Raw genomic sequence first — 72,089 nt, forward strand, 5'->3', positions numbered from 1 at the left:
CTTCAAGAGCAGTGGATATGGCTAGATTAAGTTGATTGCAAATGCTTAAATATTTTTCAATGTTTTCTTGACTTTTGTGTCGTCGGTATACTTTGTGAGCTTTTTGTTTCCGATTTTTCAAGTTAATAATTTGCCTGTTGAACCAGACTGGATTTTTAGAACCATTATTTCGTCGTTTTCTCCTTAGTGGAACTTCCGAATTAATTATTTCCGACAAAATGCTATAAAAGGCCTCAACAGCATATTCTACATCTGGATTTCTTAAAACAGATTGCCAATTAGTTCTATTAAGTTGAAGTCTAATATTTTCATAATTGGCTTTACTATAATCATATACATCCTCATAGTCACAATTATTTGAGTTAACGTTCATATGGATAAAAACGGAATACTCGATAGCGGTATGGAACACCTCGTTTTTCCATAATGGAAAGGGAGCTTCTTCCACACAGAAGTCCTCAAGGATGTTAGTTAATAAAAAGTCTAGATATCGATTTTGCTGATTTTTTACATGATTAATTTGGTTTAAACCTAAACAAGCAGTTTTTTCAAAAATCAACTGTAACGTTTCATTTTCACCTACAACTGGTAATAAAATACATTCATTTTCAGAATCTGATATGAAATCTACGTCACGTTGATTGAAATCGCCATAAATATGCACTTTGAATTCCGGAGGAAATTGTGAAATAATTTCTTCAGCAGCTAGGAAGAACATTTCATATGTTGATTTACAAGCTTGATCAGGTGGGAAATATACCGATGCAAAAATATGAGTTTCGCCGGCGATTTGTGTTTTAGCCCAAACTTGTTCGAATTCTTTAAACTTAGTAGAAGTAACAAGCTCTGAATTGAATTTTGAGGAAATTGCTACAAGAACACCGCCACCAGACATTCTATGGGTAAGAGTTAAATCTCGATCGTCTCTATAAACATTAAAATCATTACCAAAAACTTCTTCACTTTTAACGCTATCATTCCAACTGGTTTCAGTACCCAAAACAACCGAGAAGGATGAACTCAAAATTTGTTTGTGAATTTCATTTACTTTTTTTGCGCTTTTCATGCGATTGAAATTCTGGCAATAAACTAAAATTTCAATGGCACTTGTTTTTGAAGTAATTTTTGGTAATTCGTTCGTTTGTGCAATGTCACTTAAAATTAATAATTTATTACCAGGCGCTTCTGGGTCGTCTGCTTCTTCCTCCGTAGATTGTGTCAAATTGGGTAAACAAGAATTGCATCCTACATCCTCAGATTGCGTCGATTCAGCTAAAAACCCGGCTGCTGACAGGAGCACGACGCACAGTGGTTTTTGACGGATGGCCTTGGCGGCGGTCCGATCGTCCAATTACAAGATGATTCACGGATACGTTGTACAATATCCCGATCAGCTGGGTAGGGGTTCAATGTTTCGCCACGCTGAAATTGGATGCCCCTCTGGTTTCTATCGTAAGCCGGGGTTCGAGTTTCTCCACTTTGATATTGTACGGGCCTTCTAGAGTGCATTGCATCGCGAGCCGAACAACACGGTGGTTTGGAAAACCTCTGCTTTGCTTCCGCCAGAAGAATTCTATCTGGTGGCAGCAAATTCGCGTTCCGATGTCTGTCGTTGTTTCGGCTGGCAGGTACGGAGCGATTTTTTTGATTTTGTGCATTACGTATATTGTTATGGCTTGTTCGCTTTTTACGCTTCCTGGCCTTGTCAGCTTGATTTTGCTGATTTAGACGATTCGACTGACGCTTGTCGTAGTCGGTCCAATCAGCTTTCCATATATTTTTTGAACCAAGTAAGCGCCAGCCGGACTTGTCTTCTTTGACGGTATTTGATGAGTAACCGGACTTGTCGTGTGTAACTGCATTTAATTCAGCGTGTAGACTGGTGGATTGATTGAGAGAGGAGTTCAAAGTTTCAATGTCAGCGCTTGTTGTAGGCATCATGTTCGCAGATATTGTTTTCAACTCGCTTAAAATATCGAGTTCAAGCATCGGGTTACTCCGCATAGGCTCCAAAGAAGTGATGTCCAAGGTCAAAGACGACAACTCTCTTATATCTTTGCTCAGAGTCTTGACCTCATCAGATAAACTTGATGCCATCAATTTAACAGCCGTAGATATGTTTAATTTTGACGCCATACCTTTCCATATTAGTCTCTGTTTTCTCCTTCACTATTATTTCCTATGATTCCGATCCACTAGCTTCCATGTTTTCTTCCTTCCTGCAAGTTAAATTGTTGGAGTAACGTTTTTCATCGGGCTGGAGTTCAAACACAATAATGCTGGTGCACTGATTCTGGAACCTTTTGCTGATGTGGTATGGTTTCGCTGTTGCTGCTGCCTGAGGACTGGGGCCATTTGGTGACGGTTGCTGCTGCTGAGATGTTGCTGGTGTTGTTGGTGTTTGTTATTTTAGTTTTTGAATGAATACAGTATCATTGGTTCTTATCAAGTTGAGCCACGTAGCGATTATTGTTAGAAATTTGATTGAGATTTAGTGTTGTGGATAAAATTATTGTAATGAAGTTTCACTCACATTTTCTTTTTTATTCTAATTCCTCCTTCACTACCACGCATTTACTGTCATGTTTAGAGTCGTATACAAATGTTTCTTTTAATGTCGGTTGATATCGTAAATTCCTCTTCAAATGATCGGCAATATCGGCATCAACATTTCAAAAGGGCGTAACTGCTTTAACAACCAATTACTTCTCACAGAGCTGTGCATCGTATATCATTCATCTTACGCAATTCACATCTATTAAACGAAAGAGGAGGATTTTATCTTTCTATTAGTGCTAGTGGATTGCTCGGGAGGGATGAGATACGGTCCACAGCTTTATGAGAAGGCATTGGTTGCAAAAGCAGTTACGCCCTTTTGAAATGTTGGTGCCGATATAGCCGTGGGCGTGGTGTCTGCGTATATTACAGGGATGGAATTTCGCGTACTGTACTCTCTAATTCCGAACTCTATGTTGGTATGGGTCACACCCGAGGTCACACCAACCTTACTGAATTTTTATTCTTGGAAACTCGATTTAAGCATTGTGGTGATATCCTGTGGAGATCATAGTAGGTACTGATGTTGGAGGTCACTTGGAGCACCAGAGCTGTCATGAGAGGAAGTATTCTAGTATCGGTGTTGAAGTCTCGAAGTCCTGAATCAAGAGTTTTATCTACATGGAGGTTACTACCATTTTATATAAGTGAATATTGAACCCCGCTACCCCTAAACTCCACAAATGGCGACGAGGATGAGATTAATGATCAGTGCTGCAATTTTTCGACAGGCCTTTAGTATTCTTAACCACTTAACCTATTTTACAGCTCTTTTGTCCACTTACACTTTATACAGGGCCTAAATGTATTCTATTATATTTTTATTCCACTATATCGAACTGGTTTGCCTTAGTGCTGATTACACACTAAGAACGAATCGCAGAATTCTGTGAAAGAATTCACCGAATCAAAACTGTAAAATATGTTTTCACAGATCTTTCTGTGAAATTTGATGTTTTCCAATCCAACTGTCACAACTTCACAGAAAATTCGGTAAATGCAAACAAATTACCAAATTTGAACATTTTTTACCCTGGCACCACCTTGCGGACGATTCTCGAACCAAAGACGCCATTGCCAGATAGTTCTTAGCCTGCTGAAATATTGATGTGGACTGCCTCAGGAACGGATTCCATCCGTTGAGTTAGGCGAAAAACTATTCAAGTTCCTTGACAAGGTACTGCCTCAGGAACGGATTCTGTCCGTTGATATAGGCGACGATATTTCCAAGTTCACGTAAAAGGTGAACTGCCTCAGGAACGGATCCCTTCCGTTGAGTTAGGCGATAGAACTTTCAAGTTTACCCAAAAGGTAAACTGCCTCAGGAGCGGATTCCATTCGTTGAGTAAGGCGACAAGTCTTGAAGTTTGCCTTAATGGTGGACTGCCTCAGGAACGGATTTTACCCGTTGAGTTAGGCGATGAAACATCCAAGTTTACTGAAAGGTTAACTGCCTCAGGAGCGGATTGTATTCGTTGAGTTAAGCGAAAACTAGTAAAGTTCATCTGAAAGGTGAACTGCATCAGAAACGGTTATTTTCCGTTGAGTCAGACGATCATGGATTGCCCATAGCAATACGATTATGAATCGAAATGTTTCCAAAAAATGAAACTCTGAGAAATGAATGCTGTCGGCATACAGACACCCCACTTCTGGATACCAGGACAGAACAAATAACCTTGTGCGACAGAAGTACTTCAAGTTGAACGATTGCACACCAGCAAGATTGCTCATATGACGAAGCAGAAGATACGGAAGGAGAATAGGGCACATTTTTCAGGCAAAAACTCACGCCTCCAAGTACCAGTTGCCCTTCCTGGCCTTCGCCGAAAATTTTTGGGAAAATCGACCATCATCTTGGATGAATAGACAAAACTCGTAAACTCACCCCTTTCCGTCCAGCAGCAATGGTACTATCTTTAATGAAATCTGCTGACGATCTGGATTATCGTGAAAGCAATGAGACGTTCGTCGAATCACCATGAAGGAAGGAAGATGTGGTGGTATCCTGTGGAGATCATAGTAGGTACTGATGTTGGAGGTCACTTGGAGCACCAGAGCTGTCATGAGAGGAAGTATTCTAGTATCGGTGTTGAAGTCTCGAAGTCCTGAATCAAGAGTTCTATCTACATGGAGGTTACTACCATTTTATATAAGTGAATATTGAACCCCGTTACCCCTAAACTCCACAAGCATGAAAAGGTTTTGCTCGGGGTGGTATACAATCCTCCTCGAAATGACTATTCTGAAATTTTGTTTAATAAGTTGTCTGATTTATCCGGTAATTTGCTTAACCTTCTTCGGGCATTAAAAAAAAGTTACGAATAATGCATTGGGGTCATTATGACCCAGAAAATCAAACTCTTATAGAATGATGATTTTTTCACCAATTCAAATGACCAAAGTCTTATTTGATAGATAATTACGTCAAGAATGTGTTGATATGTTGAAATAGTGGTTCCGGGATCATTGGCCACCGGGAATCTGCTACACAGGGCACCATGTCGGACATGTGGGATAGCACTACATTTTGCCAGTAGTTGCGGAATATCTCGCATTCTGGACCACTTAGAAGGATACTGTCTTCGGCAAAGTTGCTCAGAATACTAAGAGCTTTCACATAGGAAACAATTTAGTTCGAGAATCACTCACTGCGTGGCGCTAGTGTTCCTATAAGCTTCCAGTTCTGTCTGAACGTCGTATATCTCGCGTTCTAGACCACCTAGAAATATACTGTCTTCGGCAAAGTTGCTCAGAAGACTAAGAGCATTCACATAGATAACAATTTAGTTCGAAAATCACTCACTGCGTGGCGCTAGTGTTCCTATAAGCTTCCATTTCAGTCTGAACGTCGTATATATCGCGTTCTGGACCACCTAGAAGGATACTGTCTTCGGCAAACTTCCTCAGAAGACTAAGAGCATTCACATAGATAACAATTTAGTTCGAAAATCACTCACTGCATGGCGCTAGTGTTCCTATGAGCTTCCATTTCAGTCTGAACGTCGTATATCTCGCGTTCTGGACCACCTAGAAGAATACTGTCTTCGGCAAAGTTGCTCAGAAGTCTAAGAGCTTTCACATAGTAAACAATTTAGTTCGAGAATCACTCACTGCGTGGCGCTAGTGTTCTTAGGAGCTTTCAGTTCAATCTGAACGTCGTATATCTCGTGTTATGAACCACTTAGAAGGATACTGCCTTCGGCAAAGTTGCTCAGAAGTCTAAGAGCTTTCACATAGTAAACAATTTAGTTCGAGAATCACCCACTGCGTGGCGCTAGTGTTCCTATAAGCTTCCAGTTCAGTCTGAACGTCGTATATCTCGCGTTCTGGACCACCTAGAAGGATACTGTCTTTAGCAAAGTTGCTCAGAAGACTAAGAGCTTTCACATAGGAAACAATTTAGTTCGAGAATCACTCACTGCGTGGCGCTAGTGTTCCTATAAGCTTCCAGTTCAGTCTGAACGTCGTATATCTCGCGTTCTAGACCACCTAGAAAGATACTGTCTTCGGCAAAGTTCCTCAGAAGACTAAGAGCTTTCACATAGGAAATAATTTAGTTCGAAAATCACTCACTGCGTGGCGCTAGTGTTCCTATAAGCTTCCAGTTCAGTCTGAACGTCGTATATCTCGCGTTCTAGACCACCTAGAAATATACTGTCTTCGGCAAAGTTGCTCAGAAGACTAAGAGCATTCACATAGATAACAATTTAGTTCGAAAATCACTCACTGCGTGGTGCTAGTGTTCCTATAAGCTTCCAGTTCAGTCTGAACGTCGTATATCTCGCGTTCTGGACCACCTAGAAGGATACTGTCTTCGGCAAACTTCCTCAGAAGACTAAGAGCTTTCACATAGGATACAATTTAGTTCGAAAATCACTCACTGCATGGCGCTAGTGTTCCTATGAGCTTCCATTTCAGTCTGAACGTCGTATATCTCGCGTTCTGGACCACCTAGAAGGATACTGTCTTCGGAAAAGTTGCTCAGAAGTCTAAGAGCTTTCACATAGTAAACAATTTAGTTCGAGAATCACTCACTGCGTGGCGCTAGTGTTCTTAGGAGCTTTGAGTTCAATCTGAACGTCGTATATCTCGTGTTCTGGACCACTTAGAAGGATACTGCCTTCGGCAAAGTTGCTCAGAACAAATAATTTAGTCCAAGAATCACTCACTGCGTGGCGCTAGTGTTCTTAGCAGCTTCCAGTTCAGTCTGAACGTCTTATATCTCACATTTTGAACATCTTAGAAGGATACTGCCTTGCGAAAAGTTACTCGGCAGATTGAGAGCTTTCAAATAGAATACAATTTAGTTCGAGAATCACTCACTGCGTAGCGCTAGTGCTCTTGATTGCTTCCAGTTTAGTCTGAACGTCGTTTATCTTGCGATCTGGACCACTTAGAAAAGTAACTTGGGAAAAGTTACTCAGAAGATTGATAGCTTTCACATAGAATACAATTTAGTTCGAGAATCACTCGCTATGTGGCGCTAGTGCACTTGGGAGATTCCAGTTTAGTCTGAACGTCGTATATCTCGCGATCTGAACCACTTAGAAGGATACTGTCTAGGGAAAAAATGATCGAAAGACTAAGAGCTTCCGCATAGAAAACAATTTAGTTCAAGACGGAATCTACTTCAGGATTCCCTTGTGAAATTTCAGTAGCAATTCCTTTGGAAAGTCATTCGGTAATTTCTTGAGGGTGCCTTCAGCTATTTCAACATTCAAACGTATTTGGAAATTGCTTCTTGAAATGTTCTGAATTTTAATGTTTGATGGTCTTCTTGAAAATACCTTGATTTTTGGAAATTCCTAAGGTAATTCCGATGAGCTTTTCTCCGGCCATGCCATTGTGTTTTTTTTTTTCATTTTGTGAGGAGTATCTAATTGAATTTCCAAAGTAATAACAAACGAAATTCTGTAAGGATTTTCTAAAGGAGTTTCCAATGCTGAAAGAATACTGAAGAAATTTTAAAAAATTCAATTTTGCAAAGAGCTGTCGAAAGAATAACAAAAGTAATTGTCAGCTAAATTTCCAAAGGGATTGCAGATAAAACTTCCAAAGAAAGCCGGTATGAACCTGCCTACGGCAGAAAATTCCCGAATAAAGAGATAAAAGAAAACTTCCAAAGAAATTGATAAAGGAAATCCCGTAAGAGTTGCCTGATAAGTTTGCACACCTTCTTCAGCCAAAGACCACAGACTGTATATAACTTACACTAGACAACGGATTACATGTAAGACTGTAAGATATCCAGTGGCTCAATGAAGAAGTTTCCGTTTGGCGAAAATTTTCTCCCGACCGGGATGAGAATCGAACCCACAATTCGTGGCTTACAATACGCCTAAAAGGCTGGCGTTACTAACAGTACAATCACGAACCCCACAGTTATGCTGTAGGTATTTTCAAATATTACTGCTGAGAAATTTCCAAAAGATTTATCGAACAAAATTTCAAAGAATTGCCGAAATAGAAAACCCAAAAAACTTATATGAAGTTTTGGATCAAATCCACTAAATATTGCTAAAGGATTTTCAAAGAATTTGCTGAAGAAATTCCGCCAAAAGGAAATTCGAAATATTTTCGCAGAGTTACTTTTACGGAATTCGCCAAAACGATTTGCAAAAGAAATACCGAATCAGTAAGAATTGGCACATATGTTTCCAAAAGAATGTTACAAATATTCCTAAAGTAATAAGCATAGGGTTTTCCAATTGAATTGTAAAAAAAAAAAAGAACTTTCAGACGGGGTTCCCAAAGAAATTTCCGTAGAAGAAATTTTTTGAAAAAGTCCACAAAGCCATTGCCGAAGCAAATGTTACATAAGTTCCTGAAAAATCTTGAAAACTTTCACCAAAGAATTTTTTTATCTATTCGTATAATTGGAAGGCACAAGCGCCACATGGGCATAACTGAGCCAAAATCTTTTGTTATTACATTGATTTTACATTTTTCAATTTATTACTGCCTTAAAACTATGTTAGTTTGGGAAGCCGAAGTACTCGCGGCTGTTTCGAGGTTAAGGATTGAAAATAAAATAAAATAAAATAAAATAAAATTGGGAAGGATGGATTAATGGGTTTAAAACAAAATTTTTTGCTTACTTATTCTAAAAACATTGATGGGTCAAATTGTCCATATCTGTAACGGAACCAAAAAGAAAGGACTTTATCGGAAGACAACGACAAGAAGGGGACAAAGGGAAGGCGGGCGACGACAGACAGGGGCGTACAACAAAACCAAAAGGCGGACAACGAAAACAAGGTACATAATACATCAAACTCTGACAACAACACGTTACAAAAGCTGGTAAATCAGGTTCATGTATTCCAAATCAAGTCCTGCCAACACTTCTCTAACGGGTTTCTGTTGTTTTCCTCGGACCCGGAGAATTTCATGCAGCTCAAATCTGACCTCAGGAATTGCTGCACAGATATCCAAAGTCGTAACTGAAAAAAAAATCCGAATAAACTGCATGACCCGAGATTAAACTGACAGCTCCAAAGAGCACAAGTACCACGTTGTGAGAAAATTTTGAAATAAACTTTCAATGTAAAAGCTTCTTTTCTTCTTGGAAGGTTTTACAAACATAGTAACACGGATACACAACGATTATATCAAGCTTTCAGCTACTAAGAACAATACAACCCAAAAATTTTTAACTAAAATTTGCCGAGTTAAAATGTTAAGCAAAATATTTGTGAAAATTCAGCAAGGTTTGCTGATCTGTTCAGTCAAATCTACTGATCACCATCAACGTTTTGCTGTAACTCAGCAAATTTTGCCGAAAGTTCAGCAAAAAAGCTTAATCTTTCAGCTCATCAAAATTTGGCTGAAAGCGTCTTGGTGTGTAGCATCACATCATGAAAACTCTTAGTCTTCTGAGTAACTTGGTCGAAGACAGTATCCTTCTAAGTGGTAGAGAGCGCGAGATATACGACGTTCAGACTGAACTGGAAGCTCTTAAGAACACTAGCACCACGCAGTGAGTAATTTTTGAACTATTTTTTTCCTATGTAAAAGCTCTTAGTCTTCTGAACAACTTTGCCGAAGACAGTATCTTTCTAAGTGGTCCAGATCACGAGATATACGGCATGTAGACTGAATTGGAAACTCCTAAGAACAATAGCGCCACGCAGTGAGTGATTCTCGAACTAAATTGTTTACTATGTGAAAGCTCTTAGTCTTCTGATCAACTTTGCCGAAGACAGTATCCTTCTAGGTGGTCCAGAACACGAGATATACGACGTTCAGACTGAACTGAAAGCACCTAAGAACACTAGCGCCCCGCAGTGAGTGATTCTCGAACTAAATTGTTTTCTATGTAAAAGCTTTTAGTCCTCTGAGTTACTTTGCAGAAGACAGTATCCTTCTAAGTGGTCCAGATCACGAGATATACGACGTTCAGACTGAACTGGCAGCTTATAGGAACACTAGCGCCACTCAGTGAGTGATTCTCGAACTAAATTGTTTCCTATGTGAAAGCTCTTAGTCTTCTGAGTAACTCTGCCGAAGACAGTATCTTTCTAGATGGTCCAGAACGCGAGATATACGACATTCAGACTGAACAGGAAACTCATAGGAACACTAGCACCATGCAGTGAGTGATTCTCAAACTAAATTGTTTTCTATGCGAAAGATTTTATTGTTCTGAGCAACTTTGCCGAATGGCATAATCCTTCTAAGTGGTTCAGAACACGAGATATACGACGTTCAGATTGAACTGAAAGTTCCTAAGAACACTAGCGCCACGCAGTGAGTGATTCTCGAACTAAATTGTTTTCCATGCGAAAGATTTTAGTCTTCTGAGTGACTTTGCCGAAGACAGTATCCTTCTTAGTGGTCCAGAACACGAGATATACGACGTTCAGACTGAACTAGAAACACCTAAGAATACTAGCGCCACGCAGTGAGTGATTCTCTAACTAAATTGTTTACTATATGAAAGCTCTTAGACTTCTGAGCAACTTTGCCGAAGACAGTATCCTTCTAGGTGGTCCAGAACGCGAGATATACGGCGTTCAGACTGAAATGGAAGCTCATAGGAACAAAAGCGCCACGCAGTGAGTGATTTTCGAACTAAATTGTTTTCCATGCGAAAGATTTTAGTCTTCTGAGCAACTTTGCCGAAGACAGTATCCTTCTAAGTGGTCCAGAACACGAGATATACGAAGTTAAGACTGAACTGAAAGCTCATAGGAACACTAACGCCATGCGGTGAATGATTCTCGAACTAAATTGTTTTCTTTGCGAAAGCTTTTAATGTTCTGAGCAACTTTGTCGAAGACAGTATCCTTCTAGGTGGTCCAGAACGCGAGATATACGACGTTCAGACTGAACTGGAAGCTCATAGGAACACTAGCACCATGCAGTGAGTGATTCTCAAACTAAATTGTTTGCTATGCGAAAGATTTTATTGTTCTGAGCAACTTTGCCGAATGGCATAATCCTTCTAAGTGGTTCAAAACACGAGATATACGACGTTCAGATTGAACTGAAAGTTCCTAAGAACACTAGCGCCACGCAGTGAGTGATTCTCGAACTAAATTGTTTTCCATGCGAAAGATTTTAGTCTTCTGAGTGACTTTGCCGAAGACAGTATCCTTCTAAGTGGTCCAGAACACGAGATATACGACGTTCAGACTGAACTAGAAACACCTAAGAATACTAGCGCCACGCAGTGAGTGATTCTCGAACTAAATTGTTTACTATATGAAAGCTCTTAGACTTCTGAGCAACTTTGCCGAAGACAGTATCCTTCTAGGTGGTCCAGAACGCGAGATATACGGCGTTCAGACTGAAATGGAAGCTCATAGGAACAATAGCGCCACGCAGTGAGTGGTTCTCGAACTAAATTGTTTCCTAAGTGAAAGCTCTTAGTCTTCTGAGGAAGTTTGCCGAAGACAGTATCCTTTTAGGTGGTCCAGAACGCGAGATATACGACGTTCAGACTGAACTGGAAGCTTATAGAAACACTAGCGCCACGCAGTGAGTGATTTTCGAACTAAATTGTTATCTATGTGAATGCTCTTAGTCTTCTGAGCAACTTTGCCGAAGACAGTATCCTTCTAGATGGTCTAGAACGCGAGATATACGACGTTCATACTGAACTGGAAGCTCATAGGAACACTAGCGCCACGCAGTGAGTGATTTTCGAACTAAATTGTTTCCTATGTGAGAGCTGTCACTCTTCTGAGCAACTTTGCCGAAGACAGTATCCTTCTAGGTGGTCCAGAACGCGAGATATACGACATTCAGACTGAACTGGAAGCTTATAGGAACACTAGCGCCACGCAGTGAGTGATTCTCGAACTAAATTGTTTCCTATGTGAAAGCTCTTAGTCTTCTGAGCAACTTTGCCAAAGACAGTATCCTTCTAGGTGGTCCAGAACGCGAGATATACGACGTTCAGACTGAACTGGAAGCTTATAGGAACACTAGCGCCACGCAGTGAGTGATTCTCGAACTAAATTGTTTACTATGTGAAAGCTCTTAGACTTCTGAGCAACTTTGCCGAAGGCAGTATCCTTCTAAGTGGTTCATAACACGAGATATACGACGTTCAGATTGAACTGAAAGCTCCTTAGAACACTAGCGCCACGCAGTGAGTGATTCTCGAACTAAATTGTTTACTATGTGAAAGCTCTTAGACTTCTGAGCAACTTTGCCGAAGACAGTATCCTTCTAGGTGGTCCAGAACGCGAGATATACGACGTTCAGACTGAAATGGAAGCTCATAGGAACACTAGCGCCATGCAGTGAGTGATTTTCGAACTAAATTGTTTCCTATGTGAATGCTCTTAGTCTTCTGAGGAAGTTTGCCGAAGACAGTATCCTTCTAGGTGGTCCAGAACGCGAGATATACGACGTTCAGACTGAAATGGAAGCTTATAGGAACACTAGCGCCACGCAGTGAGTGATTTTCGAACTTAATTGTTATCTATGTGAATGCTCTTAGTCTTCTGAGCAACTTTGCCGAAGACAGTATATTTCTAGGTGGTCTAGAACGCGAGATATACGACGTTCAGACTGAACTGGAAGCTTATAGGAACACTAGCGCCACGCAGTGAGTGATTCTCGAACTAAATTGTTTCCTATGTGAAAGCTCTTAGTATTCTGAGCAACTTTGCCGAAGACAGTATCCTTCTAAGTGGTCCAGAATGCGAGATATTCCACAACTACTGGCAAAATGTAGTGCTATCCCACATGTCCGACATGGTGCCCTGTGTAGCAGATTCCCGGTGGCCAATGATCCCGGAACCACTATTTCAACATATCAACACATTCTTGACGTAATTATCTATCAAATAAGACTTTGGTCATTTGAATTGGTGAAAAAATCATCATTCTATAAGAGTTTGATTTTCTGGGTCATAATGACCCCAATGCATTATTCGTAACTTTTTTTGTGGCGCCATTTTGGTTTCACCTTAAGAAATTTTTTTTTTTTTTTCAAAAGACTCGTTTCTGCAAAATATTAAAAGTCAAGAAGTTTCATTACGATAAGTTAACTAACAAAAGAGATATTAATGCTTGAAATCGCGTTTTGGGTCATAATGACCCTAATGCACGACGAAGGTTAAGACTATCGTAGTTGGTGAAAAAAAAATTATATGCACCATTTTTGCAATTCTTGCACCTTGGATCTTACCACGCAATGTTGAGAATCACTGAGCCATGGGGCACCATTAACACATACAATTTCTTAGTATCTCATGCACAACCATGATGTTCTCAGAATCATCTAGGCTAAACTCACGCACCATCTTCTAACTAATCAGTGATGTCAGCACCATATTCGAATAACATGCACCATTTTGGCATTTCGTATTCCAAAACTATATTCCATGTACGTGAACCATGGTGACTTCAGCACCACATTGAATTTTAAGCACCATTTTTGCAATTCGTGCACCTAGCCATACAAAATAACGAGTATCACTGAATAACAGTGACGACTAATACAGCACACTAACATCATGCACCTTCTTCAAAGCTTTCAATACACCATCATGATGTCCAAAGAATGATCTAGGTATCCACGTACTATGATGATCGCATGAAATGTCTTTTTATCAATTAAGTATCTAATACCTCATACTGATATGCACCATCATGAAACTTCATGCACCATCACAGCTCTTCAAGCACCATTTCAGCGTTTATCATATCATCTAAAGCACCGTAATGCCGTGAGCATCACATAAAATACATTTTTTGTATGCTATGCACCATTTTTGCAATTCGTGCAAATAGCTTTAAGCTGATAAGCTTTAGAAAACGGTGACAACTAATGCATCATCTAGCATCATGCACCTTCTTCAAAGCTTTCAAGCCACCATTTTGACATTCACTATATCATCTGTAAGCCCCTCGGCTGCTCAGAGGGATAATTGTGGGTGGGAAATTATGTTGAGCACAGGTCGCTTATTATGATTAGCACCGTCACAAATACTTACAACACTCCTTCGCCACTCACCTAGGCGGGAGTCGGATCCTGAAGTTCAAACGACAAAGCAATCCGAACCAAGGTGGAAATTTGTTTACAGCGGACTAATAAGATCGAGGGTGAGAACCCTTATCGGGGCACGGTAAAATCCCGGTAATCAGACCGTATATAATGTAGGGCTTGCGTTCTTAAAGAAATGCCAACTACCAAAATTTCATCTTACAAATCTAGATATTTATTGGCCCACGCAGGGGCATATAAATTTAGTTTTGGTTTAACATGCTTTTTATGGGTGTACTTGCGGTTTTTGGGGGATGCTAGCGTTGGAGGGCCCTCCGACAGCAGGTGGCACGATGTTGCAGCAGGCGACTGGACTCGGGACTAGGTGGTTTGCCGGTGGACTGGACGAGTTTGTCCTTGGGGCCCGGCGGATTGCCGGCGGAATGGACGTTGCACCCTTGGTTCACGGATTAGGTGCTTCTGTACCGACGGTCTGTCGGCTTGACGGATCTCGGGACCCGGCGGCTTGCCGGTGGAAGTTTCTGTACCGACGGTCGGTCGGCTTGACGGACGATGGTAGAAAGGACCTGGGGACCCGGCGGCTTGCTCGGGACTAGGCGGTTTGCCGGTGAACTGGACGGGTTTGTCCTTGGGGCCCGGCGGATTGCCGGCGGAATGGACGTTGCACCCTTGGTTCACGGATTAGGTGCTTCTGTACCGACGGTCTGTCGGCTTGACGGATCTCGGGACCCGGCGGCTTGCTGGTGGAAGTTTCTGTACCGACGGTCGGTCGGCTTGACGGACGATGGTAGAAAGGACCTGGGGACCCGGCGGCTTGCCGGCGAAATATACGGCGCACCCATGGCCAACGGATGAGGGCGGGCTTCTGTACCGTCGGCCGGTCGGTTCGGCGGCGGATTCCAACAAGGACTTCGAGACCCGGCGGTTTGCCGATGGACTGGACGGCGGTCCGGATTGGCGAGAGGTTGGTGGCTTGGCTGGTTGGCGGTCGAGAGCGGGGGCTGGCCGTATCCTAGGCCGGACTCGGATGGGGAGGCTTCGACGCCGGCGGCTGGCCGATGTGGTGCTATTCTGACGGGTTGGCCGGCTTGAAGCAACGGTGAGGTGGTATGGCTGGATGTCGGTGGTCTCTGCGAACGACGCGAGGGTAATGGCCGTGATGGCCAATCACGTGGTGGCCGTGGCTACTTTTCAAGATGGCGGCGGTGTGTTGGCTCTCGAAGACCTGACAAAATGGCGTCGATCGCTGTCCTAAACGACCCCAAGCCCCGACACGTGGTGGTTTCGAGTCGTCCTGTCGAGAATCCGAAAAAGCTCCGGAAGGCGATTCCGGGCACAGAAAAAGAAAAGGTCCAGTTTTGGACCTAATCCGGAATGATTAGCACAGCACTAATACGGTCAGTTCCCCTCTTACACCCCCACAAGTACACCACTTATGAACAATGGGCTTATTTTGTTACCTTTTCTTTGATGCGATTCCTTTTTCTATGGTCGTTGGTTGGCTTATTGTCTTTCCTATCGGTTTAACCTTAGTTTTAACCCGTTTCGGTCCTAGTTGGGAATTTAATTTCAAAAAATCACTGTGACTTCATTTTCCAACCGATTTTTACGAAATTTTGTACGAAGATCGCGCTACATCTCTAGTTGTATGGAAAAATTTTTAATTGGTATTTTGGTCCTTGGGGTCTGAGTTATTGAAGGGGTTATATGGGTCAAATCAGGTCAAAAATGGACCAACTTCCTTTTAACCACTGATTACTTGTAAAAAACACATGCAATATGATTGCAAACATGTTCAATTATCTTTTTATTATTACAGACGCATAGTTTGAGTAAATTGGGATTGTCTGGTTTTGGTTCCGGATGTTCCGGATCGCGTTTAAGGTGCGTTCGGATGACACTTCTCAAACGTTCCCTACACATGACATTTTTTCTCGCATAATTCTAAAAACAGGCTTGTCATGATTTATTCTTCATAATTTTGTATGCTAAGTATATTGAAGGAATATTCAAAGGTTTTTTTTTGGCATATTGGCCGCCATCCCGGATGTTCCGGGAACCTGGGACCATCCGGGGAAGTGGCCATTTTCCAAACAGTTATGAAACATGGCTTGCGACATATCAATCTTCATGATTTTGCAAAACAAGTTTGTTAGAGGAGAATTTAAAGGTTTTTGGACACATTGGCCACAATTCCGTATGTTCCGGGAACCTGGAACCACTCGGGGAAGTGGCCATTTTCCAAACTGTTATGAAACATGGATTGCGACATATCAATCTTCATAATTTTGCAAAACAAGTAGGATAGAGTAGAATTCAGAGGTTTTTGGACATATTGGCCACCATCCCGGATGCTCCGGGAACCTGGAACCACCCGGGGAAGTGGCCATTTTCCAAATTGTTATGAAACATGGCTTGTGACATATCAATCTTCATGATTTTGCAAAACAAGTATGTTAGAGGAGAATTTAGAGGTTCTTGGGCATATTGGTCACAATTACGGATGTTCCGGGAACCTGGAACCACCCGGGGAAGTAGCCGTTTTCCAAACAGTTATGAAACATGGCTTGCGACATATCAATCTTCATGATTTTGCAAATGAAGTATGTTAGAGGAGAATTTAGAGGTTTTTGGACATATTGGCCACAATTCCGTGTGTTCCGGGAACCTGAAACCACCCGAGGAAGTGGCCATTTCTCAAACAGTTATGAAACAAGGCTTGCGACATATCAATCTTCATGATTTTGCAAAACAAGTATGGCAGAGGAGAATTCAGAGGTTTTTGGACATATTGGACACCATTCCGTATGTTCCGGGAACCTGGAACCACCCGGGGAAGTAGCCATTTTCCAAACAGTTATGAAACATGGCTTGCGACATATCAATCTTCATGATTTTGCAAATGAAGTATGTTTGAGGAGAATTTAGAGGTTTTTGGACTTATTGGCCACAATTAAGTGTGTTCCGGGAACCTGAAACCACCCGAGGAAGTGGCCATTTCTCAAACAGTTATGAAACAAGGCTTGCGACATATCAATCTTCACGATTTTGCAAAACAAATATGTTAGAGAAGAATTCAGAGGTTTTTGGACATATTGGCCACCATCTTGGATGTTCCGGGAATCTGGAACCACCCAGGGAAGTGGCCATTTCCCCAAACAGTTATGCGACACGTTTTGCGACAAATCAGTCTTCATGATTTTGCAAAACAAGTATATTAGAGTAGAATTCGAAAATTTTTGGACATATTGGCCACAATTTCGGATGTTCCGGGAACCTGGAACCACCTGGGGAAGTGGCCATTTTCCAAACAATTGTAATACATGGCTTGCGACAAATCAGTCTTCATGATTTTGCAAAACAAGTATGTAAGAGTGGAGTTCAGAGGTTTTTGGACATATTGGCAACCATATCTGGATGTTCCGGGAAAATGGTCACTTCCTTGGATGGCTGCAAAGTCCCAGATCATCCGGAGTATTATCCAATATGTCCACAACCATCTGGATTCTCCTCTAACCTACCTAATTTGCAAAATCATGAAGATTGATATGTCGCAAGCCATGTTACATAACAATTTGGAGAATGGCCACTTCCCCGGGTGGTTCCAGGTTCCCGGAACATTTGGGATGGCGGCCAATATGTTCAAAAATCTCTGAGTTCTACTCTAACTTACTTGTTTTGCAAAATCATGAAGATCGATATGTCTTAAGCCATGTTTCATAATTGTTTGGGAAATGGCCACTTCCCCAGGTGGTTCCAAGTTCCCGGAACATCCGAAATTGTGGCCATTGTGTTCAAAAACCTCTGAATTCTCCTTTAACATACTTGTTTTGCAATATCATGAAAATTGATATGTCCAAAAACCTCTAAATTCTACTCTAACATATTTGTTTTGTAAAATCATGAAGATTGATATGTCGCAAGCCTTGTTTCATAAATGTTTGGGAAATAGCCACTTCCGCGGGTGGCTCCAGATTCCCGGAACATCCGGGGTCGTAGCCAATATGTCCAAAAAACCTCTGAATTCTCCTCTAACATACTTGTTTTGCAAAATCATGAAGATTGATATATCGCAAGGCATGTTTCATAATTGTTTGGAAAATGGCCACTTCCCCAGGTGGTTCCAAGTTCCCAGAACATCCGTAATTGTGGCCAAGATGTCCAAAAACCTATGAAGTCTCCTTTAACATACTTGTTTTGCAAAATCATTAGAATGATATGTCGCAAGCCATGTTTCATAACGATATGAAAAATGGCCACTTCCCCGAGTGGTTCCAGGTTCCCGGAACATCCGGAATTGTGGCCAATATGCCCAAAAACGTCTAAATTCTCCTCTAACATACTTGTTTTGCAGAATTATGAAGATTGATATGTCGCAATCCATGTTTCATAACAATTTGGAAAATGGCCACTTCCCGGGTGGTTCCAGGTTCCCGGAACATCCGGGATGGCGGCCAATATGTCTTAAAACCTCTGAATTCTACTCTAACAAACTTGTTTGGCAAAAACATGAAGATTGATATGTCGCAAGCCATGTTTCATAACTGTTTGGAAAATGGCCACTTCCCCGGATGGTCCCAGGTTCCCGGAACATCCGGGATGGCGGCCAATATGTCAAAAAAAACCTTTGAATATTCCTTCAATATACTTAGTATACACAATTATGAAGAATGAATCATGACAAGCCTGTTTTTAGAATTATGCGAGAAAAAAATGTCATGTGTAGGGAACGTTTGAGAAGTGTCCTCCGAACGCACCCCAAACGCGACCCGGAACATCCGGAACCAAAACCAGACAATCCCAATTTACTCAAACTATGCGTCTGTAATAATAAAAAGATAATTGAACATGTTTTCAATCATATTGCATGTGTTTTTTACAAGTAATCAGTGATTAAAAGGAAGTTGGTCCATTTTTGACCTGATTTGACCCATATAACCCCTTCAATAACTCAGACCTCAAGGACCAAAATACCAATTAAAAATTTTTCCATACAACTAGAGATGTAGCGCGGTCTTCGTACAAAATTTCGTAAAAATCGGTTGGAAAATGAAGTCACCGTGATTTTTTGAAATTAAATTCCCAACTAGGACCGAAACGGGTTAACTGATACAAAAAGTTTCAAATTTAGTTCACATTCCACATTCCACATTCCAACTTAATTTAACAACTGTTTCACCGGATCGTACTATTTTTTGTTCACTAATAACTTCACTACTAATCACGTTTTTGTTCTCTGTAACGTTCTTTTTGTAATCTTATCCTTTATACCTACAAAACACAAGAACACATGTTGCGTCGAGTAAGAGATTGGCCCTTTTAGATTATAAGCGTGCCTCATGCTAACATACGAGAGAATGAATATGTCAAAACAAAGAGATAAAAATGACGAGAAGAACGTGCATGTGGATGGTGAAATTGTTGCGAATGCTAAATAGTGAATTTAACTTGAATTTCTTGAACTATTTCTCATTAAACATAGTGAATTGTATTATTTACCTAGTGGATTCCTATTCTCATGCAATATATTGTTTATATTGGTAAAATTTCTATCCTAAACTAAAATTATATTGTATAACCTAAAATTCCATATTATCCAGATAGGAAACCTAAAATTAGCGCTCTAAAGCACATAATACTCCAAATCTATCTTTCAAATCTGTAAAAGAATCGTAAGTTTCTCTAAAACTAGTGTAAAATTGGATTGCTATTAATATTAATCTCTTAAATTGTAGTGAACCATCTAAATACCCGCTCAGTATCAAGTGCGCTGCTATAAAATTGGTTAAAGACCAATTTGTAAGTCTATTGAACTAAATATGGATACAAATCTAATATAAATAAATTTCAGTCGAGTTGCTCATCGGACAACTACGGAAAGTTTTTTACAAGCTCGAAAATTGCGGCACACTGCACACAGGATGAGCGGAAAGTATTCTAGGGCATCAATGCCGACGTCGCCTCAGAGCTGCAAAGGATGCGATCGTCCCATTCATGCAGACAATATGGTTGCGTGTGACCAGTGCAACAAATGGTGGCACTTCGATTGTGCAAGAGTGCCAGCTTCGATTAGTGAGAGGTCGTGGGTTTGTACATATTGTACCGAGGGCCATAGATCACTAAAGTCATGTAAGTCAACCAGCTCAACAGCCCGTCTACGGCTGCGACAACTCGCGGAAGCAAAAGCGCTTGAGGATCGCATCCAAATCGAAAAGGCTGAAAGGGATCGAGCTTACCTTGCACAAAAACATCAATTAGAAATCGAAGTCGAGTCTGGAGGTACGGAGACATGCAGCAGCAAAAGCTCTGGAACTTCCCATGATCGTCGTAGGATGTTGCAGGATTGGGTGGAAGAGCAAAGCTCCCTAGAAGGCGCAGTAGGTGGCCTAGCGCTGACTGAATCAGGACCGTCGACCGAACTACCGTCCACCGTTCTGAGAACAGGAACAATCCCCAAAACTGTTCCTGGGAATTTTCAATCAACGCCTATCTTCACATCGACTGCGGAACTACCAATAGTACATCGAAGAGCAACAGTGCTGGCCGCAGAGGACGTTGAACCCGACGATCTTGCGCAAGATAAGCAACTAGCCCATGCATCGATGTACGATAATCCGTTGAATATACGTCACGCACCGTCGATCTATTCCAACCGAAGTCAGCTACGTCGGGCTCCAATACACTCGTCCGCTGGTCAAACAATGCCGTTGGCTCCACCGACTAACACGTTCGGCATACTGGAACCAACCGCTTCGGGAAACCATATGATGAGCGAGGAGCTACATACGCTTGCACCAATTCTGAGAACGGAATCACATCGACCTTTACGTGAGGAACATCAACAACGTCTCGTTAATCCAGCGGCACCACAAAGGCTAGAACAATCCCAGTACACTTTCGAGGAAGCTGTACCGGCCGCCCAGCGAAGTACCCCCCAACCCGCACCTAGAGGTCTGTACGCTACCGATCAAGAAATGTTCGCTCAGTGCCATGGTGCTCATGCTCTCTCTGCACATATACACACTGCAGCAAAAGAACAAGATCGGCATGTGAGTTACCACCAACCACATACTCCTTCACGATTGTCGAATGATAGGGGAAATAATCGTCAATTTATATACTCCTCTCAACCGATGGCCGTCCATCATGGTGTGCGTGCGAACGAACACCAGTCCATAGCCGAGCCTACAGTTTCATCGCTACGAGCTTCAGATCCACATAACCAGCAGCGTTCTGTTTACCAACAAAACCAATCAGTGCAACAGCATCCTTCGGTGGGACAGGTCGGTCTAATTAGCGCTCAGCAACTCGCCGCTAGACAAGTGGTTCCCAGAGAATTGCCGAAATTTTCAGGCGACCCCTTGGAATGGCCAATGTTTCTCCAAGCCTTCGAAACAACAACTCAGCTATGTGGTATACAACTCGACGAAAATTTGGCAAGGCTTCAGAAATCTCTCGTCGGTAGTGCTCGAGAAAAGGTCCAAAGCATCCTCACACTGCCGGCGGCTGTTCCAGATATCATTGGCACCCTCCGAGATGAATGTGGTCGGCCCGATCAATTGGTGCACCGACTCCTGATAAGTTGGACACACTCATCACCTTTGGACGCGAGGTCAGCAACCTCGTGACGTATATTGAAGCAGCAAACCTCCAAGCTCACCTTTCCAACCCTATGTTACTCGCTGAGATGGTGTCTAAACTTCCACCAAACCTCCGCCTGGATTGGGAACTGCATTCAAAGTCAACTGGGGACGTATCATTGAAGGCTTTTAGCGAATACGTAGCTACTATAAGGTCTGCTGCATGTCACGTATCATTGCCATCAGAACAGTTCCAGCTCGAAGATTCGCAGATGAGAAAGAAGGACAAGCAGAGCTTCGTCAACGCTCACATCTCCGATGAGACCGAGAAATCGACAGCTACGAATTTTACCGATGTTAAACCTTGTCCAGTATGCTACCAGACCGGACACAAAATACGCGATTGTGAAAGGTTCAAAGACTCATCGGTAGAAGAAAGGTGGAAAACAGTTGAACAGCGTAATTTGTGTAAGCGCTGTCTTGTTGGCCATGGAAAGTGGCCATGCCGAACTAAACAACCTTGCGGGCTGAACGGATGTACTGAGCAACATCACAGATTGCTGCATGCCGATCGAGCTGTAGTCAAAGAGACAGATTCAGATTCATCAGCTCTGGTGTCTACTCACCACTGTCTCGTTCATTCAACATTTTTCAAGATTCTTACTGCCACGCTCCATGGTGCGGGGAAAACAATCAAAACCTATGCCTTCTTAGATGATGGGTCAAGTCATACGCTGTTAGACCAAGATTTAGCTGACGAACTTGGTCTCGACGGAGAACCTGTACCACTTTGCCTTCAGTGGACCGCAAATGTAACCAGGAAAGAACCTAATTCAAGGAAAGTGAGCTTGAGCATTTCAAACGTGAATGGAGGATCCCGATATGATATGTCTGATGTGCGTACCGTGAGAAAACTTGACCTCCCTCGTCAAACCATGGACTACGAACAGTTGTCTGGCCAGTTTCCGCATTTGCTAGGTTTGTCGATTGGGAGCTATCGTGATGCTGTTCCCCGTATACTAATTGGCGCAAACAACGCGAATTTGATATTGGCATTGGCTCGACGCGAAAGAAGAGTGGGTGAACCTGTAGCAACTAAAACGCGTCTCGGATGGACTGTTTTCGGTGGCGCACGAACCGCAACCGAACCCGCCAACCTTATGGTTCACAAATGTGGATGTTCGCAAGACGACGCACTGCAGGAGCTTGTCAAGGATTATTTCGCCATGGATAATTGCGGGGTCAATAGTCCAACTATGGAATCGGCAGAAGATCAGCGTGCAAGGAAAATTCTGCAGGAAACAACCAAACGCACACCATCCGGCAAGTTTGAAACAGGTTTGTTGTGGCTTAGTGATGCTATCGAAATGCCAGACAGCTACCATATGGCTGCAAGGCGACTGAAATGCCTCGAGAGAAGTCTGAATAAAGATCCGGAATTGAAAAAGAAAGTTGATGCCTCGATAGAAGAATATCTACAATTAGGGTATGTACATGTAGCGATTGATGATGAACTTCGCACAACAAATCCAAAGCGCATCTGGTATTTGTCATTGGGAGTGGTACGTAATCCCCGTAAGCCGGACAAGGTACGCGTTGTCTGGGACGCTGCGGCAACAGTGAATGGCGTCTCATTGAATTCCCTTCTCTTGCCTGGGCCTGATTTACTGACGCCTCTACTCACTGTCTTATGTCAATTCCGACAACGACAGTATGCTGTTTCGGCAGATATACGTCAGATGTTTCATCAGCTGAGAATCAGACAAGAAGATCGACAAGTACAAAGGTTCCTGTATCGCTCTGATTCCCAATCTGAACCGACGATAGACATACTGGACGTCGCCACGTTTGGCGCCACTTGTTCGCCGTGTTCAGCTCAATATGCCAAAAACTTAAATGCATCTGAGCACCACAGCAAATTTCCTGACGCAGCAGATGCAGTTGTCAACAACACGTACGTTGACGACTACCTAGATTCTCGGGACACCATCGAAGAGGCTGTTCAATTGTCACTGGATGTACGGGCAATCAACCTAAAAGCTGGATTTGAGTTGAGGAACTGGCAATCAAATTCCAAAGAAATTTTGCGACGTGTTGGGGATAAATGCATTGAACCTGATAAGAGTTTTGCTGTAGAAAAAGCGACACCAATGGAGCGAGTCTTGGGGATGTCATGGAAAACAGAAGAAGATGTCTTCGTATTTTCAGCTCAGTTTCGTGAAGACCTACTGCCTCTTCTGCCAGGCGATATTGTGCCCACTAAACACCAAGTTTTGAGGATAGTCATGAGCTATTTTGACCCACTGGGGATCATAACCAACTATACTATCCATGGAAGGATACTTCTTCAGGACATTTGGCGCTCTAACATCAAGTGGGATGATCCTATCACTGACGGAGACTTCGCAAACTGGCGGCGATGGGTATTACTGGCACCACAGCTTGGCAATGTTATGATCCCGCGTTGCTACTTCCCGGGCTATGGCATTGGCAGCTATGACTCGCTACAGCTGCACGTCTTTGTAGATGCCGGGGACCAGGCCTACGGGGCTGTGGCATATTTTCGTATCGTGGATCGGGGGATACCACGATGTGCTCTCGTAGCTGCGAAAGCAAAAGTTACACCATTGAAACCCGTTTCGACTCCACGATCTGAGCTCAATGCTGGAGTTATTGGAGTTCGACTCATGAAGACGATAGAGAAACATCATTCGTTGGCAATCAAAAAACGGTTTTTGTGGACAGATTCTACGACTGTTCTATCTTGGCTTAGGGCCGATCCTCGCAAATATTGACAATATGTGGCACTGAGGGTCTCCGAAATACTTACCGGAAGCGAGGTGAGTGAATGGTATTGGATCGCTACGTTGAAGAATATTGCTGACAAGACAACAAAATGGGGTCATGGGCCTAATTTTGAACCAGAGTGTGAGTGGTATACTGGACCAAGTTTTCTTCTTCAATCAGAAGCCGAATGGATCATCAAGCAACCAAACATAGAAGATCCACCAGAGGAGCATAAAACGATTAATGTTCATCTAGAAATACCCGTTGATCCGATAATGGACTTCACAAAATTTTCCCAACTTAATCCGTTGCTGAGAAGGTTGGCACATCTACACCATTTTCGACGAAGTTGTGCTCGTAAACCGAGGCACCCATCAACAACACGCAAGGTTCTGCTAACTCAAGAAGACTACGAGGCAGCTGAGAAAAGTCTATGGAGAATTATTCAAGCGCAAGAGTTTCCTAGCGAGATTGACACCCTGAAAGAGAATGCTGCGAAACCTGTGAATGAACGAGTACGTTTGGAAAAATCGAGCTGTTTGGCCAAATTATCACCATTCATCGATAAGGACGGGATTATTAGAATGGAGAGCCGCATTGATCCGAAGGCTGCTTACTACGCTTTCGACTTTCGTATTCCCATTGTGCTTCCAAAACAGAGCCATGTTACGGAGTTGTTGATCCTGCAACATCACCAAACATTCGGGCACGCTAATGTTGAGATCGTTGTGAATGAGTTACGACAGCGGTATTATGTACCAAGGTTACGGACTCTGGTCAAGAGTATAGTGAAACGCTGCATGTGGTGTCGCGTATATCGTGCCGTTCCACACCCACCGAAGATGGCAGCGTTACCTCAACCTCGAGTTCAACCGTATGTACGACCATTTTCCTATGTCGGCGTGGATTATTTTGGTCCGATGATCATCAAAAGAGGCCGCACTAATGTTAAACGCTGGGTGGCCCTCTTTACGTGCTTCACGGTGAGGGCAGTACATTTAGAAGTGGTGCATTCTTTGTCGACTAATTCGTGCAAAATGGCCATCCGTCGCTTCATAGCCCGAAGAGGATCACCGCGAGAAATTTTTAGCGACAATGGGACGAATTTTCGAGGTGCAGCACGAGAGCTGGCAGAGGAAATAAAAAGCATCAACAGCGGAATTGCATCTACATTTACGAATGCAGATACCAGGTGGAACTTCAACCCACCAGCCGCTCCCCACATGGGAGGCGTATGGGAGCGGAAGGTTCGTTCCATAAAGGAAGCTTTCAAATCATTAAGTCATCGTGATAAACTCGACGACGAGGAGTTTTCAACATTTTTGATGGAAGCGGAAATGATTGTGAATTCTCACCCGTTGACACATGTTCCTCTAGATGAACCCAACCAAGAAGTATTGACGCCCAACAGCTTCTTATTAATGGATTCCAGCGGTACCAGAAATAGTGCTACCATATCTGTCAGCGATCCCATATCGCTGAAGAGAAATTGGAAACTCTTAAATCATCTACTGAATCAGTTCTGGCAGACCTGGATTAAGGCCTATCTACCAACCATTGCACAGAGGACGAAATGGTTTGCCGAAGTACGCCCGCTACGAGTCGATGATCTAGTTGTCATTGTCGATGAAGGAGTTCGCAATGGATGGCTACGTGGACGCGTGGTTAAAATATATCAATCGGATGATGGGCAAGTTAGAAAAGTAGATGTTAGAACAGATTCTGGACTTTTTCAACGGGCCGCAACAAAAGTAGCATTACTCGACATACAGAACGATAGTAAGACTAATTAAATATTATGTATTACGGGGTGAGGTGTTGCGTCGAGTAACTTCACTACTAATCACGTTTTTGTTCTCTGTAACGTTCTTTTTGTAATCTTATCCTTTATACCTACAAAACACAAGAACACATGTTGCGTCGAGTAAGAGATTGGCCCTTTTAGATTATAAGCGTGCCTCATGCTAACATACGAGAGAATGAATATGTCAAAACAAAGAGATAAAAAAGACGAGAAGAACGTGCATGTGGATGGTGAAATTGTTGCGAATGCTAAATAGTGAATTTAACTTGAATTTCTTGAACTATTTCTCATTAAACATAGTGAATTGTATTATTTACCTAGTGGATTCCTATTCTCATGCAATATATTGTTTATATTGGTAAAATATCTATCCTAAACTAAAATTATATTGTATAACCTAAAATTCCATATTATCCAGATAGGAAACCTAAAATTAGCGCTCTAAAGCACATAATACTCCAAATCTATCTTTCAAATCTGTAAAAGAATCGTAAGTTTCTCTAAAACTAGTGTAAAATTGGATTGCTATTAATATTAATCTCTTTAATTGTAGTGAACCATCTAAATACCCGCTCAGTATCAAGTGCGCTGCTATAAGTTTGGTTAAAGACCAATTTGTAAGTCTATTGAACTAAATATGGATACAAATCTAATATAAATAAATTTCAGTCGAGTTGCTCATCGGACAACTACGGAAAGTTTTTTACAACACATTATATACACTAAATTCACATAACCTCAAATATAAATTTTATGCGACGCCCACTCACTATCTTGATAGTCTTAGGCGGAGCAAAAGCATTTCCATCAGTTCGGGTTGGTTTTGTTAAGGGTAGGTAGATTTTTTTTGAAAACCGAAGTTAAACGAATTAGGTAGCCATTCGGCTAAAAGAGATGGCCACACTTCCCCTCAAAGAGAGAGTTAGGTCAACTCTCTCAGCCTGGTTGGGATCTTTACTCACACCGCTGTCAATGAGTGTGAGTGCGAGCACTGGAACGAGTGATAATCCAATAAACTGTGGACTTCAACATTGACAACTAAGGATGCAGCCACCAGTGAGGCTGTCAGTGAGATATTTTTCCAGGGTCGGATTTAGGTGTTAGGGGCTCACTGGCAGGTGGGTTTAATGGTGGGAAACTTGTGGAGAAGCCAACAAGGAACACATATGGGACCAGCGGTTACACATCTAGGCATATTATGCACCATTATGATGTGGTTCACAAGTGAATTTGATGCACCATTTTGACATTTCGCGTACAAAATAGCATTCCTTGATCCTGGTCTATGTTGATTTCTGTGTCGTATTGAGTTGTATTGATAAAACTAATGCACCATACAAACATCATGTAGCTCCTTTGTATTCCATGCACCACCATGATGATCACATAAATATCCAAGCACCATCTCACGCGTCATCTAAGCATTTAATTCACATTTGAATTTCATAAGCTCCATTTTGCCATATCGTACACCAAATTGTATTCCATGTTCTTGATCCATGTTGACTTCCGCACCACATTAAATTCTATGCATCATTTTTGCAATTCTTGCATTTTGGATCTTATCACCCAATGTTGAGAATCACTGAATCATGGTGGCAACAAATGCACCCCTGATACATACAATTTCTTAGTATCTCATGCACACCCATGATGTTCTCAGAATCATTTTTAGGCTAATCTCACGCACCATCTTTTAACTAATCAGTGATGCCAGCACCATATTCACCATTTTTGCAATTCGTACACCTAGCCATACACAATGTCGAGTGTCGCTGAATAACGGTGACAACTAATACAGCACACTAACAACATGTACCTTCTTCAAAGCGTCCACAGAATGAACTAGGTATCCACGCATTATGCTGATCTCATGCACTATCTTTTAATCAACTAGAAATCAAATGCATCATACTGATATTCACCATCGTTAAATTTCATGCACCATCAAAGCTTTCCAAGCACCATTTCAGCGTTTATTATATCATCTAGGCGTCTGATGCACCATTATGTTGTGAGCATCACATAAAATACTTTTATTCGGTATTCTATGCACCATTTTTTGCAATTCGTGCACCTAACCATGCAACATGTTGATAATCTTTGAATAACGGCGACAACTAATGCAGCATCATACGCCTTCTTCAAAGCTTTTCATGCACCATTTTGGCATTCATTATACCATCTAGGTATCTTATGCACCATTATGATGTGGTTTACATTTGAATTTGATATACCATTTTGACATTTCGCATACAAAATAGTATTCCACGTACCTGGAACATGTTGATTTCTGTGCCACATTGAGTTTCCTGCACCTTTGCACGAATTGCATGTGCACCTTAATATGAAACATGACGAGTATATCAGAATCATAGCTAATGCACCATACATCTGTACATCATTCATTCCATGCACCACCATGATGTTCACAGAATCATCCAGGCACCATCTCACGCACCATCTTTGAATCAAATATGTGTCTAATTGCGAAATAATGCACCATCGTTAAATTTTATGCATTACCAAAGCTTTCAATGCGTAATCGTGGCGTATATCTGTAGTAATCCGTGAAGGCATTCCAGGAGAAATCCCTGGAGAAATTTCAGGAGGAATCCTTGAAGGACTTTCTGGAGGAATCCCTGAAGGCATTACTTAAGAAGTGCTTGAAAGAATTCTGGAACGTAGCTCTCAAAAACTGAAAGAGGAGTCTAGAGAAATTTCTGTAGAATTTGCAGGGGAAACTACTAAAGGAATTGCTGGAAAAATTATTGAAGGAATTCCCTGGAGGCATTCCCAAAGGAATCCTTGAAGAATTTCCTGGGGGAATCCGTAGAGGAATTCGTGAAAAAATCATGGAGGAATTTGTTGAGAAATATTTTGAAAAACTCCTGGACAAATTTCTGGAAGAGTTCCAGCAGGGGCTCATTAACGAACCCCTGGAGTAAACTCTGGAGGCATTCCTGCAAGAAACCCTGGAGAAATTCCTGGAAGAATTTCTGGAGGATTCTCTGAAGGCATTCCTGAAGGAGTCCTTGGGTGAATGCCTGGAGGTTTCCTTATAAGAATTCCTGGAGGAACTTATGGAAGAATGTCCGGAGGAATTTCTGCAGGAATCCCTGAGGAAATTTCTGGAGGGACATTTGGAGGAGTTTCTAGAAGAATTCCTGGAGGAAGCTATGAGAAATTCCTGGAGAAATCCTTGATGTAATCCCTGGAGGAATTCCTGAAGGAATCCGTGATGGAATAACAGGATGAAACACTGGAGGGGTTACAGAAGGAATCCTTGAAGGAATTCATGAAATAATTCATGGAGGAATTCCAGCATGAATTGCTGGAGGAATTCCTGAAGGATTTTTTGGAAAAATTCCTGCATGAATTTGTGGAAGAATTACTCGTGGAATTCAATGACGAATCCTTGCAGAAATAACTGGAAAAATCTCTAGAGGAATTTGTGGAGCAATTTCTGGAGGAATCAGTGGAGTCATTCCTGAAGGAATTTTTGGAAGAATCCGTGAAAAAATTCTTGGAGGAATTTCTGGAGGCATGCTTTCAAGAATCATTTGAAAAATTTCTGGAAGATTTTCTGGAGGAATACTTGGAGGAATCCCTGGGGACATTCATAGAGAAAATCCTAGAGAAAGCTTTGGAAAAATTCTTAGAAAAATCCCTGCTGTAATCCTAGGAGGAATTCCAAAAGGAATCCTTAAAGCAATTCAAGGATGAATCCCTGGAGAATTATTAGAGAAACTTCTGAAAGAATCCCTAGAGGTTTTTCTGGAAAAATTTAAAAAAAAATGTAGGAATTCCTGAAAGAATTTCTGGAGGATTTCCTGAAGGAATTCTTTGAAAAATTTCTGGAAAAATATTTGCGACTTCCTGAAGGAATGATTAAAGGAACTCCTCGAGCAAAAGAATTCCTAGAGGGATTTTTGAGGAATATCTAAAAAAATCATTGATGAATCCCTGGAGGAATTCCTGGAGAAATTCCTGGTGAAATCTATGGGGGAATACCTGATGAAATTTTTCGAACAATTCCTGGAACAGTTCCAGGAGAAGATTGTTTTCTGGAGAAAACCGTGGATAAATTCTTGTAGGAATACCTAAAGGAATTCTTGGAGGAATCCATGAAGAATTTTTAAGATGATTTTCTGGAGCAATTAATAGAGAAATTTTTATAGTTGTCCCAGGAGAAATTTCTGGAGAGATTCTTTGAAAAATTCCAGAAAAAAATCCTGAAAAAATGTCTGTAGAAATTCCTGGAGAAATTTCTCGAGGAATTCCTGGAAGAGTTCCGGGAGAAATTTCTTCAGGATTTTCTGGAGAAATCCGAGCAGGAATTCATTTAGGAGTCCTTGCAATTCCTGGAGGAATCTCTGTAGAAATTCCCGAAGGTATTCAAGATGGAATTAACGAAGGAATTTTTGCAGGAATAATGGAGGAGTTCCTGGAGGAATTTCCGAAAGAATTTTTTGAGGATTTTTTTGCGAAACATTCCTGGACAAATTCCTGGATGATTTCCTTGAGGAATCTCTGGGGAAATTCCTGGGGGAATCCATGTTTGAATTCAGGGAGGTATTTCTGGATAAATTCCTGAAGAATTTTTTGGTGGAATAACTAGAGAAATTCCTGGATAAATTCTTTAAGAAATTTCTGGACAAATATTTAAGGCTTCTCGGAGGAATGTCTAGAAGAACTTCTCGAGGATTTTGTGAAGGCTTTTTTTTTTAGTAATTTCTGGAGAAACTCATGGATGGACTCCCGGATGAATTCTCGACGAAATTTCTAGAGGAATCCATGGAGAAATCCCTAAAGGAATTCCTAGAGAAATTCCCAGAAAAGATCCGGGAAAAATCCCTGCTGTAATCCTAGGAGGGATTCCTGAAGGAATCTGTGAAGGAATTCAAGGATGAATCCCTGGAGAATTCCTAGAAAAAATTCTGGAAGAATCCTTAAAGATTTTTCTGGAGAAATTCCTGAAAAAATGAAGTAATTCCTGGAAAAAAAATCTGGAGGATTTCCTGAAGGAATTCTTTGAAAAATTTCTGGAACAGTTTCGGGAGAAGTTTTTTCTGGAGAAATCCGTGGATGGACTCATGGAGGAATACCTAGAAGAATTCTTGGGGGTATCCATGAAGATATTTTTAGAGAATTTTCTGGAGCAAAAACTAGAGAATTTTTTATAGTTGTTCCAGGAGATTCCTGAAAATATTCCAGAAAAAAATCCTGAAAAAAATTCTGTAGAAATCCCTGGAAAAATTTCACGAGGAATTCTAGGAAGAGTTCCGGGACAAATTTCTTCAGGATTTTCTGGAGAAATCCGAGCAGGAATTCCTTAAGGTATCCTTGCAGAAATTCCTGGAGGAATCCCTGTAGAAATTCAAGATGGAATTACTGAAGAAAATTTTGAAGGAATGAATGGAGGAATTTCTGGAGGAATTCCCGAAAGAATTCCTTTGAGGTATTTTTTTTGCGAAACATTCCTGGAGGAATTCCTGGAGAAATTCCTGGATGATTTTCTTCAGGAATCTCTGGAGAAATTTCGGGGAGAATCCATGTTTGCATTCCGGGAGGTATTTCTAGATAAATTCCTCCAGATTTTTTTTGGAGGAATTCATTTATGAATTCTTAGAGGAATAACTGGAGAAATTCCTGGATGACTTCTTTAAGGATTTTCTGGACAAATATTTAAAGCTTCCTGGAGGAATGTCCTCGAGGAATTAATAAAGAATTTTTTTGAGAAATTTCTGAAGAAACTCATGGATGAATTCCCGAAGAAATTTCGGAGGGATCCATGAAGAAATCTCTGGAGGAATTCCTAGAGAAATTCCCGGAAAATATCCGGAAAAAATATTTTAGGATTTTTTGGAGGAATTAATCGTGAAATTTCTGGAAGAATACCTGGAGACAATATTGGAGGAATTCTGGCCGAAATTCTTAGAGAACTTTCTGTAGGAATTGCGGCAGCAATCCCTGGAGGTATTTCATGAGGATTCCTAGAAGAGTTCTAGGAGAAGTTGATTTAGGATTATGTGGAGGATTCCGTGAAGGATTTCTTGGAAAATCCTTGAGAAAAATCTGGTGGAATCCATGGAGGGAGGAATTTCTGAAGAAATTCCTGAAAAAAATCCTATTCCACACAATAACCGAGTGTGTCGTGCGTAGATGTGAAGAAGAAAATAAAGTGTGTTGGCAAGAAGCGTTGTATAGTGTAACCCGTAATCTACCAAAACAAGTGCGTGATACCAAACAACGACATCGCCGAAAGTTACGCTCCCTCGAAAGCACGCAGATACCGAGAGCGAGACGATTACCACAGAACATCAAAAATTTTGTGGTAAATCTCTCGTCCACCGTGTTTACACAAGCAGAGCTGGATCTGCTCAACAAAGGGTTGAATTTCGCTGTTTCTCCTCAATGCGCTCCCCTTGCCGATATAGTCAATAACATTGAAAGCGCCATCCAATACGATAACCACACTGCTAAATCAGCTACTCGTCACAGCGTGAAGCAATGCCTTTTGCGAACGGCAAGCAAAAGGGAGAACGGAAAGTGCCCAAATTTCGATACTTGGTGCACAATTCGGCAGCTGAAAGCCCGTGACGTGGTATATTCCCGAGCAGATAAGGGGAATGCTGTGGTTGTAATGGATCGAGAAGACTATGATTCGAGAGTCCATGCAATGATCAGTGCCGGTCCGTATGAGGAATATAAATTCAAAAACGGCAAAACCAAAGATCCTCTCAACAAAATGATTGAGGAAGTAAATCATACGCGACAGACTGTGGCTCATCTGATGGGCGACGAGAAACTTGAAAGAAAGTTTCATGTTCCGAATCCAACGGTGGCATCTTTATACTGTCTACCGAAGATTCACAAAGATCCCATTGGAATGCGACCCATTTCCTCCAACATCCGCACCCCCACGGAAAAACTGGCAGCTTGGCTGGTGAATGAGATGAAGAAGTACCCTGTTAGGCATGGGAAAAGTGTGAAAAACTCGATCGATTTGGTGAAGAGATTGGAGGGTTTCAAATTGCGGAGGGGGGAAATTTTAGTTTCGTTTGATGTCGCCGCATTGTTTCCCAGCGTACCCGTCACCGAAGCCCTGCACAGCCTACGCCGACATCTAGAACGCAGCCGTGCTCCACCCAACCATATAGAGGCATATCTATCCGTAGCTCAGGTATGCATGAATCAAAACTTTTTCACCTTCAGGGGAAAGTTTTATAAACAGACGTTTGGACTTAGCATGGGTAGCAAGTTGTCCCCACTGCTTGCAGACCTCTTCATGAGCGACTTCGAGGATGAAGCTCAGAAGAAAAAACTGTTTCCGAGAATCTGGTGGCGATATGTAGATGATGTTTTCGCCCCGGTGAAGGAGCGTTACCTCGAGCAGACTCTGGCGATGCTAAATTCACAACACAACACAATCAATTTTACTGTAGAGAGAGAAGTGGAAGGGAGCCTACCGTTTCTCGATTTATTGATCACCAGAAAGGAAGACGACACGTTGAAGTTCGGGTTATACCGCAAACCCACATCAACGGATAGGTATATCACATCTGACTCCAATCACTTTGGAGCTCAGAAGCAAGCTGCTTTTCACTCCATGGCACACCGGCTGTACGATATACCCATGGAGCGCGACGAGTTTGAAAAAGAAAAAAGTCGTGTGTATACAGCAGCTGAGGTGAACGGATACGACAGGCCTTTTGTGAACAAAATTTTGAAGAAGCACAAACGGAAAAACCACCGCAGGAACATTACCACCCTTCAACAGAACCCAGAAGAAACCAGAAGAATTAGCTTGCCGTTTTACCCCAGGATAACCAATCAAATAAAAACAGCCCTTCGCCGACAAAACCTACACGTTGTGCATAAGAGCGACAAGACCCTATGTGACCTTTTATGCAACCTTAAGGACAAGGTACCGCCGGATGAACAATCCGGAATATACGAGATACCATGTAAGGACTGCCCGGCAGTTTACATTGGCCAAACTCGCCGGAAAGTAAAGGTCCGTTTAAAAGAGCACAAAAATGCTGTCCAGTCTTCCAAAGCAACCGAATCCAGCGTGGCAGCGCATACAGTAGACTCCCAACATGAAATTGATTGGAATAATGCCAAACTCGTCAAAAGCGTAAGAAAAACGTTACACTTAAACCCTTGGGAGTCAATGTTCATCAGCAACACACGAAGGCCGTTGATGAATGAAGACGACCCGCCCATTGCGTCGTGTCTTTTTAGTCTGGTAGACACGACTCCCCAGTAGCATCTCTTCTCTTCGGACGTGTACGAACATCGTACGAAAACTGAAGGCAATCAGTCGGACATTGTCCTGTTGATGGGCGACATCGCGCCCGAAACCGGTCGACGAAAGGTAAATTTTAATATCTTGACGATTGTAAGAACTATAAGTGTTATGTTTCGTCTCACGTCGCGCGTATTGTGAATGTTATAAAGGATGACTTATATGTCGAAGTTAAATCCTGAAACTCTATTAATATTTTAGTTTGGGGGTTATTGACTGTGAAAACTTGTACGGCATGGTTTTCGGCTTTTGCAGTCGGAAGACCAGCTAAAACGTTATTTTTTACCTCTGATAGGACGTTTAGGGCCTTTATTGGTCTTTTTTCCCAATCCTCAGAAAATAACCAATAAAGGTCCGTTGGATCAGAGTAAAAAATAACATTTTAGCTGGTCTCCCAACTGTGAAAGCCGAAAAACAACCATATCTATTAAAATTTGATCAAAGTGGATTGTAAAATGCATTGCGGCCCGCAGCCTTCTTGTAAAATTCTATTGTGGCCCGCGTATACAGTAAGCCTGAGGACCACTGTACTACATTATACCTTACACATACTGCCATGTAATTGTATTCATGAACATGTGTGCACACAGATAAATTAAAAAAAACTGAAATCCCTTTGTTTCATGACTATAGATCCAATACGTGTAAGTCATCTGTTGTGCCTAATCAACGCGTTGTTTTAGGGTCTGTGCTCAAGTTTATTTTGGCGTTTGACGTATTGTTGCGTGTAAACTTCAATTTATAATATGCCTTGTGCAAAATATATATCTGAAGTTGAAATAAGAAAGATTTTGACATACCAAGACATCTGTTTAACATTTTGTGAAATTTCTCGTCGTGTAAGCAGATTTCATCGTGCCGTTGTAATTTTCTTTTAAGATCCAATTCAATACGACAGAAAGAAAACTCAAGGAAGCTGTCTAATCGCACTAAGACGATGCCCACCAATGCGTGAGTAAACCCAAATTGGCAACCGCCATCATAACGCACGAACCCCACCAATCGTTGCCAAATCGGTTTGGAAATGACAACCTACCTTCCCGGTGAACAGTGGATTCATATATTTAGCAACTAGACCCAACCGTTGCTATCGCATTTGATATTAACTTTTTTATGATTTCTATCCGAATAACAAACAAAAACAAGACAACTTCGTACAAGTTAAACATAAAAAAGTGATTATCTTTGATAATTTTTGAAACTGTTATCCTGTTATCATGCATTTATGATTGCGTTTGTCACAAATAAGCACATATTAAACATAATGTTTCATGCCGGGCGAGGTTTGATGTGGCGCAAGATTCGATTGTCGGAACAAATCGAAGAACGACCAATTTCTATACCTGAATATACGAAAACTTCCTTGAAGTTTCCTCCGGGAACGTGCAAATGTTTCGGCAATCCAGAATTGCCCCAAGTAGAATAAAAATAGGTGACAATCAATTAATAAAAGCGCCAGCTAATTTGCTGGCCTCATGGCACCATTCCACACTCGTCCACATAGTAGTGCTTCTCCAAAAACACTACACAATACTTCTGCAATTCCTTCGGGGATATTCCCAGGAATTGCTTGGCGAATTTCTCCAGGTGTTCCTTGAGGTTCCATGAGATGCTTCCACGAATTCCTTCAGTTTATTTGGAGTTAATTCATGGATTACAATAGGAGTGCCAACAAAAAATTCTCCTGAAGCTCCCTCCGAAATTTTCCAGACATTTCACCATCCAGAAGTACCTCTAGAGATCCATTTATCAGGAGTTCCGTCTAGGGTTCCTCCTGAAGGTCATTCAAGGATTGTTCTACAAATTTCGTCAGGAATTCCTTCGGAGCATCATCATCATCATCATCAAGGATTTTAATTGGAAAATCGTCAAGGATTTCCTTCGGAAAATTCTCCAGGAATTCCCTCAGAGATTCTTCTAGGGCTTCCTTTGGTGATTCCTTCGGAATTTTCCTTCCGGAATTCCCTCAGGGATTCCTCCAGGAATGTCCTCGGGGATTCCTCCAGGAATGTCCTCGGGGATTCCTCCAGGAATGTCCTCGGGGATTCCTCCAGGAATGTCCTCGGGGATTCCTCCAGGAATGTCCCCGGGGATTCCTCCAGGAATGTCCCCGGGGATTCCTCCAGGAATGTCCCCGGGGATTCCTCCAGGAATGTCCCCGGGGATTCCTCCAGGAATGTCCCCGGGGATTCCTCCAGGAATGTCCCCGGGGATTCCTCCAGGAATGTCCCCGGGGATTCCTCCAGGAATGTCCCCGGGGATTCCTCCAGGAATGTCCCCGGGGATTCCTCCAGGAATGTCCCCGGGGATTCCTCCAGGAATGTCCCCGGGGATTCCTCCAGGAATGTCCCCGGGGATTCCTCCAGGAATGTCCCCGGGGATTCCTCCAGGAATGTCCCCGGGGATTCCTCCAGGAATGTCCCCGGGGATTCCTCCAGGAATGTCCCCGGGGATTCCTCCAGGAATGTCCCCGGGGATTCCTCCAGGAATGTCCCCGGGGATTCCTCCAGGAATGTCCCCGGGGATTCCTCCAGGAATGTCCCCGGGGATTCCTCCAGGAATGTCCCCGGGGATTCCTCCAGGAATGTCCCCGGGGATTCCTCCAGGAATGTCCCCGGGGATTCCTCCAGGAATGTCCCCGGGGATTCCTCCAGGAATGTCCCCGGGGATTCCTCCAGGAATGTACCCGGGGATTCCTCCAGGAATGTCCCCGGGGATTCCTCCAGGAATGTACCCGGGGATTCCTCCAGGAATGTCCCCGGGGATTCCTCCAGGAATGTCCCCGGGGATTCCTCCAGGAATGTCCCCGGGGATTCCTCCAGGAATGTCCCCGGGGATTCCTCCAGGAATGTCCCCGGGGATTCCTCCAGGAATGTCCCCGGGGATTCCTCCAGGAATGTCCCCGGGGATTCCTCCAGGAATGTCCCCGGGGATTCCTCCAGGAATGTCCCCGGGGATTCCTCCAGGAATGTCCCCGGGGATTCCTCCAGGAATGTCCCCGGGGATTCCTCCAGGAATGTCCCCGGGGATTCCTCCAGGAATGTCCCCGGGGATTCCCCCGGGAATTCATTCTGAGAATCCTCCGGAAGTTCCATCCACGACTCCTTCCAAGATTCTCCCGGCAGTTCCTTTTGAGATTCCCCGGTAATTCCTTTTGGGGATTCTCCCGGCAGTTCCTTCCAAGATTTCCCCGGAAATTTCTTCTGGGATTTCCCCGAGACTCTTTAGCAGTTCCTTCCAAATTTTCCCCGGAATTCCTTCCGAGATTCCCCCGGAAATTCCTTCCGAGATTCCCCGGGAATTTCTCTCGGGATTCCCTCGGGATTTCTCCGGGCATTTTGTGCAAATTGGTTTGTGCTTTTTCTTTTGGGTTTTCCCCGGGAATTCCTTCCGAAATTGACCCGTGAATTTCTTCCCAGATTGCTCCAGGAATTCCTTCCGGGATTCCTCGGCAATTCCTTCAGAGATATCTTCAGAAATGCATTCAGGAATTTCTCCAGAAGTTCTTTCAAGGATTCATAAGTGAGCTTCTTCAAGGAGTTCTATCATGGATTGTTTCAAGGATTCCTCCAGGAATTCCATCAGAAGTTACTCGAGGAATTTCTTCAGGGATTACACTAGAAATTTCTCCAGGGATTTAAGAATTCTAACGAAATACTTGAGGAAATAATTATCAACATTCCAGAGCTTTCGTACAATCGTGTACGACAATATGAGCAACAAAACATGATGTTGTCATTTATTTGCTACTCTGTATTTTGTTTACGATATGAAGTTCTACTACCAACCACCGGTGGGGAGATCAGGTGGTATTTTACCAACGATGATGTGAACGCACGGTGCGAAAACGGGTGGGTATCAGAGATGAAACCGATTTGCACACCTCTACTACTCACCGACTTACTACGCACTGGTGGGGATAGTCTAAGGGGAATAAGGATCGCAATCAACTCGCTAAAAAGTTTGAACCAGTTAAAGAAAGAACTAGGTAGCACTAGACGTCTCGCGTTTGACAATTTATAGAGTCCTGAAAAAATGTCCACACGATCAACGTGAAAAAATGAAATGAGCTCCACAACTTTTGAGCCATCATAAGGATTTGTGCTCAAAATATTATTGCGATAACATGCGTTGAGATTAGAGTAAAGTAGGTAGGTACTACAGTTGTGGTGTCATCTTGATGTTCTACAGGCAAATATCATCTTGTGCCGACTTTTTGAACCCTTTATGCAGAATACCCTCCTCGAATGAGTGTATTCAGTTTTGTACCTTTTAATGCTACCCTCTATAGGGCGGCATAGAGGGCGGAATTAAAAGGTACAAAACTGATTACAGTTATTTGATGGTAAATATCACTTTATCTCCCTGTCTTTATTCGATCCCCATGGTATTTGTTCTAGATTTTCTCTCGATTTGTCAATATACTATTTTTACAGGTTAACTGTACCTGGTTTCCAAGGTGCAAATTATTCCGAGAAGGTGAAATTATATCTGTTTGGTGAAGGTTTTTCTTAGTTTCGAAAGTTTAAAAATTGGTTCTTCATTTCGATCTCTAAATTCTTCAAAAAATTACAGTTCCTTCTGCTCATCTCGAAATATCAAGATAGGATGGTCCTTCAACATGCGGCGAATCAACTGTTATTTGTTTAAATATTTATTAGATTGGCTTTTCAAGGATATTTGACACTTTGGGAGACCTTTTAGGTCGGAAAGAGGTTCAGCTTGTATCGACCGAATGGCTTTTTTCGTACTGGTGAGATTTACGAAAATAACCACGTTACTTCTCAAGGAACCTCTCGGGGGTGGCGTCATGATGGTATGGAGAGGGTTCTGTCGACTCGAATTGACGGGCATTCAGGGATGTGCCGAGCTTTTGAGCCTGAAAAAAGTATACTACCGTTTCTTGCAGCAACGCCGTTAAACAAATTAGCCAAAGTTTTATCAAGATCATGAATACTTTTGTTAACACGATTCAAGCAACTATGGCTTAGTTTCGTGAAATGCTTATTCAGATTAAAGAATGGTTAGCTTCTTACCCTGACTAGAACCCAATTGAGAATTTTTAGGGTTAATTATAAAAGCAGTGTGTAAATAAAATAAGCCGTACGGATGTTTTCCAAATTTAAACCGTGTAGTTGTTTGAACGTGGAATAAAATCCATTTAAAGCCAATTAAAAGTATCCTGAAAAGGCTGTTTGAGCTTATTAATAACAGAAGAGAGACTACTCATTATTGATATGTTGAATGTTTTGTGTAGCTTAAATTAACTAGAATGAATTCTTCGATTGAGCCCCAAATAAATGAACTAGTAAAAAAAAAAGAATGAATTCTTGCTTGGATCTATTGTTATGAAACCAGGGAATTTATATAAGATTATTTATCAGATTCGGAGAACACATGTAATATCGAATTATTATTTTTCTCATTTCTACTCTACAGGGGATAGACAAAATGATCGGGACAGGCAAAATTTTCACTTTTCAAAAAATGTCCAATTAGCTGTAATTTTTCGAAAAGTGCATCAAATATTCTCAAATTTTCACTGTGAGTTGATCAACTAGTTGTGTATCAGTGAACAAAATTTGGAAAAGATCGGGCTATTCTGCACGAAGTTACAAGCATTTCAAAAAAAGGTAGAATTATCCGATAGCCAACTTTGAGCGGTCATATCTCCGGATTCAATGAACCGAATGCAATAAAATTTTGTCCATTTATGTTTTATATATTGAGCTCTGAAAAACGTGTGACTAAACTTGAAATTTTTAACAAGAGAAAAAGTTATAACGATTTCATTAATTTTATGATTTTTTAGTAAATTGGTCTATTTTGAATATGCATCCCATTACTTTTTCAATGAATTGCTGCCTATGTTGTTAATTTCTTTCAAAACATATCTGTAATCAAGACAATCGGAGAGAATTTAAATGAACTATAATTAGCAACTTGAATTTTGAAACGATGTTGAAATTTAAGAAAATTTGGTGTTTTATTATAAAAATAATCTAATCGTTATAATTTTCTTCCGTGTTAAAAATTTTAAATTATGTCAAGTTTTTTTTAAAGCTCATTATTTAAGTCATAAATAGAAGAAACATAGTGTATATGAGGCTCCATGGAGAAATTTCTGAAGGAACTCCTCGAGAAATTTCTGAAGGAATTTCTGGAGGAATTTCTGCAGGATTTTTTTAAGAATTTCTGAAGAAATTTTTTAACGAATCCCTGCAGGAACTCCTTGAGAAACTCCTAGAAAAAGTTCTTGAGGAATTCTTTGAAGAATGCAAGGAGAAATCCCTGTAGTTCTGGTGAAAATTCTCCCCCTAGTAGAATTTCTGGCGCTCTTCCTTAAGAAATTTCTGATAGAATTTTTGCGGAGGAATTTTTGCGGAATTTCTGAAGAAATTCATGAATGAATCCTCGGAGGAATTCCTGAAGAAATGTCCTGAGAATTTCCTGGAGGAATCCATGGGGGAATTTTTCGAGGAATTTTAGGAGGAGTTCCTGGAAAAGTTCCGTTTCATTTAGAACTATCTGGAGGAATGCGAGGATCGATTCTTGGAGGAATCCCTAGATGAAATATTGTAGGAATTATAACAGTTCATTCTCTGGAGGAATTATTGGAGTATTTACCAGAGGAATTATTTGAGGAATTTCTGGTGAAATATATGAGGCTTCCTGGAAAATTAATGGAGGAATGCCTGAAGGAACTTCTCGATGAATTTCTGAAGGAATATCAGGAGGAATTTCTGAAGATATTAATTATTGCATCCCTGGAGGAATTCCTGAAGAAATTTCAGGAAAAAATCCTGGAGGGATTCCGTGGAGGATTCCCTCGTGGAATTTCTCGCGGAATCATTCGAGGAACTCCCGGAATTCCTGGAAGAGTTTCGGGTGAAATTACTTTAGGATTTTCTAGTGGAGTCCATGGATGAATTTCGGGGAGAAATCTCTGGAGGCATCTCGGAGGAATTTCTGGAGGAATGTCTGAAGGAACTACTCGGGAAAATTCTAAACGAATACCTGGTGGAATTTTTTGAGGAATTTCTGAAGAAATTTATGAATGAATTCCTGCAGGAATTCTTGGATAAATTGTTGGAAAAAATCCTGAAGAAATTCCTGTAGGAATCCGTGGAGAATTTCCTGGACAACTTCCTTGCGGAATTCCTCGAGGAATTCTTGGAAGGGTTCCGGGAGACATTCTTAGGGAACTCAGGCAGAAATTCCTAGAGGATTTTCTGGAGGAATGCCTGGAGGAACTGCTGAAGGAATTTCAGGAGTTCTTCCTCGACAAATTTCTGAAAGAATTCCTGGTGGAATTTCTGGAGGTTTTTTTGTGGAATTTCTGAAGAAATCCATGAAGGAATTTCTGATGAAATTGTTTGAGAATTCCCTGAAAGAATCCATGGAAAAATCCTTGGATAAATTACTTGAGGAATACCTGGAAGAATTCCATGAGAAATTCCTTTAGCATGTTATGGAGGCATCCGTGGAGGAAATATTTAGGGGAATTCTGACAGACAGACATTCGGGAGTTTTCCTTGAAAAATGTCAGGAGGGATCTCTGGAGGAATATCAGGAGTATTTACTGGAGGAATTCCTGGGGGTTTTATTTGAAGAATTTCTGGAGAAATATAGAAGGCTTCCTGGAGAAATGTCTGAAAGAACTCCTCGAGGAATTTCTGAAGGAATTCCTGGAGAAATTTATGGAAGAAGTTTCTGAGGAATTTCTGAAGAAATTCAGTAATGAATCCCTGGAGAAATTCCTTAAGAAATTTTTGGAAAAAATCCTCAAGAAATTCCTACAGGATTGCTTGGAGATATTCCTGGAAGAGTTTTGGAAGAAATTCCTTTAGGATGTTCTGCAAGAATCCGTGGAGGGATTCCTGAAAGAAATCACTGTTTGCATATTGGAGGAATTTCTAAAGAAATGCCTGAAGGAACCCCTCGAGGAATTTCTAAAGGAATATCTGGAGGAATTTCAGAAGAAATTCATTGTTGAATCCCTGAAAGAATTCCAGAAAAAAAATCCTGGAGGAACTACTGGAGGAATCTGTGGAGGATTTCCTGTAGAGATTCCTCGCGAAATTTTTGGAAGAGTTCCGGGAGGCATTCTTTTAGGATTCTTTGGAGAAATTCTGGCTGAAATTCCTAGAGGATTTTCTGAAGAAATCCCTGGAGGAATTTCATGAGGAATTCTTGAAAGATTTTTTTAGGAATTTCTGTAGGAATTTGTGGCTTTATTTTTCGAGAAATTTCTGGAGGAATTTAAGAAGGAATTTTTGAAATGATTCATGGATGAATCCCTGAAGAAATTCCTGAAGAAATTCGTTGAGAATTTCCTGGATAATTTTCTGAAGGAACTCCTGGAAGAATTTCTCAATAAGGATTCCGATCAAAATATTTTATCTAGGAGTTCTGACATTCTCCTAGCATCATTAATTGTCTAGGATCAAAATTCTTTCACAACGACAATATTTTTTTTTTCCTATGATTGATAATTTTCTAGATATTCTCTATTGTATTTGATACGTTTATAAAATTTTATAAGAGTCGAGATAATGACTTCATGTTTAACGTTGAACTTTTCGTCATTGAAATCATCGTCATCATCAAATATTTGAAAGCAGATTTTTCGTTCAAAACAAAAGTTTTTGCTATGAAAATATATTCACTGTACTCCACATGAGGAATGTAATGCAGTGAATATATTCTCATGATCCTTGTTTTGATTTGCAGCGAGAAAACTGCTTTTTATTTTCCGAAAAATGATGACGGATGCTTGAGCCTTAAGTTTCGTATTGCCTTGAAATCATTACCATCCGAAGCCTTCTCTAGAATCCCAATATGAAGTACTTGGTGATGTTGGCACCACAACATGTTGAAACCCCTACTTGGGAATTCATATTGCGTGTAAAACCATTATTCTATTTTGCACCATGATCATACATATATTGCACCATTATGTATTATAGTGCCCCCCCTAAGCAAGAACCCTGTGCACGCTAGTGACGAACATGTTGAAATTAAACGAAAAAAACTGTTAATTTAAAAGGTGCTCTTGATAGTCTCGGCTTTCTCCATGCTAATGAAGAGCCTACTTATTTTCTGTCTAACTCGTGCTCCCATTTAGACTCAATGATTCCGATTTTGTGCTTAATTTCAACCAGGTCTCGGCACCTGCCTTTTCTAAGCACGATATAATATTTTCATCATTAAACATTTCGCGAAATGAAAAAATACTAGTTTTCGTACTTTTAGGGATTACTATAATATTGATATGTCTGCTTTGAGTAGTGCAGCTCTAACGATGAATTGGAATTTACTTCATAGTATAAACGATCCCGATCTTGCCATGAATTTTTTGAATGACCGTTTATTTGCACTTAACTCTTTTGTTCCGATACGTACTTTGAAAGCTAAAAAAATCCATGGTTTAATGACGAAATCCTTAATGCAATGGTAGATAGAGATGTTTTTTTTTCAATAATCTTTATTAGTATCTCAATCAATTTTTACATTCTTCAACTTAATCTAGGTGTTCTGTGTATTATAACACACTATCATCCTAATTTGGTGAAATAAATTTAAGCTATTATCAATACTAATTAATAACATATTACATTTCTTTTGCTGTAGCAGTTACGATTTTTTGCAGGCTTTATTTTTCACCTGCGTGTCAGAAATACATTTTTTCAACTTATCCTAACTCTAACCTAACATAAACTAATTATACAAAGAACTAATCGTAGCAATAGAAGACTTGACACGAATGCACTTTTTAGTGTAAAGTGTCATTAATAAATAAAAAAAAAAAAAAAAAAAAAATAGAAGACTGCAACGATTTTTGACGAAAGTTGGCAATGATTTTGGTTGACATCTGTTCCAATGTTTCAATATTAGAAATTTAATGCAACTCATTAGTGCTATACCAGGGAGACAACTTCAGAATCATTTTCAAAATTTTATTTTGAATCCTCTGAAGTTGCTTCTTTCTGGTATTGCAACAGCTCGACCATATTGGGACAGCGTACAACATGGCCGGTCTGAAAATTTGTTTATAAATCAAAAAATTGTTTTTGCGACAAAGTTTTGATTTTCTATTAATAAGTGGGTATAAACACTCAATGTGTTCATTGCACTTAGATTGAATACTTTCTATGTGGTTTTTAAAAGTTAAGATTTTATCTAGTAAGAGCCCTAGATACTTAACTTCTTCCGACCAATTTATTGGAGTTCCCCTCATAGTGACAACATGTCTACTTGAGGGTTTCAAATAAAAAGATCTTGACTTATGTGGGAATATGATAAGTTGAGTTTTGGAACCATTTGGAGAAAAAAATATCTAAACTTCTTTGCAATCTACTACAAATGACACGCAAACTTCGCCCCTTGGCTGAGATACCTGTGTCATCCGCAAATAACGATTTTTGACATCCCTTTGGCAAATCAGGTAAGTCGGAGGTAAAAATATTGTATAAGATTGGTCCCAGTATGCTGCCTTGTGGAGCTCTAACAGGTGATTACCTGTATTTATCTGACTTGGAATTTTGATAGTTTACCTGAAGTGTTCGATCCGATAAATAGTTTTGAATAATTTTAATAATATATAGTGGAAAATTGAAATGTTTCAATTTTACGATCAAGCCTTCGTGCCAAACACTATCGAATGCTTTTTCTATGTCAAGAAGTGCTACACCAGTGGAGTAACCTTCAGATTTATTGGAACGAATGAAATTCGTTACCCGTAAAAGTTGATGTGTAGGCGAATGACCATGGCGGAATCCGAACTGCTCATTCATCAATATGAATCAACATTCTATTTAAAATAAGTTTTTCAAAAAGTTGACTGATAGATGACAGTAAGCTAATTGGACGATAACTAGAAGCTTCGGCAGGATTTTTGTCAGGCTTCAAAATTGGAACAACTTTAGCATTTTTTCCATTTTTCAGGAAAACATGCTAACTGAAAACATTTGTTAAATATATTAACTAAAAATGATAAGCAACTTTCTGGAAGTTTTTTGATGAGAATATAGAAAATTCCGTCATCACCCGGAACTTTCATATTCTTAAACTTCTTTATAATAGATCTCACTTCGTCCAAATCAGTGCCCAATGAATTGTCGAAAATGTTCTCATGATTGAGAATGTTTTCGAATTCGCGGGCAACCTGATGTTCTATTGGACTAGTGAGACCTATACTGAAATTATGCGCACTTTCAAACTGTTTGGCAAGTTTTTGTGCTTTTTCAGAATTAGTTAATAATATTTTGTTATCCTCTTTCAGCGCAGGAATAGGCTTCTGAGGTTTTTTTCAAAATTTTTGTCAATTTCCAAAACGGCTTAGAGCCGGGGTTTAATTGAGAAACTTTATTTGCAAAATTTTTGTTTCTCAATTCGGTGAAACGTTTTTCAATTTCCTTCTGAAGATTACTTTCAAAGCAGGATCTCGAGTTCGTTGGAATTGTCTTCTTCTCACGTTTTTAAGACAGATCAGAAGTTTCAGATCGTCGTCAATAATAACTGAGTCGAATTTGACTTCTCACTTTGGTATTGATGCGCTTCTTGCTTCGACTATAGTACTAGTCAAAGTTTCGAGGGCATTGTCAATATCAAAATGTGTTTCCAATGAAACATTAACATCTAAATGGCTATCGATGTATGTTTAATATGTATCCCAGTCAGCTCTGTGATAATTGAAAGTAGAGCTGATGGGATTGAAAATCGTTTCATGGGAAATTTGAAATGTTACAGGAAGATGGTCAGAATCAAAGTCAGCATGAGTAATCAATTGGCTACAATGCTGACTTGAGTCAGTTAAGACCAAATCAATTGTTGAGGGATTTCTAGCAGAAGAAAAACAAGTGGGGCTATCGGGATATAGAATAGAAAAATATCCTGGAGAGCACTGATCAAATAAAATCCTGCCGTTTGAATTGGACTGAAGATTATTCCACGAACGGTGTTTCGCATTAAAATCATGAAAAATTTGGTCCTGTTGCGAGTTAATTTTTGCAAATCAGATTTAAGAAAATCTATTTGCTGGCCAGTGCATTGAAAAGGCAAGTAGGTCGCAATGAAAGTATGTTTACCAAAGTTTGTTTCAACAGAAACACCCAAAGTTTCAAAAACTTTGGTTTCGAATGATGAAAAAAGTTGGTGCTTGATGCGCCTGTCAACGATGATAGCAACTCCACCACATGCTCCATCTAGGCGATCATTTCTATAAATAAAATAGTTTGGGTTTCGTTTGATTGAAGACCCAGGTTTTAGATAAGTTTCAGTAATAACTGCAATATGCACATTATTAACTGTTAAAAAATTAAATAGCTCATCCTCTTTGCCATTTAGAGAACGAGCATTCCAATTCAAAATGTTCAAAAATTTATTTGGATCCATTACCAAAACGTAATCCAATTACTATTTTATTTGTAAATTTAACTCCAACCTGGACTGCTTCAGCCATAGTTTGAGTTTTGAACATTGCATCAATCATTTGTTGCAATTGTTCAGATAAAAAGTCAAAATCGGAAGCAGACATGCCTGAATCACGTGCATTTTCCGAATTTGATGTTTGGTGATAGGTATTATTTGAATTTTGCTTCCCCGCAGCCACATGGGCATAGGTAGCTCGATTCGTTTGAACAAAATTAGAAATATAACTCACTCCACTGCTGGAGGGTAGATAATTCGCTCGAAGGTTTGTTTGGTGGTTAACTACCTCCGGCGAATAGGTACGAGCGGTATGAAAATTATTCAACCGATCGTTGATGGAAGAATTTGTGTTGTTAGAAATTCTACCTGCAGAGTTTCGGGTACGACTAGCGTTCCCATTCATCTGCCGGGCACGTGATTCGACAACTTTTTTGCGGATAGGGCAATCCCAAAAGTTTGACTTATGGTTGCCACCGCAATTCGTACATTTAAACTTTCTGGTATCTTCCCTTACCGGACAGTCGTCCTTGGCGTGAGAAGAACCTCCACAAATCATGCATTTAGCATCCATGTGGCAATGTTTCGTTCCGTGCCCCCAACCTTGGCACTGACGGCACTGAGTTGGGTTCTGGAAATTTCCCCCAGGCTTACGAAAATGTTCCCATGTCACTTGGACAAGAAACATTTTCTTCGCCTTTTCCAAATATTTCAAGTTATTTAGATCACTTTTGTTAAAGTGAACTAAATAAAATTCTTGAGAGATACCCTGCCGAGGATTCTCAGAGCGGGTTCACTTTTTCATTTTTATTACTTGGACTGGAGTGAATCCAAGTAATAAGTTGAATTCAGTTTTGATCTCATCAGGTGATTTGTCATCACTAGAGAGACCTTTTAATACGACTTTGAACAAGCGTGCAGACCTGTCGTCGTATGTGAAAAAAATATGCTTCTTCTCAGTAAGGTACTTGAGAAGAAGATCCCGATCTTTCAGGGTTTCCGGCAATACGCGACAGTCTCCTTTCCTGGCAATTTGGAAGGAAACCTTGATTCCCCTTATGGAGTTCAAGATCTCCTGCCTAAAACCAGCAAATTCACAGACGCTGACCACGATTAGCGGCACCCGTTGTTTTTTTAGCAGAAATTGAAGTACCTGGGCTAGAGGCATCCTCAATTTGCTGTTCCGAAAAATTGTTCAGCGTTTCATACACACTAAGTTTTTTTCGCTGAATCTCGGCAAACCGATTGCCGAGATAGGCACCGCCGAGTGCTCGGCAACCAGCTCAGCAAAAATTAGATTTGCCGGGCTCTCGGCAATCACAAAAAAATGACAGCTACCGATATTTTGCCGAGATTCTCAGTAAAAATATTTGCCGAAAGCTCGGCAAAATCATTACCCAGCATAAATGAACTTACTGAATCTCGGCATTTGATTTTGTTTTCTTTAGAGAATGGAAGACAGTATTGGAAATAAAATTACGCGTTCTTAACCCGCACGAAAATACAATACAAGAGTTCTATTCTTGAACATTTATTTTTCATTGGTCTATAAAATTGTAATGAAAAATATGTATTTTGTTGCCGGAAACATTCATTACTCTCAGAGTTTCACCTTTCATTTCAAAATTGCCTACTGCAAAGGCGTACCGCTCCTCGACAAACATCTACTAATGGGAGGGACCACTATTCTAGAATAAATTGAATATGACGCTAATTTGCAATAATTTACTTATAGAAGCTCGATAGTTCTTACATACCTATCTGGACTTCGTAATCGTTTGGGAATGCACTTCATGTGACTTCAGCACCACTACCACTGATTTGTTGTTTTGTTTTTCACCAAAACATGGCACCTGCAAAAGTGACCGTTGTATTACCGAAATTCAGCAAAGGATGATACGATTGCTGATATCTCGGTAATCTCGTTTACTGATTTCGGTAAAATCCGTGTTCACCGACAGGTTTAGCAAAAAATGCTGTCAGTTTTCCAATTTTTAAAGCAATTTGCTGATATTTCAGTAAAATGTTTTGAACAATCTCGGCAAAGACATTTTGTTTGCTGAAATATCAGCAAAATTAAGAATTGCCGTTCGGAATCAGCAAATATTTATGCCGAGCTCGAGGACCAATTTTAAGTGTGTAGGGATTACTCATTTCAACGAAATTTTCATCCGAAACAATTGTTTTAGTAGAAGGAAGCGGAGAAGCTGAAAGTTCTCCTTTCCTTCTAACTTTGCCGCGTTTAGCGACAGTTTTGAAATCGGCTTTTTTGGAAGGAAGCGGTGAATTCAAGGATTCACCCACTTCCTTTTGTTCGACGATGCAACCATGATTTAATTAGAGGCGACCTTCCAGAAGGTTTTTTTCCCTAATCGGTGTCCAAGTAGGATTACCACCGTTTTACGGAATTTGACTTCCGTAAACGGGTCCAACGAATAATCGAAGGCACGGGTCCAGGCAAGGAATCAGTAGGTATAAATTTAGCGCTGAAAAGTGCTATTGTAGTGAAGCGCCCTGTACCGTCCAGGGGCTCAACTTAACACTACACGTAACAAAAGTTACCTACGCGAACAAACAACCATAGCCCTCCATTCCAACGATGACGCAGTGGACATCGTTCATAAGCGATCGACCCCAACGATATATGGAGAGAGGGATAGAAGGGGACGGTGGACACACGAAAGACATGCAATACTTCTCCACCTATACTTAGGCATCGAACTATTTTTAGATGGACCATATGCAATTAACATACGCGAGAGCCAATTCCATTCCAAATAGGTGGATATCGTTGGTGCCAATCTGGATGGGTGTGCAGGTGCATTGATGTATACCACCCAACCAGGAGAGAAAAAAAAATGAGCACAAAGAGAGTGGTATCGTTCCCTCCCGTTGCACAATCCATTACGACATTTAGGTGCAAGGTTGGAAGGAAAGCCACCTGAATCAGGTTACGATAGTAACCAAAACCCAAATATGCATGCGCAATTATAGGCATGTGGAGAGCGTGCGTGACCAATAATCACAGGGTCCGGGGTTCAAATCCGGCCAAAACCTGATGCGTTTCGAAAAAGTTGACGGCATTTAGGTTACAATATCTGCCATAATAAAGAAGAAAAAAAACAAATATATATTATAATTATTATTTTTATAATTATAATAACTATTATAATTTGAACATTTTTTTCTCTAAGAAACGCAAACGCGATTGATTCGCAAGAAAAAGAAAGACATAAATGACCACTGCACAAACTTAACAAAATAACAAGGTGGACAAGTAACAAAGAGTCTCAGAACCTATATATATATATATTTCTTTCAATGGACTTTCCCTGTTCGGATAATACAAGAACATAGAGACCTGGGATACAAAAAAAGATTTTTTTTTTATTCAAGAAACAGAATCTAATCAATAAAATGTGGCGGCATTGCCGCAAAATTTCTAACTCTAACGGTTCCCGTGAGTCTTACCCCACCACGCTGGACCCTTAGGTCCAGCGGCTCCAATTGCAGATCATCCCGAAAGATCAGGAATTCAGCTAATAGACTCCTAAGCCGCTGTCTTTCCTCGATCTCCTCCTCGGAACTACTCCTCGGCCGTGTCGGGTACGGCCGATGTCTGCTCACCCGATGCTGGAGGGCCCCCAGAGTCCTCGCCGGTGTGGTTGGCAGCCAAAAACGCTGGATCCTCGCAATAGCGATGGTTTCGCTTGATAGGAAATCCCCTATCAAGCGCACCATACAATACGGGGTTGGAGAGTACGTAATTACGACCGACATTATGAAGTGCGAACTAATGAATGTTTAACTACCCAAATCGAACCGAAAAACACTCAGGTTATATGGGGACAAAATGCAGCATAAAACTATATCAGCACATTTTGCTTTCTTTTTTATTCCTTCTTCCATAAACCAAAACAATTTCTGCGTAAGACGAAATATCACGACACAACACTATAGAGGTAGGGATACCTACGGGGTCCTCTAGGCCTCGCAAATTTAGCCACGAGGGGTAGGATAAAATAAGCATGGCGAAGATCCGAGTTCGAATCCCACTTAAGTAAGAAAGTAATTTTTTTTTTCTCTCAACCAAAACATCTTACACAGTGGCTATAATCAAATTGTTGTTAAATCTGCTTTTATGAAAACTTAATACATAGTATTCAAAATTTTTTTTTTTAAATCTCCTACCTTCCAGGCTTTTAATTGCCACTTCAAAATCAATTGCTGATGAGACACCGAATTTGTATCTGGAGAGGTTAGGCCCCACACAAATTATGCGTGGAACTTTCGGAGCAAAAGTCAAATTGGATTTTGGTATGTTAAACAACAAAATAATTTCTTTGGAAAGGGCATTTTCGCTATACAACGAATCTTGTAAAATGTTAGGAGACAGAGTCACCACAATGAAATGCGATCATCTAAGCACAAATCTAGAAATCGGAGCGACCAAAATCCGATCAAAACAACAATTTATTAGAAAATTCTTTCAAAGACGTGTAAATAGAGGATTTTGGACCTCCCTAGGAGCAATGGACTCTGACGACAGATCTAGGATTGATACAAATCTAGATAAAGTAAGAAAAAATGAGGAAACATTGAAAAACAAGCTAGATCATCAGGATTATGTCGTAGACTCAATGTATCATTTACTAAACAACGCATCCGATAAAGTAGACAAACAAACAGAATGGGTTAAGAAAAATGTTAATCTAATTAAACTCAGCGTTGAGAAGGGTTTAAATTTTACCAATGACGTCAAAATAATGATTTATCTGGAATCTGAATTAATAGAATTAGGACTATGGATTGTTCACTTATCAGATAACATAAAACAGAGCCAACAAAACCTTATCAACATTTTATTACACAATAAATTGGACGTTAACGTACTGCTAGATCTCATTGAACCTACCCATTTCTTGATCGAATTGGAGAAATATGAAGTCAATATCTCAGACGAAATTGGTTTCCCTAGAGGAAACAATGGGGAAATTAACCCAGGTATATTCAACATTATTGAATACGGGTTTATAATTAACAACAAGGAGGAAGTAGTAATAAACCTATTAATTCCCTTAGTGGAGAAAATTAAATACGAGACATTTAGAGGCACTATTTCACCAGGGGTCAATGGCCATATAATCACCCTTATAAATATAGCTCAAAACATATTATTAATGAACAGAGAGCACGAGATGGAAGTAGGGTACCTACTAAGCTCAAAAGAGTTTTTGGAGTGCAAACACTTGGGTAATACAAGGATTTGCGATATCAAAAAGGTACAAGAAAATCTTAGAGAAAGTGATTCTTGTCTTACAGAATTATTGTACAGAAATTCATCGTCAAACTGCGAGACGAAAGTTTTAAAATTAAATCATGAAATATGGTTAACAACTCTAAAACCAAACATATGGATGTACGTGGCCCCGACTTTAACTAAACTGAATATTTTACATGGGCGAAATTCGACAATAGTTGAAATATTAGGAACGGGAAAAATTCATATCGAACCAAACATGAAAATCTCAACTAAACACGTAACAATTTACTACTTCAATACAGAAGTCACAAATAACGATATACTTGTATATCAGCCGGAACTTAATTTAACCAGTTATAATAAAAATCACCCGGAATACGATAAAATTCCGAACTTAAACGAAACTAATCAAGTGTATTCTTTTATGAATAAAAAACGTTTATTTGATATAGGCATTGATGTTAAGGAATTGAAAGATCAAAGAACAGTTCTACAAAATATGATTTATGCTCCTTTAGAAAACCCTTGGTTTACCACAACAACTATAGCAATTATAGGAGGAATAATTGGAATATTTTTCTGCTGTTTTAGAGGAGAAATTTCGTGCTGTGCGCGAAAACTTGAATTCAGTCCTCAGAAACAAATTAAAGTGGTAGAAAAACAGAAGAAATGCGACAAACAAAATAAAGAGAATCGAAAACCCAAACAAAAGAAAACAAAAACAGAAAAATTTCATCCCAACATAACGGAACAGGAATCATTTTGCACAAACAGTCCCAAAACTGCAGATAAAGAGGAGAATATAACAAAGGAAATTATTAATAAGGAAAAGGAGAATACTAACACAAAGAAAGGCAACGAACCTCATACAGAAATAACAATTGAACATGAAAAAATCAAAGAAGAAAAGACTAAAACGAAAACTAAGCGACAGGGAGGTGCGTTTTACTGAATCAATTTCCACGACCTTAGGCATGACCAACGTACGAAGAATTGACGTCACAATGCACAACAATTTTGAATGGACATCCATCAAAACCTTAGCATAAGACGAATAGGTATCCTACGACGGTTAAGAAAAGGTAAATGTGTAAATTAAACGAAAGAAAAGGACTTGTGACAAAAACGCGAATTAACAAAACGGCAAATTAACAAAGAGAAACAATATGGAGTATAAGGGAAATATATACAAACGAGACAGTTAAAAGAGTAATGGCGAAAAGTGTATGAAAATGCTTGAATTAAGGTACAAATATAATACAATCTTTTAATAATTATATATATTTTTTTTTTTCTTTTTATATCATCTCGTTTTAGTTTTTTTTAGAATAACCATAATACATAGTATTTTATTACAGAAGTAGATCCCTCATCAACCAACCGTAGCAAAGCCTTCAAAAGGGGGGAAAGGAGGAGTGATTTTGTAGCAAAATCTCAACCGCAAGCCTTACCCACGGAACCGGAAGGCGCAGACAGGAGATGCGTAAAGGAAAAGCAATAATGACACTTTTTATTCCGCACAGGTAAACAACAGTAACAGAAAACAATGAATTTCTTCAATTTAAGCCAGCCCCAACTTTTATTCAAAAATCTGAAGTTTGCAATTGAATTATTCGGTAATTGCATCTCAGTAAAATTCCAGAGGATCTACCTCACAATATTATAAATGCAATAAAAAAATCTATTACAAGAGTCATCATCAAATGGGTTAATTTTGTGGTCCTATGAGAAATTGAAAAAAAAAAAAATGTAATTAAATGAGTATACTGAGCAAGAAACAAAAAAAAAAACAACGATGTTATTAACGATCTTTTTCGATGGAATTTAATGTCATGTTTGAATAAATTATTTTGACAAAAATCTAAACATAACTTCCTCGAGAGATGACGCGGGAGGACAAGACGAGAAGGCAACATCCGGCGAGAGCAACCAGAGGAGCAGTTTCAACGGTACCTCTATGAAAACGTACCACAGTCAAATTGGTACGAAGACGAGAAATAACAGATCGAATGGAAAGTTGAAGGTCAAAGGTGCTGGTATGGCAGAGGAGAGGATTCAGCGAACATAATTTTTTACCGGAGACGATTCAAGGTCAACTCGGGTGGCACATCGAGACAAATATTATTGTACATCTGCGAATCTGCTAATATGAACCAACACAATGCAGAGCATCGGGAAAAACTACAACAACAACGACAACAACAACAAAAACAACAACAACAATTCATACAGACATATGATGAGAGAAGGACGTCTTCAAAGTTTCCCAAATTAACCGACATAATGTAATGTTCACCAACCGCATTACATTCACCATTGAGAAAGCACTTACCCCGTGCTTCTTACAACAACAATTAACAGTAACCATAACCCGGAATGCAACATTTCGACATCATCAAAAGGTTTGGAATTTAAGCCATCTAATTACAAACTCTTTAAAGAATGTGCAACAGTTCCACAATTTGCACCAGGTCAAAGACAACAATATTCGCATCACTATTGAGATTGATCCAATACCAACAAAATTCAGAAGGCGGGCGATAAGTAATCAACCATAACACCGTAAATGACAATGATAAACAATCCAGTTCGGAAGGCAACTTATGACACTATTTCGAGAAACAACAGAAAGCAACAGTAAAACTAGTTCTTCTGTATGCAAACGACAGCGCGGAAATTGCCAGCAAGGAAATACGATTCAACCGAGGTAATATCCAGATACCAAATCTTCATGGTCACGTCACCATAGGAGACGACATCAACAGAATCAACTACATCATCTTCAAGACAAACCAGTACAACAGAGAAGCAACGATACCACTCATCTGAGACCTGAAACTAACCAATTGATCTGGACATCTAACAAGAAGAGGTAGAAATCAATGGCAGGCGAACAAACCCTACGACGAATCAAGAGGAGCAGCAGCGAGTACCAAGGAAGTCAATCTCTTGAGGAAGACTGTAAGAAGGTTAATATAAAATTTAAAGTTTCTTTGGGATATTCAGATCAATCAACTGTAGTGGAAAATATTGTAAGACACTTACTGGGAAGATAAAGATTAGTTTAGCAGTCTCAGTTTAGAAAATTAACGATCATCGTTAACGTCATCATCTAAATGAAGTTTTGGGGGATACATTTTACCCACATCCTTACATTTGAACGTGATTTTATACACGTTCAAACTCCGCTAAGTGGGAGGGCATGCAACGCCTAAATATTCCCACGCCTTCCGATATTCAAAGTCAATTCAACTGAAACAAAAATGCATTTTTTTCACCCCACATTCCCAACAGCTGCCCGGGGGATTTTAGATTCAATTTTCATCGTAGGGTCTACCTACCTCACGCGCGGTATATTGGAAGCAACGGGAAACATACCATTCGTTACTGACTTTGTTTTTATGACCCATCATCGTCCGGTGGTGGCCGGGTGCGATCGTGTTCGAACACGTTGGGCCTGGACCGGGGTAGTGCAGATTGTTACTACGCTTGGTGGGCCGACGACAAAGATGGGCAATAAACCCGAAAGAATGTTCTATTAATCGCGGTTGCACAAAGGTGACATTGGCTTGGGTTGAACCTAGGTGAACCTAAAAGGAACGTTTCGAAATCGAGGCACCGAATTGGCCGTCTATGGTCTCAGGTAGCCTGGATTGTTTTGCACCTGATTCGTTTTGAACTCAGGTAAACTTTAGCTGGAATGTTGCGAAATCAAGGCGCCGTATTGGCCGCCTATGGTTTCAGATAGCCTAGATTGTTTTTTTTGTCACAAGATTGAGGCGCCGAATTGGCCGCATGTGGTTTCGGGTAACCGCAATTGTTTTTGTTTGTCTCGAAAATCGATGCGCCGAATTGGCCGCGTCGCCGTGGTTGGTTTTTTTTGTTTTCACTGGGTTCGCTTTGAACTCAGGTAAACCCTTGCTGGAATGTTCTGAAATCGACACCGTATTGGCCGCATAGGGCGCCTGGCTTGTTTGCACTGGATTTGTTTTGTCTTCAAGTAAACCGAACGAAAAGAATGTTGGAGTACAATTTCAACCAACATCCGTGGCCGGGACCCGGCTAGGGGTCATTGTGCGCAAGCAAGGTTACATTTGAATAACAAGGCGGTTGCTTTGTTTTGAAGAATTGGGTGCCAAGTCCGAAAAGATGATGGGGCTAAGAATGATAATGATGATGATAATGATGATGATGATGGTGATGATGATGACGATGATGACGATGAGGACGATGGTGAAGATGACGATATGACACGCCCAAGCATTGAAGATGCCCAAGTGAGGCGGGGCTAGACGATGTAGGCCTTCGGGTAAAGATTCTTAGTAGGGGTTTTTGCGAACACGCCCAAGTCAGGCGTGGTTAGGAAATTAGGTTTTTTTTTATCAGAACTAGGATTTTTGGTAGGGCTTGGGATACGCCCAAGACACGGCTAGGCTTGGGATACGCCCAAGAGAAAAGAGATTTTTCAAGAAGAGAAAGATGTAAAACACGATGTGGACAAGTAGGAAAGGTAGAAGGTTTTGGGACGTTTTAGTATTTTTTTTAGGTTTTTTGGACACGCCCAAGATGGGTTGGGCAACGTTAGGAATTTTCGTGACTTCTTCGGGTATTGCTAGGAAATTCAGGCTATAAATACGGAGGTTTTGGCTTCAATCGGGGCAGTTGTTGAAGAACAGAGTAATCGAGGAAAGTTCGACGTTAGAGTCGTTGAAGAACGCAGTTGTTGAGTTCAAAGATAGTCAGTGAGACAGTGGGTCAGTTTCAACGCTAGAGTGTTCAATCTTGGTTCAGAAAAGACAGTAGTTGTAAAAGTTCAGTTTTTCAACGCAAGAGTAAAAGTCCAGTTCGGTTCAGTTTTTTCAACTTCGGTGAAGAAATACAGAAAGGTGATATAAGAAAAAAAATGAATCATTGTAATATAAGTTAAGTGATGGTTTGTGATATTTCAATATAGATTATTAGAAAGATATCGTCGGACTGTTATGAATTAAAAGATATCACATTCCGTGTAGTGTTAAGTTGAGCCCCTGGACGGTACAGGGCGCTTCAGTAGGTAGTACTGATAAGTACTGTTGAATTGCTTTAGGTAGTAAAACTTCCTGCAGCAGAGAGAGCTTACGTCCGCACAGCACGAGAGTACGATGCGAACTGAAGATGTTTCTTATGGTTTGTGGAAACGTACGAAGAATGGGGATGACTTCGACAACTTCAAGCGATTGAGAAATCGTGTGACTCATTTGATTAATGTTGCCAAATCTAATTATCTTTCTAGTCAAATAGCGTCTTCAAATTCCAATAAAGATTTGTGGCATAAGCTTAAGCAGTTGAACGTAAAAAGTAATTCTGTTTCGGCGGCAGAAGAAACCAATAGTGCGGATGGCATAAATGAGTTCTTTGGTTCAAATTTTACAGCTTGTGACCGACATTTACCTGTTATTCCTTTTCAGTACAGCGATTTCAGTTATTCAACCATCGGGGAAACTGATATTTCCCTCGCCATGAACACTATCAAATCGAACGCTGTTGGAATGGATCTTATTCCATTACGTTTTATTAAACTGTTGTTACTATTCATAATTTCCGAGATTCGTCATGTTTAGCCTTTCTCGGACACTAACCGGTTCCGGGTTCCCTCCGGAAGTGGCCGAATATTTTTTTTTGTCTTTATTAACGAGATTTTTAACTCGAACCTACGTTTTGTGAATATGTCTGGAGTGGGATTCGATCCCAGGCCCTTGGCATGATAGTCTTGTGTTCTAACCATCAAACCAGGCCCGCTCCACCGCCAAATATTTAAGTGAACCAAACACATGCATGCGACACATCAAATCGCGGCTCCTTAGTGTGAACCAATTTATAGCTGGTGCTATCGGGAGACGATACGCACACATTTAATTCCATTTATACTCTACTCAAAACTGTATGAATTCGGAGAATATAATTTAGTCTACTTTTAGCAAGCAAACGAACGAGTTCGCTTTGATCCGTCGATCCGAAATACCCTTATGTTCGTTGGGGTCTGTGATTCTGGGGTAACGTCGGGAAGTTGGTCGCGAGGTATTTGGGTCAACGTTGAAGGTTGACCAAGTTCTGCGGATCGGACGTAGTTTACAAGCTGTAGACAGGATTCACTGCCGCGCGTGGTGAAAATCGGGTCGTGATCGCAGTGAAAGTAGTAGACCTCGGTGGACAATAGTGTCACACAATAGAACTACGTGGACAATTGAAGCACATGGTTGCCGGTCAAATTTGAGGCATCGCATGTCCAGTTCTGAAGAATATAATAGTGGGGGAGACCAAGAAGTCGGTGGTGAAGACGTATTGGTCCCCGATCGTGAACAGTTCGTTACGTTGCGGAACAAGCCCAAAATGTCACAAGGTGAAGAGCGTGATGTGGCAGCACTAAGGGCCGAGTTAGACGCAAAGATGGCCGAAATTGAACGCTTACAACAACGGTTAACCATCACCACGAGGAGCTCGGAAAATAATGCAGACCATGTAGCGGTTCGACGTCCGGATATCCGGGAGTTGCGAGAGCTAGTCAGCAAATTCAACCCTAAAGAAGCTACATGTCTGTCTGCGCAAGAGTGGATTCAGGAGATCGAGTCTACAGCCGCGCATTATAATTGGGATGACGCGACCAAGTTACACTGCGCTCGTCTGAATCTAGAAGGTTCCTCTAAGTTATGGTGGGCTGGAGTACAGGATCAAATCAATACCTGCGGCACTGTTTTCGCAGAAGTTGGTGCGTGCGTATCCGTCATCACGTGATCCCATCTTCTACCACACTCAGATGACCAAGCGTCGGAAACTGAGAGATGAAACGATTGACGAATACGTTTACTCTCAGGTAGCCCTCGGAAAACGCGCCGGCCTAGATGAAGCTGTTGTGTTTTTGGGATTCGAGGTGTCCAAGAACGGAATCCGGCCAGGCGCGGCGAAGACTCGTGCCGTTGAAGAGTTCCCGGTGCCGGAGAGTGTGCTACAGATACAGCAATTTCTAGGACTGGTGGGATTTTTCCGGAGATTCATCCCACAGTGCAGCATAGTAGCTGCGCCTCTCTTCTCTCTGCTGAAAAAAGAGGCAAAATTTGAGTGGAAATGTGAGCAATTGAAAGCAGTGAGAGCAGTGAGAGACCGTTATTAGTGTTGTTTGACCCGAATGGCGAGATAGAACTCCACACAGATGCGTCGCAAGATGGGCTAGCAGGAATTTTGTTGATGCGAACGGAAGAGGGCTGGCGTCCAATCAGCTATTACAGTAAAAGAACTTCCGAAACGGAACGGAAGTATCATAGTTATGAGTTGAAGGTGCTCGCGGTGGTTGCGAGCGTAGAACGATTCCGTCATTATTTAATTGGGAAGTTTTTCGTGTTACGAACGGACTGTAGTGCAGCGAAAGACACTTACGCGAAACGGGACATGAACGCTCGAATCAGCCGGTGGTTGCTGAAGCTCACCGAATATGACTTTCGTTTGGAGCACCGACCAGGTAGCTCTAAGCGGCACGTCGATGCGTTAAGCCGAAACCCTGTCGAAGAAGGGAATAGTGTGGACCCTGTTTTGTGTGATATGTTATCAATCGAGGTGAGCAACACAGACTTTCTTGTGGCTCTACAACGACAAGATCCCCGCTTGTGTGATATCATCGATGTGTTGGGGAGGGATCCCCTGAGTGATGAGGAGAGACAGATCAAGCAGAATTATCGGTTGGAGAAGCACAGATTAATGAGAATAGTGGATGGAGAAAAGTGTTTCGTGGTGCCTACTCGAGTTCGATGGCGAATGGTTCGCACCTACCATGATGAGATGGGACATTTCGGTGAAGAGAAAGTGTTGGAACGATTGCGGCAGACATTTTGGTTCCCGAAGATGCGCAAGTATGTCCACGCCTACATACAAGCCTGTCCTCAGTGTGCGTTCCACAAAAGTAAAGGAGGAAGACCAGAGGGGATTTACACAGCGTGCCGAAAGAACCAGTCCCCTTCAGTGCAGTATACATGGACCACATGGGCCCGTTTGTACGCTCTTCGCGAGGAAACTCCTACGTAGTGCTTCTAACCTGTGGGTTTTCCAAATTTGTGATCATCCGAGCAGTACGTTCAACCAAAACTGGACCAGTGTTGAATTTTTTGGAAAAGGTGACTGCTACCTTTAGTACGCCGAGTCGCATTATTACGGATCGCGGAACGGCCTTCACGGCCAAAGTATTCGAAGAATATTGTCGGGTAAACGCCATTACCCACATTAAGACAACCGTGGGGTCACCGAGAGCGAACGGTCAAGTCGAGAGAGCCAACCGGACCGTGCTTAACTCTATTCGTTGTATGGTGGGAGAAACCCATACACATTGGGACGAGCAGCTACCGAAGATACAGTGGTCAATCAACAATATGCTGAATTCGACTACTAATTTATCGCCTAGTGCATTGGTGCTGTCCTACATACCACGTGATGTCCATCAGAATACAATCGTACTTGCGCTGCACGACGAGGTGAACAATGTAGTGGACATTGGCGTAGCTAGGGGGGGTTCCAGGGGTGCCTGGCACCCCCTAAAACATATTTGGCACCCCCTAGAATTTTTCCTTGACAGTCACCTAAAATTTAAAACTTCACACAATAATTCTAATATTTATTAATGGCACATTTGAACAAAATTTAACATACCCGGAATTACTTATATAACTGTTGCACGTTTTGGCGGTAAGAACAATGAACAGACTTCTACATAGATTCCTCCAGAAATACCTCTACCTATTCATACAGTGATTCCTCTAGGCTTCATTTATGGATTCCTCGCGATATTTCTTCAATAAACTTCTCTGGACTCCAGACAGTCATGTAAGGGTTATACATACTGGAAATTTCTGCAGAGATTGATCCAGCAAATTCTGCTACGATTTCTTTGGAAATTCTTACTATGATTCTTATCGGAACTCTTCTAGGGATTCCTCTAAAAAATTCTATTGGGATTTTTTCAGGACTTTCTGGTTGAATTATTCAAGAAATCTTCCTGGGATCCTTTCAGAAGTTCCTCCGGTAATTCTTCCACGAATTCTTTCAGATATTTCATTCAGAGATTATTTCAGAAATTCCTCCAGGCGCTTATATTGGCCTTCCTCCGGGAATTTCGACTAGGATTCCTGCTAGCAATTCCTGCTGCGATTCTTCCAGCAATGTCTCATCTCCTCTGAAAATTCTCACTGTGGTACCTTCTGGAATTCTACTAGGAAAGTTCTTCCGGAAGATCTCCCTGAGATTTTTCTATAAAATCCCTTCATTGATTCTTCCATACATTTCTTCAAGAATATATCCAGAACTTTCTACAGAGGTTCTTCCAGAAATTCCACAAGGGATTTCCCCAAGAATTTCTATTGACCTTCCTCCATGAATTTCAGCTGGAATTCTTCAAGTAATTTCTATTAGGATTCCTTCAGAAATATTTCTAGGGATTCCTCTTGGCATACTGACTTGCTGCAATACTTTCAGGAAATCTTCCTCAGATTCCATCAGGGATTCCTCCAGTATACTTCTACCGATTCTTTCAAGGAGAAATGTAACACAGCGCAACATTTTTTTTTTGTCTCAAGAGCAAAATTATGTGTCTCCGACAGATTTTGGGCCGCTGAATCCGAATCCGGGCTCAGATTTGCTCCAACACGTCACAATTTTGAGCTATACCTCAATTTATAGAGCAAAATATGCGATTTTGGGCTTTTTTGACTGCAAGTTATTAAGCATGGAAATTTTTTTTTAAGCAATCAAAAGGTTAATTGGTCAATTAACATCTAAATTCACGACTCATGCAAAATATTTCGTTTTACCAAATCGAATTTGATAGTTTTAAGCGATTTATGTTAGGTACGATTTTTCCCATACAAGTCACCCTCCAAAAGTTGCATGCAACATAAAATGCTTAAATCTATCAAATTTGATTAGGTAAAACGAAATATTTTGCATGAGTCGTTAATTTAGATGTTAATTGACCAATTAACCTTTGATTGCTTAAAAAAATATTTCCATGCTCAATGGCTGGCAGTCAAAAAAGCCCAAAATCGCATATTTTGCCCTATAAATTGAGGTATAGCTCAAAATTGTGACGTGTTGTAGCAAATCTGAGCCCGGATTCGGATTCAGCGGCCCAAAATCCTTCGGAGACACATAAGTTTGCTCTTGAGACAAAAAAATGTTGCGCTGTGTAATTCTTTATGATTTAATTGTATTCAAATTTATTGCTTCCAAAAATTGCTGAACTGGAAATTCAGAAATTCTCAACTGGACTTGCTTAAAGAAAATCCTATAAAATTCAGAAAATCCTGACAAATTCCCAAAGAATTTGCCGAAAAAAATTCCATCAAAATTGCCCTAGAGCTTTCAAAGTAGTTGCCAAAAGAATTCATGTAAGAACTACCAGAAGAATTCCTGTTGAAAATAGTAAGACTTTTTGAAAAAAAAATGGCCGAACCCAATCTCAAAATAAATTGCCAAAATATATTCTATAAGAGTTTCCACAAACAATCACAAACAAATTTCAAAGAAATTTTCAAAGAATTTTCCGAAATCATCAAAGGAAAATCCGAAAAAAAAATTAGAAAAAAAATCCAAAAGTGATTACAGTGACAGAATTTTCGAAGAATCGCCAGAGATTTTTTTCAAAGATATTCCCGAAGGAAATCTATTAGAAAATTTCCGAATCAATTTCCAAAGGAATTACCGAAGAAGTTACTAAAGTAATAATGGAAGTTTCCAAGATTTCCAAAGGATTTGCTGATAAAATTCCCAAATAAATGTTCAATGCAAGTAATAATCTGCTGTAGGAATTCCTTACATAATTACTGAAGAAATCAAGAAGAAAATATCTATAGAATTTTTATTTCAATTATAGAAGCGATTTATAAAAGAAATTCCGAAGGAGTTTTCGAAGGAATTGGTGAAAAAGTACCTAATAGCATAGATAAAGTCCAAAAAATTGAAGAAAATCCGAAAAAAAGTAAAATGACTTGCCGAAGACATTTCCAAAAAAAAAATGTGAGGAAGTTCCCAGGTTCAATGTCAAATGAATCACCAAACGCTTCACTAAAAGAATTCCCAATGGAATTGCCTGAAGAGAAATTGGAGAATTTTTAAAAGCAATTATCAATAGAATTGCTGACAATAACAAAACAACGCTTGAAAGACTACTAAAAAATTGGCAAAGGAACTCCCGAAAAACATTTTTTTTCTTTTTTTTTATTTCTAAAAGAAGGCTTAATTCAAATAAATTGCAAAACAATACCCTTTTAAATTGCCGGAAACACATATTCCCTGAGGAATTACCGAAACAATATTTTGCCGAAAACACAAATTTCTTTATTATATTATAGCATTGAATCAGAATCCCGAAGAGAAAAATCAAAGTTCGCTGTTAATGCTGTGGTCAAACCAAAAATTGCAAATATGTATCCTGATTTTGCAATTTCAATGCCACAAAAGTTCAGCTTATTGGGCGCAGTGGCTTAATTTCCACAACATGGGAGGAAAAAAAAAAAACTCTTACTATTTTATAAGGGTTATTATTATGCAATAAAACAAAGAGGAAGTCGCGATGAATACAAGTTACACGAAAATTTGTGGATATTTGATAGTTTACGAGATTTACACTTCTAATTATTGCTCTGAAAATTTATTTTTAATCAATGTATTCAATCCACAAAATAAAGGGGTTGCGATGATTGTAAAGTTCAAACTGAAAATACGTAATCAAGTTATCAAGTTCTCAAACCTCACATGGCGGGAAGAGTGTTAAGTCAGTACAACAGTTCTAATTTTTCAAAAAAAAAAACTTGTTCTTTAAAATATAGCGAGTTTAAATTTTCGGGTTAATTTGTCCCGCGACGCAGTATATCATTGTACTAAGAAATTGAGGGGTGATCGGTATTTCTTTTTGCAAAAAAAAAGCAAAACCACCTGGAAGCCACTGAAACTGGCACCCCCAGGCACCCCCTAGGAAAAAATTCCAGATACGCCAATGGTGGTGGAGAACTCTCAGGAGTTGAGACAGGTATCAGGTATCAGAAGGCCGGCTCCAGAGACACGTTATCCTCCATTTGTGCCATCGCCAAAATAACAGCCTATTTCATCATCTACCTGAGGGAAAAAGAAGGAAAAAGGATTTGGATGGGGATAGGGACAGGTAGGGAAATAGGAAAAATACCCTGGAAGAGGGTACTAACGCACAAGCGTACCACAATGGGTTCAAACAGCGCCCTGAAAAGGGCACTGTAATAACGCATAAAGCGAAAGAGAGCCTATAGCTCTTTACCACAGCGGGTTAAGAACAACAGTATATCCTGAAGATTCAGGTTTCTGAAGTCAGTTTCACTTAATAAGTGTTTACCGAATACTCGGAAACGCAGTTGCGCGAAAACTGGACAGTTACATATCAAATGATACGAAGTTCCATAATCGGATTCACAGCTATCACAGGCAAATGAATCAGCTTGCTGAATATTCGCCATGTGATAGCTGAATCGGCAGTGGCCAGTCAATGCTTTGACCAGCATGCTGCAATTCTGCTTAGACAGATTAGTTAGATACTTCGCCACCCGTAGAGATGGCTCAGCACTATACAATTTGGCTTGACGACATGACTCCAAACTATTCCAATATTGCCTGTGTTGAGTGACAGCCCAGGTGTGAATCTGAAGCTTAATCCAACACTTCGATATCGGAATAGCTGGCTCAGGGCCAATGAAGTCATGTGATGCTCCAGAGCGAGCTAACTCATCAGCCAATTCATTTCCAGCGATGGAAGAATGACCAGGTACCCATAGAAGGTGAACAGCGTTTACTGAATTCAGCTCCTCGATTTGAGTTCGACAAGCGATAACTATCTTCGACCTGGAGTTGGCCGAAGCAAGTGCTTTAATAGCAGCCTGGCTATCTGAACAGAAGTATATTACTTTACCCATTACGTGCTGCTGAAGTGCTGATTGCACTCCGCACATAATAGCAAAGATTTCGGCCTGAAATACGGTGCAGTGTCTACCCAGTGAGTAAGACTGATACAGCCTTAGCTCACGAAAATAAACACCAGCACCTGCTCGACCTTCGTGAAGGGAGCCATCAGTGTAACATACGATGCCGTCTGAAATACTTCTTTCCAGATAACTAGATGTCCACTCTTCCTGGGAAGGGAATTTCGTGGAAAATGTCCTATATGGAAAATTACACGAAATTGTAAGATCACTTGGAGCAAGGACAATTTTGTCCCAATTCACCAAATGTGAAAACAACGAGGTGTGTGTTGATGTGCGGTTCACAGGAGTTTCCTCTAGTAGACCGAGTACCCGTAACCGGTAAGTGCAAGAAAGTGCTTCTTGTTTGAGATGAATGTGTAGTGGGGCAACGTCAAAGAGAACTTCGAGCGCTGCCGTGGGAGTTGAAGAGAACGCTCCAGACATCGCCATTAAGCACATCCTTTGGAGATGGCCTAATTTTGATTGGACCGTTCTCACTTCACCCTTTTGCCACCACACAAGACATCCATAAGCCAATATTGGCCGAACCACAGTTGTGTAAGTCCATTTGATATACTTTGGTTTTAGACCCAAAGTTGTACCAAAAGTACGCCGGCATTGCCCGAAGGCCATACAAGCTTTCTTGATTCTGAACTCAATGTGAGGTGTCCAGGAAAGCTTGGAATCAAGAATGACTCCAACGTACTTTAGCTGTTCAGTCACATCGATTTCAGAATCAAAGAGACGCAAAGGTCGAACGCCATTACGGTTTCGCCTTTCCGTGAAAAGAACAATAGATGTTTTACTCGGATTAACCGAAAGGCCATATTGGCGACACCAACCCTCAACTACCTGAAGGGCGTTTTGCATCAGGTCGAAAAGGGTGCTGATGCACATACCAACTAACAATGTTAGATAGTCGTCGGCAAAACCATAAGTAGGAAATCCGCTATTATTGAGTTGCCTCAATAGCTTATCTGCTACGAGGTTCCACAAAAGCGGTGATAAGACTCCCCCTTGGGGGCATCCACAAACACTCAATTTCTTAATACCTGCTAGACGCAATGTCGAGAAGAGATATCGGTTTTTGAGCATTTGGTGAATCCAATTGGAATTCATTGGAGATATACCATGACTCCGTGCGGCTTCCCATATGGCATCGAAAGGCACGTTGTCAAAGGCACCCTCGATAACTAAGAAAAAACCCAAACAAGATTGCTTTTGAGCGAATGCTTTCTCGATATCGTAAACAAACTTGTGTAAAAGAGTCACAGTGGACTTACCAGATTGGTAGGCATGTTGGTTCACATGAAGAGGCACGTTGGCCAGATGAACATCACGGATGTGATGATCCACAATGCGTTCTAAGCATTTCAGAAGAAAAGAGGTCAAACTGATAGGTCTGAAACTCTTTGCTTCTTCATACGACGCACGACCCACTTTCGGAATAAACTTTACAGTAATATCCCTCCAGGATTTGGGAATATACCCTGTAGCAAAACTGCAAACAAGTAGTTTTTTCAAAACATGTTTGAAATAATCAAATCCCTTCTGAAGCAAAATAGGATAAATCCCATCTGCCCCAGGAGATTTGAAAGGAGCAAAGCTATTAAGAGCCCATTCAATCGATTCTATAGTTGCAATACTCCGAGTCGAAGCTAAAGAATCATAACTGCAAGAAAAGACATCAGGATCATCCGAAGATGTAATATCCACACATCCAGGGAAGTGTGTGCTGAATAAGCATTCCAGAACTTCCTCATCAGAGGAAGTCAGATCGCCATTTGGCAAACGAAGTTCGTTCACCCGGAAATCCTTAGATTTCGCAAGGATTTTGTTTAACCGACTGACTTCACTCAAGCTGGAAACATTTGTACAAAGGTTTTTCCAGCCGGATCGTTCAGCAGACCGGAGAGCTTTCCTGTAGGCCTTGCGAGCCAACCTGAAAGCCTCCGAACCAGCCGAACGTCGTCTGTTTCAACTCTTTCTACATTGTTTCCTGAGTTTCGCCAGATCAGAGTTCCACCAAGGGGTTCCTCTTGTGATCTTCACAGACCGTAGAGGACATGCTTCTTCAAAAGCTTCCATGATGAAGGTCGTTGTAGTATCAACGGCATCATCTAAATCACTTGGAGTGTCACCCGAGCAGAGGGGAATATCAAATTAATAACCTGTTTTTATATCTTATTTTGTTATTATTGAATCATCAAGGCATTACGTTTCCATAACATGTTTTGTTGGACAATCTTATTTTGTTATGACCAAGCAATTGGTATGCAGCCCTTAAATAACATTTCAATATTACATTCTGTTGTGGAACAAGTTTGGTTATTATTGTATTATTGAGAGTGCACAAATACTTTATGGTATTGCTATCTGAACTAAAACAAATTTTGAAACAAAACCTACGTCATTCTACAACGTTATTTACAGCATTTTAGGGAAAGCAACTGCATATTCACTCATCAATTTGTCTTCCTCTTCCATTTATCATTACATCCAAACTGAGACAAAGTGCATGCCCCATATCATTAGCTAGTATTCCGTGGGAAAAAGTTTGCATAATGCACCAGAAAAACTATTTAACGATTTTTTGAAAAGTGCGCAAAGTTAGGCCCTAGGTGCGCAAAGTATGGTACGCTTACGGTATCACATTTGATAAGAGGTGTGGTATATTACGTGACATGGAGCCGCTGTAATGTGTACAAAACAAAGTCCCTGCTGGGCGACGCGAGGTTTTGCTAAATTTCTGAAATTGACTGAGTTGTAGCTGAAAAGTACCCAAAATACCAGCCACTGCCCAAGTGGCGCAGTAATATCGGCGTTGTTGTGGAGTTAGCGTATTGAAAAGATATGGTCTCTCGTGAAACATGCTTCGTAATTACACTGTTGAAAACGCTTTGACATCCACGTGCAGCACAACAGAACATGTGCTCGATGAACAAATTGAGATTTGAATTATGAAAATGCTACGGTCAACCTTGGCTTGGTCAGCCAAAGCAAAATCAAGATATGCTATTGGTGATTTGATGGTGCATGAAGAAGAAGAAGAAGAACGATGGTGTTTTGAAAAATCCTATCCCTACCACACAGGAGAAGATTTTAAAATGCCTCTATAAAATCTAAAACAAAACATAATTAAAAACGGTTTGATGCACGGTGTAAGACTTTGGACGGACTACATATTGAACGTATAAATTTAAATTTAACATTTTTTTCTTGGTAAGGTACTTAATTTGTACCAATCACCAATTGGGTTTTCAAATTAAGAATAATATATTGATTTTTTGATTTTATTCGAAAGAGCACCTTTTTTTAAGCCAGTATGATTTTTTTCAGATTTTTAAAACTTTATTTTGATACCTAAATTCAATTACAAAAAGATTTTTTGAAATCACCTTTTGACAGCTGGGCAACTGCTTGACACCTCCGCCCAGTACGAAATGCGACGAGGGGTGATTCGACAAATCGCTCCCATACAAACTTTAAATCGATTTTTAAATAGGTTCCCGGGCACCAAAGTTCATGAAAATTTGGATGTCGGCTCAGTTTGGCATGTAGATTGTGAATATGGAATTATCTCAACACCACTAAAGAAGCCAATTGCAGCTGGTCTATGGAAAACTCCACGTGTATGGCAATTCGGGTTTTTTCTTAACTCACGATGACCAGATCGGTTCAGTCGGATTTGTTGTTGATGGAAAAAATAAATCTGGATCACATGAGATCAATATTGTCAAAATCGGAGAAAATTCATCGCAGATATAACCATTACATAGTTTACCTTCTTTATTTTATTGTCTGCTGTTTCATATTATGAAGTAAAAAATAAAGGCATTGCAACTTCTAAAAATTTCATCAGACTTTTCCGTATTTTTTATTTTATTCATTGCTATAATTTGAGTTTTGGGTAAATATAGCATCATAGCTATTGATATGTTTATCTTTGTGTTAATTTCCTTCTTTCAATATCCCAGTCCCGTTACGGTGCCAAATTCCTATCACTTTTCTACGATTCCCAATTCTTATAGGTTAAGTAAAATTTTACCTTCAAAAAGTGATACATCTGCATATGAGTTTTTTTTTTATCTCAAAATTGAGTAAACTTAGTTGAATTTATATGCCATTTTAACAGTACTGCTATTCTAACCTCTAAGTATAACGTCAAAAAGTATCGAACAGACTGTGTATTACGAAGTAATGAATGTTAGTGAGAGTGGAGATAGCAAATATGGTACCTACTAAATAATTCTAATCAATAAAAATGTCAACTATACAGACAATTCTGCTCAATTGATGATTGCATTTGTCTATTATAACTTTTTTCTTTCGATCTATTATTATTCGATCATATATTGTTTGACATTATGTCATAAATATCTTTTTTCATTACTAAAAATAATCTAAAACAGAATAAAACTAAACAGCATCTGCAGAAGTAATCATATCGGCATATGATATAATTACCTTTTACCTTCGCTCACGTAGGTACATGTATAATCGCCGTTCTCACAACGCGAACAAAACAAAAAATTAAAAAAAATCATCTCCGTCTGGAAAGAATCTTTGTCACCGCCAAAATGCACCCCATGACGAAGCTCAATCATAAATAGTCGACTAGCAACTTTTTTGTCGTTCTCTTTGTTCCGAAACAGCCGACGACGGGCCATGCGAACGCCACCACTGTTATTAGTGTTTCAGTGCGCATGTCTGCGCACCGCGATAGCGCTGTTGGTAACCCTACGTCTCCACTAGACAGAAATGTCTTGCCATTTTGCTGCCAGAAAGAGAAAACGTAACAGAAATGATCAACACCACTGCTTTCCATGCAAACAGCGAGAGAACATTTCTGTCATGACACATCTGTCCAGCAAAATGGCAAGACATTTCTGTCTAGTGGAGACGTCGGGTAAGAGAGAGAGGTTCATTGTTTGATCTTGCATTCAAATCTCTGTCTATTTTTGTCCTGCGACTGGCAAACATGAAATGGGGGAATGGGGAAACTGGCAATACGTAGAACCAGTAAAGCTTCTATCGTCCCTCACTGCAAGTGCTGTGATAGCCTCATTGGTAAAGGCGACTGAAAAATTACGATAGCAGGATTGGAGGTTCAAATCCCGTCCATGTTTGTAAGTTTTATAATGAATTCGAAATTTTTTTTATGTGACCTCTAAAAACTTCTAAAAATAGAATAACACACTTAAAATAATTACCCAAAAATGAGTAAAAAAAGTTAGTTTTTACCCTAATTTTGCTTTCGAAATGTTATCAATAACTCTTTAATATCAAAATTTGTTATTGAAATATTTCCCAAATTCACTGTTATTAAGTTGTTATTGCCACTAACAAAACATGTTATTAAATTAATTTTTCAGGAACAAATTTTTGTTATGTGACTTGTTATTTTGCCGCTTATGACAGCCAAGTTTATAAATCAATATGTTATGGTAATAACATGAAAATTACTAATCCCGTTATGCAGTTATTTTGCCAAAATAACGCATTTTGTTATGCTGTTGTTTTTCTCTTCTGCTCGGGCAATGGATGGTGAATATCCATGAAATTTGACCGCAACCAAATCAGTATAAAGATCCCAGTTTGTTGACCGAGGATTCCTGAAACGCAATGTTTGCGAAGTAACATTTAAATGTTCAAAAAAGATATAGCGATGGTCAGATAAAGATTCTTCATCTGACACATGCCAATTGGTCAGCTCGTGACTAATTCTGCTAGAGCAAAGCGTTATATCTAACACTTCCTCTCTAGCAGATACCATGAAGGTTGGGCGGCTGCCTATGTTAAGTAATGCAAGATCTGTACTACTTAAGTACTCCATCAAACTGGAGCCTCTCAAGTTAATGTCTGAGCTGCCCCAGATGATATGGTGAGCATTAGCATCACTGCCAACAATTAGCGGAAGGCCTTTTGAATTGCAGTATGCGATGACTTGTTTGAAAGTATCCGTAGGGGATGGTTCATCATGCGGTAAATACACAGAACAATAGACGTATTTCCTGTTGAGGTTTCCAACAGATACATCAATTGTGATAGCACATACATCTCTGGTGGTTAGTTCAGAGATGAGTGTAGCAACTATTGCGTTGTTGACAAGCACACAGGCTCGAGGCATGACACGCGAGTTTGCCATTTCATGTTTACTGAAAGTGGCAAACACCGGGTTCACAAGGTTTCCTAGATAGAAATTTCCCTTACGAAAGTAAGGTTCTTGTACCAAGGCCACTTGGGCTGTACCATTTTGCATAAGTCTGCAAAGATTGATCGTTGCTGTTTATTTATGCTGAAGATTGATCTGAGCTATCCTAACCGTAGCCACTGCCCAAACTAGGTAAGATTAAACTCTTCGCAACAACAGCACAACAAAGAACAGCAACAATAAAACCAAATCGGTATCGATTGGAAAACGCCAAAGGCGAGGATACACAGAATACACTGTAAATCGCATAATGCGAAACCATATAGGTGAAAATTTAAACTAATTAACAACACCTTCATAATCCCACCCTTATTTAGCCTCAAGTGAGACTAAAGAAGGGCAGCTGATTGTCTCGGAGAAACACAAGGTCCACTTCACCATTGCTCCAGTTAGCGCAGTAAGGGCTACATACTGTGGAGGGCGCCCTGGTACTCCACAGGCTCCGTTAGCGGTTAGGTTTTTATTAGACCCCCCTAGCCATTCATTCCTAGGCACGGTAAGCATAAAGCCGCATCACACCATGAATTAGGGGTCACCTGTTGGTGGATTCTTACCACCGGAACAGGCGGTCCGTAGTGTTATTCTTAGCCAATTGAGACAATCGCTACCGACACTACATAGCTATCTAGGCTGATCGAGAAAAGAAGTTAATATTGATGATCAACTTCATACGG

The 72,089-nt window shown here is 40.6% G+C and overlaps 2 protein-coding genes across 6 annotated transcripts; both read left to right on the forward strand.

Moving 5' to 3' along the window:
• Positions 1–5,577: 5,577 nt before the first annotated feature.
• LOC109426557 (uncharacterized) lies at positions 5,578–29,206 on the forward strand. 5 transcript variants are annotated; one of them, XM_062845860.1, is made up of 5 exons: positions 16,132–19,563; positions 19,624–19,695; positions 19,759–19,822; positions 19,875–26,552; positions 26,613–29,125. In XM_062845860.1, exon 4 carries the CDS (start codon positions 19,945–19,947, stop codon positions 21,649–21,651), a length of 1,707 nt encoding a protein of 568 aa, XP_062701844.1. In that variant the 5' UTR covers positions 16,132–19,563; positions 19,624–19,695; positions 19,759–19,822; positions 19,875–19,944; the 3' UTR covers positions 21,652–26,552; positions 26,613–29,125. The 5 variants fall into 5 exon arrangements, with proteins under 5 accessions (XP_062701843.1, XP_062701842.1, XP_062701844.1 ...); XM_062845859.1 differs by having other exon boundaries at positions 5,578–19,695; positions 26,613–29,206; XM_062845858.1 differs by lacking the exon at positions 26,613–29,125 and having other exon boundaries at positions 5,578–19,563; positions 19,875–26,604.
• A 3,634-nt stretch (positions 29,207–32,840) lies between these two features.
• Positions 32,841–34,469, forward strand: LOC134289912 (uncharacterized). The gene has a single exon (XM_062856670.1). It carries the CDS (start codon positions 32,841–32,843, stop codon positions 34,467–34,469), a length of 1,629 nt encoding a protein of 542 aa, XP_062712654.1.
• Positions 34,470–72,089: the final 37,620 nt, after the last annotated feature.

This window comes from Aedes albopictus, chromosome 1 (genome assembly GCF_035046485.1).
Source record: "Aedes albopictus strain Foshan chromosome 1, AalbF5, whole genome shotgun sequence".
In the NCBI taxonomy this organism is placed as follows: domain Eukaryota; kingdom Metazoa; phylum Arthropoda; class Insecta; order Diptera; family Culicidae; genus Aedes; species Aedes albopictus.

What these genes read in the sequence shown, in the direction of transcription:
- LOC134289912 (XM_062856670.1), top strand. Translation starts at nt 32,841, where the DNA reads ATGGATCGAGAAGACTATGATTCGAGAGTCCATGCAATGATCAGTGCC.
- LOC109426557 (XM_062845859.1), top strand. Translation starts at nt 21,564, where the DNA reads ATGTGGTCGGCCCGATCAATTGGTGCACCGACTCCTGATAAGTTGGAC.